Genomic DNA, 72,089 nt, shown 5'->3' on the forward strand with positions numbered 1-72,089 from the left:
TTTTTCTAGAGCATATAATTTCAACCAACATTGTTTTTAAATAATATGAATTATGATCTACAACATATTGTATAAATTAATTATAAAATTTATGCAATATAATAAATATTGAAAATAAGAAATGAAAATCTTTAGAATATCGGAACGCTCCGTCTAGTATATTTGGTCTATGAAGTACATATGGATTTCATTTGTTTCTCTTTCCCGATATAAATGTCAACACCGTTTTTTTTTATCATAGTAGTTTCATCATTGCACGTACCATTAGCAATGGAATTGCCAAATCTAGATTAACATTCTTACTTCCTGATTCACAGAGGAAACATCAAATTATGGATATTATTTCTTATCATTCATAATTATGATTAATAATTTTTTATTTTGAAATATTTTGTAATTGTTTATAAAATTTAAAAATATTGCATTCAGGCAATACATACCATTGAAACCCTGTAAATTTAACTTCAAATATTTTTTAAGTTGTATATAATAGATTTGTTATTTATTAGGACCTTTGTGTGTAGGCAACAATATGCCTGACGTGAAAAGGTTGATGGAACCGTTTCGCTTGGAGAGAAACATAAATGCTCATAACCATATACAAATAATAACCCTGTAAACGAATCAACACAGAAACGACTTTTACCCATTGGCACAATTATGAAGACACATAATTATAAATAGAATTTTTTTATGAGATACGACAAGATTATACAATAAACTGGCTTTTTCTTTTTGAAATACTATAATCAAAAATATCAACAATATCTACAAATTGCAATTTCTTAATATAGTTTTATATCCAAAAGTCAATAATAGAGTTGTTAACTATACTCCAAAGTAAAATTCATTGGAATCACTAAGGAAGGTTCCAAACTTTCACTTATCATAAAATTAAATATCCGTATCATATGAAAATACAAAAATATAGGTCCAGCCAGGTCCATGTATAGGTCCAGCCAAGTTAAAGTCTCACTAAGATATTTCAAAGAAATGATAGCTTATAAAAATAATCTGAATAATATTGGTTCACAATGTAAAATGATAGGTTGGTAGGTAAGTATTGGTTGGGGCGAAATAAATTTAGAAAATATACATCAGTCGTTGTACAAATTCCCAGATACTTAATAAAAATCAAACTTTTAAAAGTCTTCCTTATGAATAAATACCATAGTATATTATGATTAAACATATAAGGAGAAACAAAAATAAAAAAAAATGTATTGATAAAAATAACAGTCTTCTGTATAATAGATATATTGATAAAAAATATAACCCAGACACTGGAACTATCTGACTTAACTATGAGATTTAGTACGATTATTAGTTGAAATCAATGAAAAATGGTAATTAAAAATAAATTTTATTCTAATTGTGTTATTCTATTATTTATAATTTAATTTTAAATCAACACATTTAAAACCTCTACACTTCCAAGTAATTTGTGCTCAGACTATTAATGAATGAGAACAATAATGATGAGAAGATAACGTACAGAAGTGCATAATTCAAATACTTAAAATGGGAAATCAAATAATAAATCAAAAAGGCGAAGACGAATGGATTTGTTCTCCATGATGTGTTCATGTGTGATTACAACGAAAGAGGAGTGTTTCGAGAGAAGGGCGTCATATAAGCAGTTTTCCTGTTGCAACTGCTGCTTATTGCCGTATTGACATTTATGCTTAATGTCTGCTGTAGCTGCTTTTAATCCGCTTTTCTACCATTAATAATTTTTCTCCGGTTGCATTTTTACCGACATGAACAAACAGAAAAGGATAAGTATTCAAAAATGTTTTGATTTCCATTTTGGTTAAGTATTACTTTTCTTTGTTTCCCACTAGAGGTTCTACTACATATGGGTGCTTTACTTTTCCACTCCACTTTTTGCTTATATTAAATTTTTTTAAGTATTTACTTAAAGTATTAGAGAGAACAATAAAAGCAAATGAAAATCATTAAGTTGTGAGAAAATGTTATGTTTAAATTAGTAAAATATACAGGAATTAAATTGTTCTTTAACAAGTAATTATTCTTTAATTAAATATATTGTATTTTTAATACAATAACTAAATATTCACATCTTATAAGAAAGTTAAAACTTTCTAATAATAATATTAGTAATTTAATATTGAGTGTAAAGTTTTCAAATTAAAAATTATTTTAAAAAGAAAACGTCATTAAAATAAAAGTATATGCATAAGTATAAGTACTGACTATTTGTATTACATATAAGAAAAATAGATAATAGAAAGGATTAAGTAATTTACTCCGAAACAACCATCGTCTCCTTCTATTAGTTTAATACCAACAATATCTAGCGAACAGATAAATAAGCACCTGTGAACTTTTAAGCAAATTTTATTCACTAAATTTTCATTCCGTAACGTACAACTTCGATTTTGTTGCAGTATTTATAGCTATAAATTCATATTGACAATATGCCAGTATGTTGATTCAATTGCAATTAAATAGAGAATCTATTCACTCAAACTTCGATTTCAAACTTTTTACTAATTGGCTATTAAAATTTTTTATAGAAACTTTAAAGAATTCAATTTAAGTTACTTCAATCCATAAGAACTTTATAAATTGAAACCTGTCATGCTTTAAGAATAAAAGTAATACCAAACCAAGCAAAATGAAAGCTAATGAAAAATATTGCAATCTGTGCTTTTACTTAGAATTTTCTCAACAAGTTTTTCTAATAAATATTTTTGTTTGATTGATTCTGAATTGTGTGTGTTACTTCAATTAAATCAAAATCAATTAGAAGCATTAGAAATCAACAAAAGACACGTACGAAACATGCATCAGTTTGACAAAACATCACATAAAAGCCTTCGATAAAAATCTAAGCATTACAAAAGCCCCTTCTAAGTACATAAAACATGCTACCAACTTGAAAACCCCCTACACCTTCATTCCTTTCCTACACGAGGTACTCAACTGCAAAGGTAAACTAAAGTAAGAAAAAATAATTCCATTAGTAAAATAAATAAACAAAACAACTGAATGATTGAATTGCTACTGCAAGGAAGCTAAGAACACACGTTCCACAAAAAACAAAAAAAAAAAAAATAAAAGAAAAAAGAATACATAAATAAACGAGATACAAAGAATTGCGTTAAATCTGTCAGTTACAGATTCACTTCCAAATCAAAGCAGCGTTCTGTGACGACACACGTGACAAAGGTTACCTGAGGGAAGAGAATGCAACACCAGCTAAGTAGCGTTAACTTGGAGCTTCCACTCTGTGCTTAATACACATATGACATAAATTTCCAAAAAGATGTCACTCGTAAGTAGTGAATATTACATGAGCCCAAGTGGAGCCGTTTGATGTCCTTGAAGGCAGTATGCCAATGAAAATATGTTATATGTTGACCCATTTCGGGAGGAAGTCGCTTTACTCACATGCACATGCATCAAATCAAGAATACAATGAACTGGTAAGAGCATTTTAAATTATCGAATATCAAAAGAAGCTAACGCAGCCAGTCACTTTCATTTAATGGAATTAATCTGTGGTGAGGATTTGAGGTATCTAATTGCGTTAGCGCAGATTGGATGGATTTTAATGGAATTGCGAAAAGTACTTAAATGCCAAACAAATATTTAATGAAATAAATGAAAGTAAAACTGTGTTCACTCAAACTCAATGGCATTTTCAGCAACAAAAAATATATTGCCAACATTTTCATACATGGAAACATGTACACATAAGGAATGATAACGCTGAAGTAAAAGCTGATGTTCACGTTCACAAGATTTGAATTAAGTACAGTTTCAGGTTTAATGAAACTTAAGTAGACGGTTATTTTTACTTGTATTCACTTATATTCTGTTGGTCAGTTCTGCATGTTACACTTGCTGAATAAAGGAAACTCTGCCTCAAGCATTGTCTGACACTTTTCCTTCCGTTTTACTTTGTCTTTAGAATCAGTCTGGCTTTTTAGCTGTCCAAAACTGACAGTTCAGCAAGTGTACACAGAACTGTTATACAGAATACTATTCCAAATGAATATGTTTTTTAGGTGCACCTTCCCTAGTGGTCAGTTTTAAGAATAGTGATGTACTGCTGGAATGCTTATCAGAGTCTTATATTATTTCCCATAGCTTACAGTTTAATGAAATAGAAAATAAAACTTAATTTCTTAGCTATAAAAAAGTCCTTTATTTAAAAAAGGCTTGTGAAATTTTCAGTTATTGTGTATACTTTAAAATCTAAACACATGTAGATTATACATAAGCATGTATACATTATATATAGACCGAAACGCTTAATAAAGGCCAAAACTTATTAAAATTCAAACAATAGAAAAGGAATACGGAAAGCAAATGAATTACATTATTTTCTTGTCTAATATTTTATATCGATTTCTCTATCGATTTCTCTACTCACTTACAAAATTCTTAATACGTAAAGTGTCTAACATATACTCCAAAAAACAGAGCTGAAAATAAGGAGCTGCAAAACTGTTACTATACCGTCAACCCGTTGTCTAGAATATAGGAACAGGCTATGACTAACCATGTTGGAAACAACGAAAAAATTTCAAAATTTATTATTAACATATTAAATTAAGCCTATAATAATACTCAGCAAAAATCCATCAACAACTTTGTGTAACCTTTTCACCAGGCATTATACACTGTAAGAAGATTTCATATAATCACATTATATCACATGTAATCACTCTCAAATTCAAGTCACTTTAAGTAATAGTGTCATAGGTTAGGTTAGGTTATACCGGTGCTGCCCAGTGGATCCACTTAGGCCTATTGGCCCATTGTGATGCCGTATATAAATAATGGAAAAGTCTTCCTAAAGGAAGACCTAATCTTCTAGCATGGTTCTCTAGTTTACAGTGTCCTGTAGTCAACCCTACCAGAAGACCAATGTCTTTGCGGGACATCTCAAATAGAGTTTTTAATTTCCTTTTATCGGAAAGTGGCCAGATTGCATACAGATGTCTACATATCGTTGAGTCTTCCCATCTTTTGTTAAAAGTATTAGTGCAGAAAGAACTCAATAACAATTTACATGATGTTAGCGATATGTCCATATAGTCTAGGTGCTCCGAGTATGGTCCTGAAGCACCCTTTCTGGATAACTCGTCTGCTTTGCAATTTCCGAAAATTGCAAAGCAATTTGGCCGGGAACCCAGATTAGAGAAATATTGAGCTGCGTCGACATTTTGTTCAGAGATGTGTAGCAGTCAGGCTCTGAGAAGACATTTCGAAGTATCATGGTACATTAGGACGAATGACATCCTCAGGGACCTCAAGATTGATTCCATCAAAAAGTATATAAAGGATAGAGCCCTGAAATTATTTACGAAAACTGACAGATTTACCAACACCGCGTCATCAAATCTCAGAATGGTTACAGGCTCTTCGGAGAGGTAAGCAGATCTGAGGTCAATTATTGCTTAGTCTGATGAAGTGACAAACAATAATCTAGTCAAGGAGTAAAGAGGGGTTTTGAAAATACCTCGTGTTAAGAAAGAGTAAAGGTGGTCAAGTGCACTGTCTCAAATAGCTTCAATATAATAGAAAAAACTAACTTTCATCATATCTAATGAAATTGAAAATATTTCGGTCGGTACAGAAAAAATCGTGTTAATATAATTATATGGCATCTGCCTTCAATAAAACATTGTTTGGAGAGATTAGGATACTTTATACGTCCTTAAAAACATATACGCTATCAAGAATATTTAAAGATAATATACAACAACAAAAAACGTGGAAGTCGAAGGAAAAGACAGCGTAAAAGTGTACGTCAAGACGGAAGAGAGATTAATATAATTGTTTAAAAAGCAAAGGAAAAAACACTATAGAATGGAAAGTTGCTGTGAAACTAGTTCACGTTCTGCACTGTACTGCTTTGATGATAATGATGATAAACATCACACCATTATACTAATTTGATTCACAAAAATAATAAGAAAACCTTTTGAAAAAAAAAATTGATCTGCTGTTTTCGTTGGTGTAGCTCGAGATTTGATAATAAGCTCGATAGCCTAATATGAAAACTTTGCAGGGTTTCGAATAGCAAGAAAAGAAAGAACACACACAAAAATTTAATTTATTGGAATTTAGTTGACAACGTTGTTTCAAGTATTGCCAAGTACTCATCATCAGTGGTCTTAGGAAATATTCGAATTTCTTAATTAGCTAGTATAGTCCGTATATAATTTGTTTGGACTGCAAGTTTCAGGCGTAGAACTCGTGCCTGTCAAATTAGAAACGATGACTAATCGTGTTTTTTCGCAAGTAGCTAAGGCTGCACAAACTTTCCGTGCTCAAGTTCTAGGTTTTTTGTCACTTTTTCATTTAATTGCTGAAACTAACCGAAGCAATTGCCGTGGTTTAAATTAGAACGAGCTTATAAACTACAGCTTTATTTGGAAACAACAGTTCAACAATTTGAAAGTTAACTTTTGAGATTCCTTATTTTCATTTTTCAAAGCAATTCTTTTTGTAAAGACATTTGTTATGGATATTGTAGAGTAGCTTCTTTGCAAGAAGCACCAAAAAGGCGCTTTATATATAGTAAGTTAATAGATTGAGATTATTGCTTAATTTAATTACTACTATTAGTAATTAGATTAATAATTATTAATATTACTAAATAACAGTTATTAGTAACTACTATTATTAATTTAGTATTTGAAATATTTACACAATGGAATTTCCATCTAAGTGGATATCTGAACGTTGGAATGTCAGTCATTTATTTTCGGACCGCAATATTTGCTGCGCTTGAACTGTTGCAGTTAATAAGGATTAATTAAATTGACCGATGTACCGCAGTTAACATTTGTTCAGTGCGGTTTAATTTTCTATATTTAATTTCGTGTTTATTTTCGGTGATTTACAAAATGGCCAGAAAAGCCGTGCTGAGCTTAAATCAACAAATAGCCAACGGTCCTTTTGAAATTTACCTGTGTTCATTTGAATTTGTTTTTCCAAAAGTGTTAATATGTTTATGTGGATCTGTCCTGCTGCGAAAATAATGGTATATTTTAAATAATTCTCAAAGCCTTATTTCAATTAAAATTGACTGCAACAAAAGACAAATACAAATTTTGCCCTAAACACATAAACGACCAAATGCACATGCAATGGCAGGAGAATTGTCAGTGTCGAATTTAATTGCTTCCCCTTGCAATTCGCGCAGATGTCAATGCAAGCCATTGTCCTTTAAGCCTTTTGTCATCTCATATTTTGATAAGAAGTGGAAGGAGAAAAATATCTTTGCTCATATTTTCATTATAAAGTTTATAAGCCAAGAGGTCTTTGGGGAGCATTTATTTCTTCTTTCAGAAGATGAAGAGAAAGTGAAAATAAGTATTGCGAGGCGGGCAAGTATGTGGATGCACACATGCAATCACGTTTAAGGATAATTCAATACGCCAATACTCATAAGTTCCGTCATTGTATTGACTTTTGCAGTTTATTTGCTTTAGATGCTTTTGATTTTTCCAATGTTAATTAGCACTTTCTCTATTGTACTGTATTTGTTTCCGTAATTCCTGAAACGTGGAAGTGAGTATAATGTTTGCCACAGTCATTATTTCAAAAATTGCAGGACCCTTGGGTGCTTTTGTTCTTTTTTGCTGATATTAAAAGTATTTGTTATTATTGATTGGATGGTTAGCTGAGATAATTAGGTTAGTTGTATAATTTTTAGTGTACTTATAATATTTGCAAAAAAAGAAATTTTTTAAGCTGATTAAGATGATTTATTTGTACACAGTTTATGTAAATTAGGAGAACCTTAGCTAATAAGTGTGTTGCTAATAAAAAATTCTGTGAAGGAAACTGCTTATATTTATTGTTCCCCTAAAGATTTGTGTACAAATATAAACAAACTACACCGTAGTTTATTAGAGTTCATACAATAAATTATTTTATTATTTTTATAAATTGTCCATTATTTCAATTTTATTATAAGATTTCTTTACTACTAGTATCGCTATTTGATATTGAATATAGTGATTTCTTTTCTCTACATTAATTTAGGAATATTGTTTTGATTTCATATTATATTTTAGCGAATTAAAAATAATAATCTGTAGCATTGAGCAGTAGCATTTCTTTGTTTACATGACTGCATCTGATTGATTATATTCCTATTTATTATCATATTTGAAAGGCAGATATTAAAAAATTGAAAACTTTATCCCAATTGCGCACAAAATGTGTAATTTCAAGTAATTTCTCCAATCTGCTTGCCATAAACTGTTAGACGGATGATCGTTCTGGGACAAGCAACTCCGGCAGGTCAAACTTATTGAGTTTTAATCGGGAATTCTGTAACATGAAATATTCCTACAAAAAATAAATTTTAATGACGTCGTCTGGTCTGCAGTTTGGACGGCAACAGAACAGCATAGCACAAATATGGCACTATCAGTTCTTGTTGGCGATGCAACTTAATATCAGACACAACAACTAAACCAACAGGACACAGTATTTTTCTGCAGCAATAAAATTACAAGTTAAACTTTTTCTTGCCATTTGAGTCAGTTTATGCGTTAGCAGGAAATAATCCTTGCACTCGTTGCGGTTCGCCAGCAGAGAAAATTGACTTGATAAAAACTTTTGTCTATATTCCATATTGCCGACTACATCTTGCTACGGCAACTACGTTTATGATGATTATGAGACGATGTCTAACAATCTTTGAAACTTTTTTGGTTTTTGTCTAAGAAGTTTTTTTTCATATTATCGCTGTCCTTCTGAGCTGGCTCACTATACTAGAGCGTACTGTATGAATTTCAATAGTTTGTACGTATGTTTCTATACACACTCTACTTGAAACAATTTTTCTCTTACCTTATATTAATAAACCTTTTTTGTATTGAATTAGTTTTTAAGAAATAATTTTCTGAGCTTATTTCTTGTTTTATGGCAAATACGTATCCTTGTTTAAATTATTTCAGTGAAGAAGATAAAGCATATCATTAGGCGCATTTCATTTTATTATTCCTTTATATACCTTAATACGCTGCCAAATTGTACGTTTTAACATCAGGTGAACTTAGCCGCTCCTAAGACGTCAAGAAATAAGGCAGACGTTAAGTAAGTTAAAAAGATTTAAATAGGATAAAGGCTTGAATGTTGAAAGCACGAATCCTTTTGTGTTGTCAGGATAATGGCGCATACAAATGAATTGCACTTTATTCATATTAAACGACCCTAAGAACGTTTTAATCATAATGGCAGCATTGATGTCGATACCGTAGCTGTCCTGGCCTTTGTCATTGCCTGCCGCTGTGCGTGTGTGTTTGTGCCAAATGTTCGAAGCAATCTTATTGCCTTTACACCTTCCTGTTGGTGATGTCGAAGTTTACGTTCGAGGCTTGCAATGCTTTGCAGAATATTGATAAGTTAAGTCGCGTAATCGGTTGAATTGTTGATTATTGTTATTGAAATTGAGATTTATTGCAAAATTTGAATTAATATTGTTCTTTGTTGAATGGCTTTCAATGAGTTATGGTCCTTCACCGTTATCGCTAGCAGAACGCAATTACAATATATTAGCTCAATGCTTTGTATTTAGGTATATGAGATTTTCGTTACAAACATATGTTACCATTACAAGGATATATGAAGCTTTCAAATAAAATAATGACATAATGGATATCTCTCAATGAAATTTTAATGTTTTCATTTGCAAATGTTTTTGTTTAAATTCTCTCCGATAAGTGAACTTCTAAATCTTTCATTAGCTCAGTTACTTAATAACAATCCACATCATATATAGCCTTTTCGAATTAATTTGCAAAATTACTGAACAAAAACGTATGGAAGTAAGATGATGTTTGCGGACACATACAGGGCAATTCTGGCAACGATCGGTAAATATTGTTGTAAGATCTTTGTAACATCGATCGGAAGACCGTTTGTAAAATTTTAGCTATTCTAGCAAAAAAGTAGTTCAAAAAAAGCTTCATCATTTGTAATTTGTAATATATCTTTCGTGGAGATATCAAAAACAGCTGCTAATCTCAATCACTTGCAAGTAAATTATTAAATTTTGAAACAAATGCAATGGAAAGCAGCAAGATGTATGTTCCATTATTATAATTATTTACACATTATAGTTATGAATGATAATTAAAATAATTATTTACTGAATTGATACAAGCTATACAAAATTATAGCTAAATATATAAAAATAAATGAATAAAACAATGTTAAATAAATATTAAATTTTAAATATTTAGGAAATATATACCAGGTGTACCAGTATGAAGGGAGCGTAAAGATACAAATGTTCCGACAGGGAACATTTGTTGTGAACGAGCCTTTATTTTTTTTGTTTGTTTGCTATGACATGTGTGAAATATATTTAGTATACATCAAGTCATTGAACAGACATCATATTTTTTCATCGTGTTAAAAATGTCGAATTTTGTACCAGAAACTGATGATTTGCGGAAAGCATTAATTTTTTGTTTTCATTTAAAGAAAAGTGGTGCAGAGTCGCATCGAATGCATGTCGAGGCATATGGTGATCATGCTCTATCAGAAGCAACATGCAAAAGATGGTTTCAACGGTTCAAAAATAATGATTTTGATGTGAGAAATGAAGAACGTGGAAGACCGCCAAAAAAGTTTGAAGACGCCGAATTGCAAACGATATTGGATGGAGATGACACTTTGGGTCAAAAGCAAATAGCAGAAATGTTAAATGTTGCACAACAAACAATTTCTGACCGTTTAAAAGCTATGGGAAAGATCTAAAAGTGTGGAAAATGGGTGCCACATGAATTGAATGAAAGACAGATGGAAAACCGAAAAACCACTTGTGAAAACTTGCTTCAAAGACACGAAAGAGCCGTCATTATCGGTTTTGCATCGGATTGTTACTGGCGATGAAAAATGGATTTATTTTAAGAATCCTAAACGGAAAAAATCATGGGTTAATCCGGGACAACCATCAACATCGACTGCAAAACCAGATCGATTCGGCAAGAAGACAATGCTGTGTGTTTGGTGGGACCAGAAAGGTGTGGTGTACCACGAGCTCCTAAAACCTGGTGAAATCAATATATAAGTTCAATTACTTTTGCGTAGTATGAATAATGAAGTTAGCAATAATTATTATATTTTTTAAAATTTCAATTGATTTTATGTACTTTATTTAATATACGAAAAGTGTGAACACGAAAAACACAAACAAAATTTTAGCTGATAATCAAAAGATCTATTCAATAGTAGATCTGTCATTTAGTCCTTAGAAAGACCGAAAAGAGCTTTTAGTCTTGCAGAAGACTGCGGCCAAAATAGGAAAGACCTTTTTAATAATATTTTGCAGAATTTCTGAATGTGGTGAAAGATCGTTTCCAGTATTGCTATTATAGAATTTCCATAAAGATTTACCAAAAGAAAACATAAAGTCAACAATATAAATACTGTTTCTTATTTGTTATATTTAGTAACTAACAGGAGATTTTTTTTTTACTAGAACCGAAAGCAGTGACGATACAGTGAATATAACAAATCTTAGTCATTTTTATAATAATTTCTATTTAAAAAATTAACAATTTCGTAAGATTAATCTTTTGTGACTTTTATTTATTTAATATGCGTGTATTAGGTTAATTCTAGTGCCTCTTATTTTATTCTGAACATTTGCGTAAAGTTATTTCTGAGATATTTTTCCTAAATGAATTATTTTCCAGAATAATAAAAGTTAAAGAAAAATGAAGTGTTAAACATTGTTGCTCCTGTCACTCAAATATTAATTTTCCATATATTGAATTGGTTTTCAGTCCTGAAACTCCGTTGCGGAATATTTGAATTTTGCTTGAAGTTGAAAATGTAAAAACAAAACGAAACAACATGTGAACTCTAATTTCCTGCAGTTAATTGCGAAATTTCTAAACATTTTCCAGCCCGTACACACTATATTGTCTTCAGAAAGCAACAAATCGAGTTTTAGTTGCAAAGGATATGCAATTTCATTTGCATGTGTGGCAATGAATGTGTAGAACAATATTTCAATCAGAGCAAGAAATAAATTACAGGCTTCAGACGCAAATATGTGTACGCACACACAAACACAAAAACACGATAAAGGATTCACACACACACACACCATCACAATGGCATTGGAGAACTTAAAAATACGAAACTATTTCACTACTTTTGTGGATTTTTGTAAATGAAGTTCCTTGAAAATTATACAATGTGAGGCATTCGTAGGACTGAAGGCACAGTGGTTCGGGGAGTGGAGTGCAAATGTCGGAAAGCGAAAATTTTAACTACATGCTTCTTACACGCTGCTTGACTCAAGTCGTGTTAGTGTTGACGACAGCAATTGCTAGACGTGAAGTCTAAAAATATGCAAAAATAAGAAAAATAATGAGAAGCCCGAAACAAGAATAGAACTACTGGAGTAGGAAGCAATGAAAAAAGAAATAATAATAATGGAGAAAAACGTTTGATGTCTACCAAGACTTTGAAAATTTATAATAGGCCGTTCATTGTGTAGAAACCAGGAAGTTTAAAACTTTCCTTCTTATGCTCAACAGTTGATGTTTAAATACAATGTATGTCCTATATTACGTGTATGTGTGATTGTACGATTGTGCGCCTTACTGTCTTATATGGGTATGGTACCCACATTAAAGTGGGGTGAAATGTCTCAGGCCTGAGTGTGTGCTGTACTGAAGCGATTAGAACTTAGGAATATGTTTGCAACATGTTTCTCCGGAACACACACAACTAAACTGTGCGAGTGAAGTTCAAAAAACTTGAACTAACAATAAAATAAACAAAACATAGATTCATAATGATTGTAAGTTGTGTAAGGTGAAGGACATCGAGTTCCTTCGCCATAAAACCATAACACAAAAGAAAAACACATTCATTGCCTAACTGCCTAACATGTTTGGAAATGGTGGGAGGAAACTTTTTAGCTGAATATACATGAGTTGTTACTTAAACATATCGTAGATCGAAGGATAAAAACACAAATATCAAAACAGAAAACATCAAGTATAAATATACTTATGTCCTGCGGTGAAACACATCAAATAAAGTCTTTATATTTTTATGTTAAAATTTCTGTTTATTTTTTAATTTTGTAATTCAAAAATAAATGGAAATGATTGATGTTCAGCAAATTAGAGGTCAAAATAGAATAAATGCGTTTTAAATTAAATTCGAACTAAAATTTATATATACGAATAATAGAAAATGCTTTGATCTTTTTAGTTAAATGTAGCATATGAATACCTTAGACTATTTTAAATAATAAACTAAATTATTGACAAGCTAATATGATTATTTGACATAAGGATAATAAGTAAGACTGGTGATAGTTAATAGCAATAATCAATTATTATTCAATTAAACGTGTTTAGTATACAGATTGATAAAGTATATTTTTATCAATAGAGGCAAAGATAAAGAATGCATTCAAAATTTGTGTCGCAACCAAGCAATATTATTGTCAATGTTATTCGAATATTAAAACAAATAATATTGGAATAAGTCGATAAGTACGCGAAAACTGGATATTATCCATATTGTTATTTAATGTTTACTCTAAATAACATATACCTATTTCACGAAACGCTATTGGAGATTTAAATGAAAGAACTAAAGTCCATTCTCAGTACATAATTAATATTAGATATGCTAACGCCACAATACTTCCCTGTGATAATTTGGAGAGTTCTCAATATTTAATAAATACAGTAAAGGCTCCATGCTCCACTTAGGAGTAAATAAATATATCATCATTAAATTCAATAAATACCGTAAATCAAAGCAATATTTTCAACATAAATGTTACAATAACAAAGCTAATCGTGTTTAGTAGATCACAAAATCAATATTGCAATGCTGTCATATGATTAACCATTATCCAAATGAACTTATAGAATGTTTCAAATATTTGGTTGTTCACTTAGATCACACAAGGTATCTCGATAAGGGAACAAGTTGCCGAATTGAAATAACTAAAAACGTTTTAATTAAAAATGTAAAAGTTCTAACTGAATTTAATGAAAAAATGTTATCTATGCTCTACAGTATTGTACGGATAGGAAAATTGGATACGTAAAGTTGTAGTGATTACAAAGAGGTATTTAAAATATTATGTTATCGTCATTTACTAAAGATCGCTTGGGCGAATCGCGTAACGAACGATTTAGTTCTTAGATGATGCCGTAAAGGAGGCGTGATTTACTTTTGAATATTAAACGTTTCAAAACAGGCTTTTGGGACACACTATTCGCAATACTAAATATTAGTAACCTTAAAACAATTTATAGAAATAGTCACACCAAGAAGTCATGTTATAAGATGAAATCAATTTTCGTGGGTCAAAAAAGAATGTGTATGGACTGGTCCACGAATAATTGAAAAATGAATTAATATCACAAAAGAAAGAGTGACATTATAAAACATTTTAATAAAATTATTTCAATCATTTGATTTTTACATATGCCATACTAAATATCATATTGTATTTCTATGCAATTTCTTGTTGTATTATGTATTGTACATATAGTTATCATTGTATTAAATTTTAAATTAATTTAAATAATTATTTGTGCGCTATTTCAACTATAAATGATTGTAGTTGTAATAAATATGAATTAATATTATAATATGTTGCTAACCTTCGACAGAAATTTTCATGTAAATAAAAACCAGAACCATAAATTCACACCCATTAGTTACCTAAACGAGTATTTACATATAATTTAGGTAAAATATAAGAAATTCTGACCCAATCAATATTATAGAAAATTTAAATGTAGTACATTTTGTGATTTTTTGAGAAGAGAAGTTAACCTTGTTAGATGTCTCGACTGTCATTTAATGCGCGTTTTTCCTTGAACATTAATACAGTATACCATAAAGTACACTGCAAATTTAAATAAATATCAATTTAGAACATAAAACACGGTTTCTAAATTCAAAAATATATGCGATTGCGCCACAGAAATGTCATAAATTGTTAAAAAGCCATTATCCCGCAATAAATACATGCACGTGCATGTATTTAAATTTATCACCCAAACAAAAAAGTTTAAAATATCATATAACGCCATTTAAGGTTAAAAATATTGCATAAAAAAAATAAAAGTTTAACTTTTAAAATTAAATTTAAATATAGCTCAAGTTTGTTTAAATATTATTACAAATTCAACATTATTCATTTAATAAATAATCAATGTTTATATAAATGAAAGCACTTGCGATTAAGATTTCAATCATATTTTATTTTAATATACAACCAGAATCCTGCTATTAGTTGTGAAGTATCTTAACGTGGCTTCTTCAACAGTTGGGTGATTATCCGTACATACAGGATCTTTGGTTTAAGCATACTAACAAAAAATCTAGAAGATAAATCGTCTGATGGCCAATTCACATCATTAAATCGTGAAATTACACGGCAGTAAAGGTTCTCAAGTAGTATATCCTGAACAGGACGATAACTTTATGTTGAAATCACATACCTTCAGATTCACGTCAATAGAATTGGTAATCATATAAATGCAATGATCAGAATAATTGATTTCTTTTGTACTTTCGTCAAGTTTAAAATATATGTTCCTTTCACATATCGAGATAAAAGCCACTCCACGCAATTACATTTTGTTAATGCAATGCCTCTGCAACGGTTGCTTGTAAATTTGCAATGTTCCAAAACATACGATTTGTTTTTCTTGATATGAACTCATCACTTCAGAAAACTTGATGTGAAATGTACTTGCTACAGGATTAACATTTTTATTGTAAGTTTTTATCACATTAGCACAATCAATAGTTGCTAAACAATCTACACTGCAAAATGACGAACCCTACAACTTTTAGTCGGAGCCCCACAAAATAGATAACCCTTTTTATATCTTATTTCATATAATGTTATTATTTGTATATATAATATACTCTGTATACTCTGTATCCTCTGCATAGGTACTCAGCATATTTTTTTATCAATATCGATTATTTGCAAATACCTTTACTTCATGGTCTTATCTACCAGTATGTATGATAACTTAAAGATATTCCTTTGCCAGATGGCTTCAGAACTTTTTCGTTATTTGTTATCAAAACTACAGCTTTTCAGCTAAAATTATATTAGTTCTTTGTTAATGCCTAAAGAGTTAAATGATAATTCTCATTATTATGGACACTACTTCTGCTGCGGCTTGATAGGAAGATCGATAGTACTTGTCAAATCTACTCAGCTTTATGTGAAAGACTAAATGGTTTAACAAGGACTTGACTAGTAGATAACAACGGTTAGTATAACTTACCTCTCCCAGACAACTTCGTGCGAATTACAATGGATAATAGTTCTAATTGGGAAGAAGTTCTGGGAGTTCAGCACGCACCGTCATAACCTAACGTAAATCTAACAATTACAATAAGTTTATTAAGTTCATTTAACAGTCTTTAAAACAGAGTATTTGTTTAAATTCTTTTTAGAGAATTTAAATTTTTATTTTAAATTTATAATTCTCTTTCAGAAATAAAAATAAAAATAAAGATAGAGATAAAAAAGTATTTGAGTAGGATCACTGTTATTATTAATATACTTATATTTGAATCCTATACTAATGCATATAAAAAATCATTTAAACTTATATATAAATATTTAACTAAGATAAAAATATGTTGAATTAATTAATATAGAATTGTATCTATATTATTAGAATATTTCTATTTCAAATGTATTTCATATGTATAAGTAAAAGCATTACGCTTACAGTCAAGCAGCTTAAAATAAGCCAAAAAGAATTTGGCATAACGAAACACATCTAATCTTCAAAGTGCTTATACAATATGCCATAAATCCTAGCAACTACGACACACGATGTTGGCCTTTGCCGCCTTTCCATCGATTCCATTTGTGGCAATGTACGGTACCTTGGCGGCTTTGCAGTGACACACACTTATCTGCTGATAATACAAGCAGAACAAAAGCCAGAGCAGAAAGTCAAAGTACCAATGATTTCACATAATATATTCAAAAAGCACTGAAATGCATGGATACACTCAACAGGACCATAAGCAAAGGTACGAAACTTTTTTTCCACAAAGGATTGCACGCAGCTAAATAGAAAAATGGGTCATATAGAGGGTTATTTTTAGGCCAAATATAATCAAATTGCGTTAAAGACGAAAAGAGATTTGGAGTTTTGTTTTACTTTACTTTGGGTTATATGAATTTTTTAGTGGGGATTTCCTCGGGGATGCAACTCTGTCAATTTACGTCTTGAGCAACATAAAGAAAGTTTACCTTTGAATCTTTAGCAATTTTTCAATCAATATTCGAAAATATTACATATTCAATAATTCTCAATATACCGAAAATTATGCTGAAACCCAAAATGCATTATATATGAGTTACCAAAGTGGAAAACGTAATAAGATTTCAAAAAGTGGCTTATGCAGTAAAATATTTTGGAAATTATAAACATTTTCTGTAATTGAAACTACCAAAGCATATAAACGTCAATATTGAACTAAGAATATTAAATTTTTTTTTTCTATTTAATAAAGTACTTGAAAACAAAATTCAATAAAAATATTAAAACGAAAATAAATAAAAATTACGGTAAGATATTTTTATAGTTATGTTATTTCAATTTAATATATTTATCTGAAATTGTTATCAAATTTCTTCATTAAAGACAATTTCTATAACTTTTTTTCATTAAAGACAATTTCTATAACTTTTTTTCATTAAAGACAATGTCTATAGCTTTTGAAATTTCTCACAGGTCGTAAGGGTTAAATTTTGTTTTTTTTTATGGTTAACACCCCCTCCATATGAAGTCCCGCAGATATTGCTTATGTTGGCATTTGTATTTTTTCCGCCTTTTTTCAATTTTTTTATTCCATAGGCGTTCTCAGATTGAAATTATTATTAGTGCGATAAATCAATTGAGTCATAAATAATGGCAAAATGCATTAAATTTCGTATTTTCATATTTTTTAATGGTATTTTGAATAAATTGAGTTATTTGCAGTTATCAGCTTCGTCCCACATGAAATTTTTTCGGAAAACTGCAGCAACATCAGAAAAATATTTGTAGCATTTTTGGGTAAAGCTTGCCTTTAGTAGCGGATGAACCTGCCCGAAAGCCAGACTTGGCCATTCGTTCTGATATGGAATGAATGCACTTAATTGAGAGCCAATAACTTATATCTTCAGTAGAAATATTTTATAAATTTGACTTTATTTCAGTGCATTAGCTACAATATTTTATGCATCTAACTTTATATAAGAACATGACAACACACACTTATAACAAAATTTTAGTGTTAAAATAACTACTATGGAGTGTTTAAAATTGTTTAAATAAATTATTTAATTATACAAAAATTATTCTAAAATAACTCTACATTGAACTCTACACTATACGGGTGTTATTAGATATTAGTTTAATATATTAAATTACAACGAAATATTTTTATTAGAATTTGAGTTTCAATTAATTAAAATATAAAATGGAGTGCACATATATGTACGCAATTATTTTGGTACAAAAATTGAATAAGTAAATAAAATCAATTAAAAACATAATTAAATTGTTAAAAATATTTAAAAATGAAATTCATTAAGACCAAAATAATCCCAAATATTTTTATATTTAATATTTATTTAAATACGAAAACTAAATAAGGAAAAAGCAAACATTTATGAAAAGAAACTCTGTTATGGGAATAAGCAATTAGTTTAAAGTAATTTATAAATAATAAAAGAGTATTCAAAATTGTTTATTTTATTTTTAATATATAGTACTACGGATTGCTATTTACAATATATTTATTTTAGTATTTTATGAAGCATCGCTCTTGAATGATTCCTGGCAAAAAAAACACAATTAAAAATAAATTACTTATATGTTTTGTACTTTTAAGTTTTTATATACATTTAAACTTCCATAACTCGAACTTCTCTAACTCGAATAAAAATTCTGTTCCGTGACGATAGGAATATGGGAAAGTGCATTCTATAAGTCGAATTTTTGTTTGAAGTATAAATGCATTTCGCTGTTAGGGAAGTCCCTTTTTCCAAACCAAGTATTAAAATTTTTCTTTCTTATGTTCTCTTTGTGCAAATGGCAGTCACTGGCAGCGTGATTTAAAGCAAATAAAATAATTTCCAATTATATTGAGCTTGACAATGAAATTTGTACATGAAGGTTTCCTACAGATGACAATATTATTGAGCACTATAGCTCTAAATTATATGGATGCCATTTTAAGCGCAGCGGAAAGTGATGATGAGGGTTCCGTGGATCTAAATGTTTATCAGCCTTCCAAGAATGAGGTAGAAGACTCATTTAAAATTTTGATTTCATATTTGCAAACGAATTATACTACAACTGCTGATCATTATAAGAGAATCAATAAAGTGAAGTCTCTTTTTACTGAAAATAAAATTAAAGTCCCAAAACCAAATTCTGAATACCTTAATTCATTATAACTTCTGTGCTTTTTCTGATTACAAATAAATAAATATCTCAAAAAGTAATTCTAGTTTCTTTCAAAATTAAAAAAAAATAAAAAAATTGTCTAACCCGCAGTCTCCATAAATCGAACCTTTTCTTTGCAAAATGATACTTCGAGTTATGGAAGTTTGACAGTATTTAACTTTTTAGTATCATAAAAACTACTGACTGGACAATATATATAGTTTCTACTAATATATATATGTACCTTCTTTAAGTTTGTTAGAAGACAACTTTCATATAATATATATAGACATTTTAATATTATTTATACTATAGTCTATTATAATTAAAATAGATGCATTTATCAGACTAAGTAATAAGAAACAGAAATATTATTACAATATACATAGGTATACAGATATTGTGTGTGTGTAATTGCTCTGCATAGGCTATTACATATAACACACATAATATATAAATATTTTTATTTTAGTATGTTAATAAAATAATAATTTTTTATTTACAAAATTTTTATAGTAGAAACTGTTACTAATATATAAGCATACTATATATTTATTTAATTAAAGTTATATTATTCAATATAGTTCAGTTGCGAATATTCACTTTATTAAAAAAATGTTCATGCAGTGAACAATTTTTGATTGTGAAATGTATTTAATTTTTTTTTTTTTAAATATATAAGTATAAAAATATAAGTATATAAATATATGTATAAGTAAAACCAGAGTATTGTTTATAAAATTCTTTTCCGTTAAATTTTTTAGTTTCAGCACTTTTTTCACTCGTAAACACTTGAAAAAGTTAAATATCATATTTATATAAATTAATTTAATTAAGGTATAAAATACTTTTTGTTCCACAACTAAAAAAAAGTGAGTTTACATTTGCCTAAAAATAATAAATCCATAAAAAAGAAAATAAATAATAATAACTATAATAAATGTGCTGCAGTATTTTCATTGCACATAAATTTAAATTATTTTTTACTAACCAAAATCAAATTTTTCAGTGCAATTTTTAACTACAATAATTGCCTCCATTAACAAAATTCATCATTTGTTTATTTGTACTTTTTCTGTTACATACAAAAGTTTTTCATTAGCTTAAAGGACCGGGTCTCAACTAACTACGAATTACTTTTTAGTGTTTTTAGTGTAGCTAATAATTTTATTCAGAAAAAAAAATTGGTGGTCAATTAAGTGAGGGCGTGAATTTATGTAAAATTTATGTACAAGGACAATCTAAGCGTTTTTACTTGGAGAGGAATAAAAAGTAATAACAGAAAAAATCAAAAAAAAATCAAAAATTTTAAAATAAATTATGTTAAATAAAACGAAATATATAAATTGTTTAATTTACAATTTTGATAATAAAATTTATTTTAAAAATTTAAAATTTCACTTTTTACTCTTTTTTTGAGAGAATACTGCAAAGTTGCTTTTGCCACACAGTCGGCCTCAGTTTTGGACGGTTTCAATTGGACTATAATCCACTTACACCAAAACCCGTCTAAAACTAAGGACCATCATGCGCAAATTTATTTAATTTCTGTATAAAATAATTTTATTTTCATTAAAATTTGTTATAACACTTTTTTTAATAATATTGGGACAAATAATTTTTTCATATTCTTAAAAAAATAAGTAATTTATTATATATTGTTTAAAAACTTATATACAAGTCTATTGATTGATAAAAGAAATAATATAGATAATACATTGGAATAGTTCAAAACAATTATAAGCCATGCAAGATGTACGTAAGCAGTTTGATCTATAATAAATAGACTTTATATGAAAGTCATCATATCACATGCATTGCACTTACTTTTCTTACTTCCATTTGAAAGTTAGTGAAAACTTACCTAAAAAAGAGAAAGAATACTTATGAATATAGAAATAATGGTTTTATTTTTATAAAATAAGCTTAGTTAATAAGTATATATTAACTTTAAATCTATGTTTCAGTTAACAATAGACAGAAACGTATTCAAAAATAGACATTGAAAATGTTTTGTATTTTGTGCTTTGGTTTTTAATATATAATATAACATGATATAATATAATATTTTATAATATAATATAATACGAGAAATTGACATATCTATATGCAGTCATTTAAATCCTCAACAGGTTCTGTCAAAGGAGGACACTGGTTTAACTTTTAGTGCTATGTTAGGAGAAAATCATAACAAATTGGTCAGCTTCTCAGGAAAACACTTTAGGTAAACACTTGTCTTATGTCTAGTATAATTTGGCCGAATCTTAAAAGGAAAAAATCAAGAGTACTACTCCAACCGCAGAGGGAGAATATATTCAAAGTTGATTAAATTTATAAATGGTTACTGAATTTTTGAATAATTTTTGATATGGTACTAGGCCATGCGTATTTTCTCATGAGTATAAGATACTTTGAGCAGAGAAAAAAGAAGAAAAAACAGTTAAGCTCTTTTTCTATAGCTGCTTAGCTGTAATTGAAAGCAATAAAAATATTGGTCATATTCAAAAGTGTACATATAATATCGGCGTAAACAGATTAAAAACTATATATTAAATATAAGTGAAGAAAAGTTATAAAAACCCCAATATATAATATTTCTTTTTCGATCAGCACAAAATACTTATGCAATTATGTGCTTGATATATTTCATATGACCATACCTTCTGCTACCCATAGTCAATTAAAAGGCTACTGGCTTTGTTGTGTATGACGGTTTTTCAAAATATTTTAAAATTTCTAGATATTGTAAAAATTCCAAAATAAATATTAATATATGTTATTTCTTCATATATTTTTGCATAGTTCATTTAGTACTAGTCATGCATTTTGGATAGCTCACTTCATTGATCAACTACAAGAAACTGGGACGCTATATGTAAAAGAAACTTCACCAAAATATATTCAAAAGGTGCAAAATACAACTAAAAAGAAATTTAATAAAAAATATTGAAATAACTAAGATTTTGCATAAAAATTATATATTTAATAAAAAAAAGATGTTCGTTTGGAATTACTAGAACTTTCGAAACTCATTATGGTACAAAGTATAATATACGTCAAATGAAAGTATACTCAATTTTCTAAAAATTTTAATACAAATATATATATACAGTCGTACATATATATAACTGTGAATTTTTCAATAATATTTAATTGAAAAATCTCCCTTCCAACTTCATTGGCTAGTTGAATCGAAGAACAATGTTTTGAATTTATGTCTTTTCAGTTTGAAATATCCTGTGTAATGGACTCAAGAAAATATATTTCAAAAACCAATGGGATGTGGCATCAAAAGTAATTTGTGTCTAATTCTATTAAATGCTATATTAATATCTGCTGTATAATGTATAGCAAAAAATAATCCAGTTAAAATTTGAATGGTTAAACATAGTCCTAGTAATGAACTAAAGTTTCATCAAGAAGAAATATTAATTGGAATTAGTAAATCTATATATATATATATATATATGGGTTCATTCCATTATTATGGATTAGTAATATAATTTATAGTTTTTTCAGATATTCAGATGTCTGAGTTGGTGAATCAGCACCTTTACTCTATTTTATTTGTGGACAGTTTTAAGTCACACTACGAATAACTGAATACGGGGCTTTATAATATGATGGATCTGATGTCTTTGTATCTGCCTGTGTTTATCAAATTACGCTGTATTTTTAGGATGCTGAGAGTTGGATTATTGTGACTGTCAATTATATTGAACAGTTCCAGAGCACGATCTTTAATGTATTTTTCAACTGAATCGACTCTCAGATCTCTGTGGAGTTTTACAGTTTTTTATTTACTATTTTGAAACTTTTTTAATTCCTGGAGTTATCGACCTCTCTTTATAAACTTTTCAAGTTTTGTCTGTTCGTTGAAATGTAGGAATTTTCTACTTTTAAAGCCGTTAGAATAATTAATTTCAATTTAATTACATTCCGCTGATATTAACAAACCGAAAAGTGCTTGAAAGCCTCTTGTGAAATAAGTTGACCATATTTTATGGTTTAAACTACAAGTGCCATTTGGACACAAACACACACTCAAATAATTGCGCACAAGTGCACTCTTCAGTTTCATATAGTCTCGTTTACTGTTAGTGGCTGCGTGTGTGTGTGTGTTAGAATTGTATTTTACATATATGCAATGGCACCCACGGATCCCATGCATGTGCACATATGCACTCACACACTTGCGAATTTAAATTCACGTTCTGATAAACACATGCCTAAGAAAATATTTTGTAAAGCTTAGAATAATAATTTCCGACAAGTTCTAATTAAACAAACATTTCGCATTTGGCAATGTAAACGACGACACGCGCTGCTCTAAAATCATTTTCTCAAGTCGAGTTGTCGAGTTGTCGAGGGTTCAGAAACCACTCAAGTGCCAAAGCAATTTAATGCTATGAGGAACCGCAGAGTAGACTTGAGTCGGCAGAATTTTCGGCTTGGAATTATGACTGCAAACACGAAAACGAAAGCAATGGAACAGCATCGTTTACCTAGCGCAGAGACGCAGAGATCAGATCACAGAGGAATTGTACAGTGTAAGAGCAGTCCCCTTCCGCCGAAATAATGGCAATAATGTGAAACAAACATATAAAAAAAAATTAATATAAAACAAAAACTCTAGCTGCGAAAAGCAAACGGAAAATATGTGCAGCTTGCGTGTCATGCAAGTTTGAGCGTGTGTATGCGTTTCTAATGTAACATATTTCCGAACTCACATAACCTAGGGCATTTTTGTGCAAATAGCAAATAATTTTGTAAATACGAGACGGGTACGCCATATACCAAAGAAAAGTATTGCCACGAATTGAGGAGTTCCTAATGCTTTGTGGCAAGAGTTTATGTGTTTTTAATTTATTTGTTTATTTATTAAATAAGATATTTATTTTTAATATTGCCAAAAATGGGGTGTACTCGTAAGCATAAAATAGAAAAAAAAAATTATTCAATTTTTGTACATTTTTTGCAATATCGTTTTACTTCAAAAATAAATTAAAAGTAAAGGTTTGAGATTAAGGTGTGCTGACTTGGACTGTTAAATTTTCCAGGAGATACGAGTTCGATTCCTGGTACTTGCAGTCTCAAAAAATTATTTTCGAAGTATTAAATATAAGAATTTATTCCAAGACCACTGATGATGAATATTTGGTAATACTCGAAACAGCTGTATGGTCAGCCAAAAATTCAATTAATTAAAATAATATAAAAATTAATTTTTGTTGTTGTAGTTCACTACTGTTCGATAAAACCCCTTTATTAAAAATAAATTTAAATTAAATTACTGTAAAGCATCTCTATAGTTGCGTTCTATAAAAAGTACTAAAATGAGCAACTTTTGTGAAAATAGTTTCAACAATTTCGAGTGGAAATCATTTTTATACATATCCTTTTCAAGCTTATTTATCATTAACTCTGTTTGATGATTTCTTATGCCAGACAAAACCAGTTGCAAGCAAATTTTAAAGTTTATGGATTCATTATTTCAATATTTTGTTGGAAAAATTATGAAGTAAACAGAAAATTGCAACGTCGATTTCACAATAAACAGCAATATGGCGACTAAGACCTGACTTTCTGATATCCGGTGAATGTAACACCAGTCAGCTTCATATTCGCTAGGTGTGGCGCTGTTGCTTTCGGGCGTTTTGGTCGTAATATTGTTGCCAACAGCACAAACAAGTGCTGCAGCAATTCTTGCAACAGCTTTGCTACGTGCACTTCCGTTGCCAAAAGTTTTGCAAATATTTTGAATTTTGCACTTTTTATTCTCGTATTTTGTGTGATTTTTTAGTTTTTTCAAAATTTTCTATTTGTTTATAATTCAACATTTTGTGTTGCATTGAATTTTGTTTTGTATTATAAAAAGTTCTGCACTTTTTGTACATAATTTATATTATAAATGTTCAATGATGAGAAACTCAACAATTGCGCTTTTGGTCTTAAAACGGAAAATTGCTTAATATTGCAAGATTGCATTTATATTAGACTTTATTTTTTCTTGCAAATAATCTTCACTAAAACTGTTAGTTACTAACTTAATCAGCTTAAAAAACTAAAACAAAAGTAAATTATTGCTAAATATGTGAATGTAATTGATTGAAAAATCACATTACATAGATTTTTCTACAAAATATTGTCTAATATTATAATTTCCTACCCAATTAATAAGCAATTACGATCCGTCATTTAATTCTATATTGCAGTAAATACTTTTTTCGCTGACTTTCCCATATTCAATTTTTAACAATTTTTTTGCTCATGAAAAATTTCGATATGCTTCGCTCATAAAATGTGAAAATGGAAAATGGAAAACGTCAAACTTTTGCTTTGGCATTTGCTTCTTTACACTCAATTCCAGTAGAAACAACAACTGCAGGCATTACAAACCCAACAACGTCAAACTGTAGTATCCCTTATTAATAATTTTTAATTTCCTAGATGACTTCAAACTTATTAACAACTTCAAGTGGAACAATTTCATGCTACTCGAGAACAACAATTTTTACTTTACAGAACTGGGGAAAGAGGAGCTAAAACTATTACTTTGAGTACAAACTGAAAGTTTTCCCAGCACTGCTCTCGGCCCCATTTCTACTTGGAATCGCATGGCAAGTGCCCACTTGCACATTTTCATGCTCTGCAATTCGCATTTCGCAATTTGCAATTTGCAGTTTGCAGTTTGTACTTGGCTGACTTCGTCATTGGCTTTTAGAGACGTAAGTGCTGGGTAGTGGCACTTTTATTACTTTTACGCAGGCACCGACTACTTATAATTTTTTTCCGCGTATTTTGCTTATTTGTGTATTTTTAACAAGTTTATAATTAACATGAAACAAAATTAAAGTAAGCAAAAAGTTTGCCGTTGAGGTGAAATGCTCAAAAAATCAAACAACAAAAAGCAAAACCAGCGCAACGCAACGGATATTTTTTACAGTGTATTTTTGCATTTTATGCACTTGTTTTATTTTAATTTAATGTTTTTTTAAATTTAACATTTGCTGCAAAGGCGAACCCTTCGAACCCCTCGAGCTCTTCAAACCCTTTGCGTTAATGGCAGTTGTCAACAATTCATATTTACTTTTTAATTGGCATGTTCGATTTAATTGCGTGGGGTTCCCCGCATTGCAATGATTGACGAATAAGCATTTTAATTTTGCCGCATTTATGCTGCAATAAGTTAATAATACTTAATTATGCCGTAATTAAATAGTTGATAATATTTCCTTTCACCAGTGATGTTTTTGTATTTAATTATTGATTTAATTTTTTATTTATTAAATACTGCCTACAATTTTTAATAAAAGTACGATAGCAATGTAAATTCTATTAATACAATAACTCGTAAAGTGTTTGTATAAATTTATTTAATGAATATGGTAATTTCCATTTCTATAAATGAGGGCTAACAAAAAGGATATATCATATATCAATAAGTATGGGCATGTAATTGCGTTGGAGTAGCATTTATTGCAATAATTAATGATGCAGCTTATTTTGCAAGCTCAAGTTTCTGTTTCATATACATGTGTTAGTAAAAGTTCAAATATGAATTATATATATGTATATGTTTTTTGTAAACTGACGTATTTTAGGTCTTAATACTAGCTTACTACATATATTTACTATATACATTACGCTGTTAGTAGAAAAAAATATGATTCACAGAATCACACAATAGAATCCCCAGTTTATATTATATGGATATAGCACTATCAATATTAGAACTCTTTACAAATATTATTGTATTAAAAAAAAAAAAACATTAAATTTTTAATATCTTTATTTGTTCTCCTAAATCTATTCTACCTCCTTCAAAATATTTTCTCACCATCCTTTTTTCTTATTCTTGTAACCATTGTTCGATTTTCCAAATAGCATTCAAATTGTGCAGCTATTCAGCTTTCATCTCCTCAATCGTATCGAAATGGTGTTATTGGAGTGGCCTCTTGGACTTAGGGAATAACCAGAAATCATTTAGTGATATATCAGGCGTATGCTTTGGTATTACGTCTTTATGCAATAACCTCAGTTTAGACCAATAACAGTACCATAACAGGAGTCAAATAATATGATAGCATATTAAATATGCACACAATATAAACGTATTTATATAGAATATATACAAGACCTTACTCCAGACATGTATACACAATACTCACAAGAGCGATTTTAATCACAATTATTATTTCTAAGTATTAAAAATTGTCAGCATAGTTTTGGTTGATTATATGTTTTAAGTATGCAATATCGTATATGATGAAATCCAAATTAAAATGCTTTTAATGAACACAGAGTATTAATTGAAATAGCGTTTGATGAAAGATCAATAACATCAGCATCCTTAAATGCAGAAATTTGGATCAAATTTGTATACACAAAATCAACTTCCAATTTAAATTTTTTTATGACATTAATATAAAATATAAATACTATACGTTTTCAAAAAGAACCATTCTTGATAGGTTAGCGTATTCCTTTATGAAGCTAATAATGGTCGAATATTAAAAGATAAGAGTGTTCCTAAGTAAAATACTTTTATAAAAATTTTTAGTACCGACCCTCATCCCTAATATAGCGGAGAGGATGACAATTGTGTAAGCCATAGAAAATTACGAATTCTCTTAAACTGCAATTTGTAGTTATTTGGATAAAGATATTGGTGTCCTGACCTCTTTTAAATCGCTGTAAATATTGTTTAAATAAAAGTTTAAAAAATGAAAAAAAAATCATTTATTGATGATATTTATGTTCTTTAATCATTAAATGCAGATATGAATGATTTTATTCATCATAATAAAACCATCAATATCGTTTAAATTGTCAGATATGCTTTTGGATATGCAATAAGATACAAAAATTAGAGTCATTGGAATATATCACCAGAAAAATTAATATCATTAGAAAAAAAAAATTGTGAAAATTATCTTTTTGATATTAAGTAACCAGTTCAAAGAGATTATGCATCAAAGATGAAGATGAAGATAATGAAGATATATGAATAGTGCGCAAAATGGAAGAAAAAGCGGACATCAGTTTTAAAGTGAGTTAAAGTACGGAGAAGAATATAAGTGCCGCATAAATATTTTCTAATGGTTTGATCAATTCCATAACGGCTGTGAAAACCTTGCAAAAGATGATCAAGCCCTGCCACTCAACAAAATATTGAGAAAGTCAAAAAAAATCTTCAAACCAAGAGCAGCGTGTCTCAAGACTGCAATAAAATTAGAATTTGCTAAAAGCACATTCTATCAAATCATAACTGAAGATTTTTGCATGTTTTTTGCCATACACTTTAACGGATGACTAAGAAGAAAGTAGAGTACAATTTTTTAAAAATATATTCAAAACGTCTCGAAGCAACCCGTTAAGCATATCAGCCACTAAAACTGATATGCCTGATATTTTGCCTTCAAAATAACATAATGAAAGCGATGATGCCCGCTTTTTTTAGTAAAATGTTTCTTATAGACACTCAAATCTCCTACAGTTTTATATCTGAAGGAGGTTGGTTACTACTCTGCTTGCGTAAATCAAGAAAGATTTACTCAACCAGAGTCTACCACTAATATCGACTAATATTTACCTCAAGCAGCTTTACCGCTGAGCGTAAAAAATAATAATAAATAGTCTTTTATATAAAAAAGACGTGTTTTATATATCTTCACATTTACTTCTTTTATTATAGCTCATAATTATTTTGTATTAGAAGGTTTGATTGAGAATGCCTAATATTCTCCTAAAATTCTATAATGATTATGGGACAGAAATTGACAACTTTATTTTGAATACCGAGAACAAGGTAATTGATTCTGGTTAGTTGATATTACACTAGCACATATTATAAAGCCATCATGGTATGATTTGTATTATCGAACCCCCACAGTATTCACTTGTCCGTGTAACTAATCGCTATACCATAACCTCAAAAAGGATTATGAAGGAAAAGCGTTTCAATACAATACATGTTATCTAAAATATGATAGTCAAATGTTAATGACATATCAGATCGATGAGAATTGTGATGTGACTCTTGTTATTTGGAATCTTGTTATATTCACAATACAATTTATATAGCAAATCTTCATTTCAAGTGTAGATAAATTTCATACTTAACGATATTTTTTAAGTGGTATGGGAAGGATATCCCATCTCTTGTAAAATAATATTTAATATGTTATTGCATTTTATGGAGTGCAACGAATTAAGCAAGTGCCAGAAACAGAATAGAACAATTTCAGTGGAGATATAATAAAATGTATAAATATATTTGAATAAATATTAAAGAAATTTTGCAAAATCATTTAAACTTAAATAATTTGTAAATAATTGCAGGAAAATTCTTAGCTGAGTGAATTCGGAAAAGCGAGGAGCTAGAAAATCTTCATTTAAGCGCTGCTTCCTTTCCAAATGCAGAAGATGAAATAATAATGCTTGAGAAACTGACGCGATTACAACAGAATTCCAATTATTAATAAATTTTTGGAATCCGCGTCTTCTTTTTGCCTCACAAATTTATGCAAAAATTAAATTATTTAAAAATTTTATGCAAAAATCGCGCTACAACTGCGGAAAATATTGCAAAAATGGAAGAAAATCAACGAATATTTGAAAGGCAGAGGAACAAATCGCGGAATAAGAAGAAGCACACTAAGACGCTCTATTGTTGTGCAGTCGATGTGGTGTTTTGTTTTTGTATTTAGCTGTTTTTGTAGTTCGGGGCGTAGTTGTTGCAGTTGTTGTTGTACTCGGTGCTACTCCAGCTGCTGAAAAACAATTTTCCGAAACTAAATTTGAATAAAATTTTGTGTTTCAAGGCGTTTGAATTGAGTTTTTACTGCCATTCTCGATGCCATTCTCGATGCCATTTTTGGTTTAAGCGTTGGTTGGCGGGAATCTATTTTTCCATTTTACGCTTCCATTCTTAAGCTCATAAATATTAAAATGGAAAATTTCACGTTTTATTAATTTATTGTTGTTGGCATTGTCGATGTCGTTGTCGTTGTTTCTGTCTTTTTGCCGCGCTCCTGAGTTCCTGAGATGCTGAACTACTGAGCTGCTGGGCTGCTGGGATGCTGAGTTTTACTCCTCAATTTGTTTTTCTTATTGTTCAGCTACTGTAAGAAAATATTTTGGAAGGCGCGAAAGCGACTTAAGTAAAAGGCAAAACTGCTGGAAAAACAGATTTATGAGATGCGACACAAAAACTGCTGACGCGGTATTAAAATCACAAAATCACACAATCACAAATGAAAAAAATGAAAAAAATGAGGGAAAAAATTAAATTGAAATTGGTATAATTGACAATCAAATACCAACGGATAAGTGTTGAATTTCTTTTTTAATTTGGAGGTGATTAGATGGCTTGATCCTGAATATTGTTTGAAGGCAAGAACTTTAAAATGTTACGAATTTTTCATTATAGCATATTAATTGAACTCTCATCAAAACATCTGTTGTACCTTCTCCGCTTCTTTACTGAACAGCCGTTAGTTTTCGCTTTAAATTTGCAATTTTCACTTTATTGAATGATTTGGCTTTGAGAAGATATAGCAGAGTAGTTGTAAACGTAATATAATTTGTACTATTCATTAGTGTTTCAGCCAAGATATTCAAGATCCTTAGAAACCACCCTAATCTGTCAAAAAATTCTTTTAAAACTTAATAAATAAAATTAAATAATTTGAAAATTGCCTAACCGTTTGTATGTAGACTTTATGCTCAAATCTAAAACAAGACTTTTTATATATATGTTTAAGATAACATTTATATATATATTTAATAATTATACAACTTCAGTAGCAATTGAAAACGCCTATATAAAAAGTGATCAAATGAAAACTAATTAATACGGTTTTTTTCTTAATTTATGTATTATTATAAAAAATTTTTGTTTAAAAAGGCCTTCGAGTGAATTGAAATGAAATTATGTCGGTTGATCTTGCTTAACAAATCATGTGATGAATACAGTTATTGACATATTTTTGTAAAAATTAATTAAGAAACCAGGAAATATACTCAAATGGCATTTTGCACCACCTCAAAGAATCCTCATATCTTCCGAACAAAAATCATAATAATTATCTCACACAAAAATCAGAAATTTAAAATGCTTCTGTAACATTTTCCATTGACGGAGAATTGCATCATCAATCCATAAATCGCTACTAAATTTAATTTTTCAGGAAATAATATGATTTGTGAACATCATGTGAATTTCCTTGAAACCAAATTAAACAATTTAATTATGTATTTACGAATCCACCTTTACTATTGAGAATTATTATCAGATCTTCTTAGAAAATAAGATAAGAAAGTCAAACTTCTTGAGAATTATGTCATTTGATGAAGATTAACGTCAATACTTAGTTGTACTTTGACACTGTCATCACAATGTTTCTAGTTGTGTTGGAATCAGTTGGATTCTTAGTATCAAAACTACTATTTGAATCGAATTTTTTAATTAACGAAAGACATATTTTTGGTGTATAAGTTTCTGTACTTAAATAAATTTTTATCAATTTAAAACTTTTGTCTAATAGAAACTAAATAACATTGTCATTATGATAGCAAATCATTTAAATGATGATAGTCGGTTATGATAGTCATGTAATCCACCTAACAAATTCTAAACAGATTCATCATTTTTCAGCATGATGATTTGACAAAAAAATTCGGAACATGTTAGGTTAAAAAAATCGACTACTTGGCATGTATAAAATATATGAACTAAGCAGATTATTCAGAAGGTTGTTTTTATATATATAATATATGTGGATTAATCAGATTGTTCTGAAAATAAGATTATTTTTTTGTTCCTTTCCCATTTATTCTTTTTATGGCCAATTAAGTATGTGTAATTAACTAAACCACCCACTCCCAATATATTCTCTATGATGATTTGACAAAAAAATTCAGAACATGGTAGATTAAAAAAATCAAAAACTTGAAATTTATAAAAAAAAATGGACTAATCAGATTGTTCTGAAGAATGTTCTTAAAAATAAGATTATTTTTTTTCTTTTCTCATTTATTCCTTTTACGACCGATTAAGTATTTGTTATTAACTATGTTAAGACACATACTCCAAATATATTCTCATTCTCACAAAAGTATCAGCCTGTTGATGATATTCGGAGTGGTTTTAATGATTATTACAATTTAAGCAGGTTATAGGTGTAGATGGAGTAGAACCAAAACATACTGATGTCGTAATAATGAAAAATTTCTGATATTAGTGAAAAATATTTACCAGAATATATAATTTTTTTAATCATTCAATCTGTTTTTACAACATATGTATATATATTTTTCTAAGTTTATTACAATTCTAGAAGAACTATTTTAAAAAAACGATATGCTTTTAATACGTGAAGTTTTCATATACTTACGCTTCAAAAAAATATATACTTCAAAATAAGTTTTTCGAGACATACTTATATAGTTTTCAATATATGTATAATATATTAAAACCTCCACGGATTTCATCATTTGTGACATGTTTTTTCAATTTTGAATTTCACACATCAAAAATGAGTTTTGTGATTATTTATGTAAAGTATCATTCTAATTACTGAATGCAAAATATGTAGTGAGCCTCAAGACGTGACAGTTAAACACGCATAATTCATGTCTTTCGCAATCAAAAGAAACAAACACATTTCTCATTTGTTGAGTTATGTGTGGTTCCATACAAAAAAGGATTAAAACGCGATGAATCTGTTTCAATTAGAAGAACTTAAAGAAATGATTAACAGGACGCCTGAATGCAACTAAATCATTGAGAAATCTTTTACACTTTAACGACCAAGGCAAGCAAAAATAGCAGCAGCGGAACGCATTCAACTGACAAACACATTGAGTAAGTAGGAGCATTGGAGGTTCTTGAATGTGAAGAAACACATAAAATATTTGCCATCGTGCAATAGTCGCCCTATGTACTGCACTCCATGTTACCATGTCCATGTAAAACGAAAAATTATGACGGCAGAACATAAATTTTATGTCACACTGCAACGAATACGTATTCGCAATCTACGTGCGAGCGCCTGTGTAGTGTGTGCAGTTTCTTTCAAGATCGTCTTTCATCCGTCCGTTCAACGTGCTTCAACAATAGCGCTCCCCACCAAATGCCACAATAATGAGCTTCTGTAATGAGCAAGCGGGAATTGCTTGGTAAATTGTGGATTTCACACGTGCTTCCCATTAAGTGATACCATTGCGACGTCAGTTGCAGACATAAGTGAAATCTATTTGCACTGCTAATGAATAAAGAGCGCTACTTTGTGATTCTTTGCAAAGGAGTTTCCTTCATCGTATATTTTATAAAATTATTTTTTTACTAAAAAATGTTACTAAAATCTGCATACAAATTATTTCTTGTAATTTTTACATACTTTCACGACTTAAAATAGGATAAATCGATGATGTTCTTATGTCTTGAAATATGTTCTTAGGGTATAGCAACTTAAAAGCAACAAGATCAATAAGCCAGCAAATGGACTACAATTTTTAAATATATCTTTTAGTATTAAGGGAAGACACAACACAAGAACAAGAAAATCTACATAATTAATTTTTATGCCTTGAACCTAATCGTTCGTTAAATATTATCGAATGAAATGAAGGGTCGAATGAAATCGAATTTATATCATTTTTCTGCTTGATATTTAACATACATAAACTGGACAAAATATTTAAGATTTTTGTTTGACTAATTACTTTACCTACGAATTATTTTTAAAATAATAAGGAAGTGATGTGTCTAAATTCATTAACTTATTTTTTAACGCCCACAGATACAACATCTTAATAATATAAGTAATAATATAATATTAAATATTTGTATAGTCTTTACAAATTAAATTAATTTAATCACACAAAAATAAAATCAAATTAAACTAATACCTTATCAGACAGTGACATCAGTAACATAATGCGTTTTTGCCTTTTAACTTAATTAGTTACAAAAGAACTCACTGCGTCTCAACTCTGAAAAAACTAACAATAAATTTAGCATGAAAAGTTAAGCATCAAAAGGAATGCTCTGATCTAAAAGAAAATTATGCGACCTAATATATTCTACAGCTATATATTTTTTTGTTAAACCTCCAACTCCATGTTGTGTAAATTACAATCTCTACAAAACACCGTTCTTAAGTGTATTTTCATTAACTTGTTGTATGCACGTTAAAAACAAAAAAATTGAGAGAATAGTCTATGTAGCCCGAAAAAATGTATATAAAGAATACAGAATTTAATAATATTTAATAAAATAGATGTCTTAAATAGCAATGCTTCAACATCCTTAAGGAGCGGTTACCAGGCCACTGCTGTTAGTCGAAATTTGGATATCCGCCACATAATATTAATACACTAATATTCATTAAATAAAAAATAAATTTATAAATCAATCTGTCCAAGACTAGTTTAGAGTTACTAAATTATAAGTTCTGTGTCCACAATCAAAACATCTAGTAATAAAATAGCCAAACGACTTGGTTGGTTGGTTGGAGTGGCAGGCCATTTGATAACTTTCATGTACCTCAATAAGCGATTTTTCGCCGTTTTGCTACCACATATCTCGCAAGAACCCTAATATAGAAGAGTAGACACTATATCCTTTCCCCCGAATTTAGGTAATTTAATAGATGATGAACTATCAAAGAAGTTTTTTCCTAAGAACCTATATCTTCTGGACGCTAAAGCCGGGCGTTCACAGAGAAAATGTGTTATAGTTTCTTTCTTCTACGGGTTTCCACAACTTCTGCAGTGAGGGTTATGAGGAATGCGCAGTTTCTCTGCGCAGTTTCTCCTACACACCAATGACCAGTAAGCATTGCAGTAAGCCTTGCAGTGTTCACGCGGTCTCTTTTGATAAGTTTTAAGGATTTATTTTTATTATAGGTGGGCCATGTTAACCTGGAAATCGCACATGACCTAACTGCTTTCCATCTGTTATTGGCAAGTTGCAGAAAGTAGAGGAAGGTACTTCTTTTATTGATCTCCAAGGTTTGGTGGTTGTCAAACGACTTACTTATTAATTTAATCTCCACATATACTTTTGGTTCAAATATTTAATATTCAAATTTTACCGGCCATTATCATTTAACAAACATTGGCTGTCTTATTTAAGTTTTGATTCTTTATTATTATTATTTGTACCTATTCTTTATTCTATTTAGATATTGCGAAAAAAAGAATTTCTTAGTAAACATTTTTTTTAGTTCAAAAAGTTTTTAAATACATATTAGGTTAGGTTAGATTGGAGTGAAGGCCTACTTGAGCACAAATAATGACCCGTTGTGATACCACAGGCGTTGGTTGTTATATAGGCGAGAAGGTCAGTTTACGATCAACGCCGAAATAGGCAAGGACTGTTAAATGAATACTTGTTTAGAGAGATGTTTCGAATAGTAGTGAATTGCAACAACAAGACTCTTATTATTTTTAATTATATAAATTTTTCGCTGACCTTGCGGCTATTTCGAGCATTGCCAAATACCTATTATTAGTATTTTGGACCTATTTCTTATATTTAATTGTTCGTTATGAATTATTTACCAAGTACCAAGAGTTCAACTTTCACCCTGTCAAATTTGTTTTATTTATCACAACTTCTCTAAAAATATGATAGTTTCTGTTAAGTAAATAATCACTTTAGTCATAACTGACGTTGAAAATCAATCCTACTTTTTACTTAGTTTGTGCACTACTGTATCTTCTTGGAGAATATTTTCCGCTTATGCAGTCTGTTCATTTTTAAGTTTCGTAGTGGAATACATTAACCTAAAAAGTGTTCTTTTGTCCATTTTCTTACAATCATATGAAAACTAAGCCAATCATCTTGAAAAATTATAATAAAATAATTATGGTATGAAAGCACATAAGTTTATTTATTTATTTTACGGTATCTTTGAAAAATTTAATATATGAAAATATAAAATACCTTGATGACGTATCTAAGAAGAGCAGAAATTTACTTTTATTTTTTGAAAGAAATACCTGAAACTATTATTAACTTAATTATTATAAAACTGAATTATATTTGCATTATTTTAGATAATATTGGTCATATGAGATAACCTAAAATGACACCCTTAATTAGTTAAACACTAAGTTTTATGATGGTTTTAGATACCGCTACAGTTGAAGAACACACTCCGTTAGTGTTTTTGACAATGGTACTCTGAAATTATTTGCATGAAAAGTAGTGTCACTCACCCAGTGAGCATCTACCGTTATCAAATATAAGTCGCTGATTTTAAGGGTATTAGACATTTCGTAGACAAGTACATACTGGAATCCTGATGTGCTGTAGAGAACTCCTCTTCGTGAATACATATAGCAATCACTAAATATGCAAATTTATGTACTCAGTCTCAAGTTCACACTAAATAAAACTTAATATAAAATTATAAATGAATTCATAAAATTAATATTAAATTAAAATAGAAAATAGTTACACAGTTTAATCGGACTTTCCTGTGAAAAATTGAAGGACAAACCTATGAAAACCTCATTTTAGTGAAAATTGAAATTTTTCTTGAAACTAAAATTAGTCTGCTTTTCTGATATATTACATATTGAACCATTTTTGCTAAGGATTAAAATTTGTTAACTAATATATTTAATTTTACATTTGAGTGATTTATATTTATAAAAATTCAATATTTTTGTATTAATATTGATTCGGCGGATTTTTCTCAGGAATGATGTGCCAAGGACTGATCCAAAGAAGACTGGTAAATAGAGTTTTCAGTGTGTACAGTTATGTATAGATTATATAGACAAACTTAACATATCCCCTAGTATCCGACACTGATTCTTAAAATCTCTCTTATTATGTTGTTTAAAACCGCATTTATCATCTGTTTAATGTAATTACGAAGCATTATGAATACTAAAGCATTATGAATACTATCAATACTTTTAAAAACAGAAAGGAAACAACAAGAGCAATACAACAGACAATTAAAACACACAGTAAGCATTTTGTTAATTAACACTTGCTGAATAAAGTTCAAGAAAGAAGTTCTCAAACCAAAAGCACAACGTAAAAAAATCTTATAATGAATGTTCTTTTCTTGGTTGTAATTGGTTATAGATTCCAGAGGGGCTTAATGCATCAGCAGTACGCAGGGGTAAAGCGACACAACATGACATCGTTTAGCATTTCGCAACTTTTGGTCTTTGATGCTTCGACGTCTACTCGTATTGTGAATGTTGTTGTTTGGCTTTTGCAACTAACGATGATGCCACTCTGCTGCTTAGGCTATTAATCATCTTCTAACAAAGACAAACAGCTACAAGAATTAAAACAACAACATTAGGAATAACAAGAATTATAGCAACAATTTATACGTTTGCCTTTATATAAACATAATGTTAAGCCATCCCAAAGTACCATTTTACTAATGCAATGTACCATGTAGACTGTGAAGTGTGCACTGACAAAATGACAAACGATGATTTGCATTAAACGACGGACGACATTCTCGTTGTTGGTCGCCTGTAGTTTGCAAAATTGTAAAGAAGCTGTATGTTCTTGTCTTCCAAGATGCATATTCAAAACTCCGCAAAACCCCGAATACAATGTGAAACAATGCTAAACTATGACTGCGAGCAGCCAGCAAGACAACTGCAATAAACAATAAACAACAAACAACAGACAAAAAACAACAACCAACAACCAATAACAGGCAAGTAACAACAACAAAAATAATATATGTGGATTTCAGTCGTACTGGGGCCTCTAAATCAAGCATTGATGCCGGAACACTCATACACTCACGAAGATGTTAACTGCAACTGCTTCGTTGAAGATTTGCTCGTTACTGGCTTAAATATCTCGTCAATTCCTCCACTATTCCATCACTCAACTGTGTATCTGTCTGTCTATTTGTAAATGGTCTGTTGTTAATTTCATGTGTGCATTATAATTTCTAGCTTAAATGTGCCAAAAACTTCCCGAAAGTGCATTTATGCAATTGCATGTATTGTTTGTGGTAAATATTGTTGCTGTTGCTGTTGCTGTTGTTGTTGTGTGGTTAAGTTCTTCTGCAACATATTGCATCGACATAAATGCATAATTAATTTGTTTAGGCCGAACGCAATAAGAGACAGATTCGTTCTCACATCTGCACTGAATGATTCCGCAATTGTTGTTAATTAGCTGCACAGGATCACTTGTAAACTTCCTCCTTTAATTATATGTAGCAGTCGACGTGCGAGAATTTAAATTTGCGGTTTAGCTTTAAACTTCCTATAAGGAGATAAAGTGTCCTAATGAAGTTATTAATTTAATTAGAGTTAGAAAATTATTATTTATTTAACTTAATTAAATTATAATGGTGCCCTCCACGTTATAACAAATTGCATGTTAGTATAATAATTTAAAGCAGAAGTGTGAATTATAGAATTTGGTTTTTATATTTCAAAATTAATATAAATAAACGACAATTTTTAGAAACATTCTTTCTAAAACTAAAGAAACCGGAATATAACCGAACAATAAAAGTTTGAACCGATTTAAAAAAAACTCGAATCCGACAAATGTAAATACTTTCAGCTAATGACTAACGGATTAGTCTAATGATTAACGGTTTTTTGAAAATTCTTCATAATCCTTTATCCTTGAGTTTGTATTAAAAAATCATAGGAAACACCTAATTCATCTTTACAAAACGGATCGAAATCTTTAATCAGCTTGCCAGTTTTAGTTCTGAATTCTAAATACCGCAAAAAAAGATATCTATATATATTTCCAAGCCTACGAAAAGCATTGGTCAATGTTCTGTATGTAATATGAAAAGACATTCTCAGAAGAATATACAAAATATTAGAATCAAATACATACTAACATATCATGTTAATATTTTGAATTGAATTGAAGATAGTACAGAATTTAAGAAGCAATAATGCATATATTACATATATAAGAAATTTGCTTATGATACTGAAAAAATATCGGATAACCTATATTACCTTTAAGAAATCATTGAATTAATAAATGTGACCAATATGACCAATATATGTATTAATATACAAAGAATAACATTTTATATAAGGATGAAAATATCTACACTCAGAAAAAAAATTTGGTTGATTTAACTAGATTTTAACTAAATCTCAATTCAAAATATTTATACTTGACACAACGATATGACATACTTGGTTCCACGATATGACATGTTAGTTTTTTTTTCTTCTTTATCTCGTGAGCAAAAATTTTTCCAACAAAATTGATCAGGTCAATTTAATTTGTATGTGATTAAAGCCAATTTTTCTGAGTGTACATTCTCAACAACGCAATCTTAAGACTTTTATGTTTCTAGAACTAGACATGCTACATAAATTTCAGCTGGACAAAAGAATTATAGAGGCGATTATAACCTGCAATAACCACTTTTAATAATCACTGGAAAATGCTCTACTGTAAGAATATTTGTATAAAGTTTCGTCTTCAATATTCCAGATGCTACATATAGTTTACATTACTAGTATTATAGGATTCTGTGGCTTAAACACTAAAAACCAATGCCTTTAACAAATTGATAGCCTTCCTTTGAGACGAGGAGTTAACGAAAAATCGTGGACAGAGAGAAAAAGAAATTCAAATCAGTAAAGGCAGAGATCTGCTTTTGATAATGGAACCACATATTTCTGTCATATATTAGCTTTTGTTCCAACTAATATTGCTAATATTGGACAGTTAGCAGAACATGCAACAACGAGGTTAACATAAATACCATTTCAGAAATCATTGATAATAGTTATGTGTACTGATAAACTTTTGTATATTATTTTAAATATATATTTGTATATTATTTTGTATATAAAACATATAGAAGAAGAAGCTCATATAGAAAGAAGAAGCTCAGTATTGAAATTGCTTTCTCAAACAAGGTGCAGAGGTGGGCTAATTTTGGAACATAACCTGACGTGCAAGAAAGTTTATAATTAAAATGGTACAAACTTTGTTATTAAAAACTAAATTCTAAATAAAATTTTTAAACTTATAAGAAGTTTCTGGTAACTCTCAATTATTGCAATGGAAAAACAATTAATTGAAATAATAATATATTTTCGTTAATATGATTTTAATTCAAAATTGTATTAACTCTAAGCAATAAAAATTGGAGTAAAAAGATTATTACTTCAATCAAAAAGTAATTAGTTTCACACCTTTTGATCAGCGTACGAAATTCCTCATAAAAGTCAAAGCTCAAACTGGAAGTTGATTATGAAACAATAAAACACCATTGCCTCTGGACCAGCTAGAAAATACGATAGCATCTGAAAGATGACCAACAACAGTAAGGCAGTGTGTGCATTTAATAACCTGATCGAATCAGTGAAAACTCATTGAATCACCAAATCACTAAAATCATTGAGTTTCAATAATGCCTCAATTTCCTGTTGCCCTCAAAAACGCAGCCAAGTCGAAATGCATGATTGCGTTTGAATTCAGCAATACGAAACAGATTCAATGACTGAAATACACCCCCAAAATAAGGAATGCTGTCCTTTCAGGATGACAGAGCAAAACGTGGAAAGTAAATGGGAGTATGCATTTCATCAGCAGAGACAAAGGTAGAAATAAAGTAATGAAATTGCATTCAATTAACCATTACATGAATGGAATTTAAGATGAATTGACAAACTTGCAATTTCTTGCTAGTTTATTGCGATATGCAGTACGGCGATTTACGATATTAATTAAATATATTGAGTTTGCGTGACGATTAATACAAATTACAGTAAAGAAGATATTTGATAACAATTCTGCACACTGAATATTCTCTATATAAGAACTAGATAATAATAACAGTTTCCTTCAGAATTAGCTGAACATGCCTTACACATCTATGTAATATTACATCAAATACAGTTTATACATAGACCTTAATCCACTAAACTTAGGTACAACAATTTTATTAAAGACTCACATAGTTTAATTTTTTTCAAAACAAAGAAAGCATAGTAAAGATGTCTGAACAAATTAACAGAGCAAGAAGAAGAGTTTGACCTGTGCTTTATTGCAGTACTTTTTTCGGCGATATGTTTTTATATGCGATCGAGCCACCGTGATGGCAGAGTTGTGCTATCTCATGTGTTTATACAATATTTAAAGCAATATACAAAAGTAATATTCTTCAAATATTATTACAAAAGTGAAGATAATCTTCGCGTATCTTTATTTTAATATAGAATATTAAGCCGTTTTTGTTCTTATCAAAATTTCAAACTTTGGAAACATTGTATCTTTCCGGCTGAAGGTAAGAATTTCGTAACCTTTTACCTTGTTTTACAAACTGTTTTGTGGTTCTTTCTAAAACAAAAACTGTATTGAAAGAAAAAAGGCGATTGCAAATTGCACTTTTCTTTCACATCAACCTCCTTTTTCACTTCAGCAGTGTCCAAATCTGCGCAGTTCCTGAACGGAAATGGTGATGCAACGAATGTGGTGCTTTCGTGTTTGAGCTTAAGGAACCCAGCATTCGACAAATGCGACATCGTTAAGCACAAAATCATTGCATGGTCACGTGTCAATTTCTAATGTTTCTAATACGTCCACAAATTGTTTGGCGTTTTACTTTTCATAACGCAAATTTGTTTGCTATTTTTTGTCCTTAATTCCTTGGATGCATACATCCTCGTAATGTGTTTGCATTGAGACATTCATATGTCATGCAGTGACTGGTTGTTAAGCAACTGTCAAAAGACATTTTATTAGTTACATCAACGGTAGAAGTGAATATATATCTATAACGAATGAACTGTTTGTCTTAGAGATGAATGTTTCGTATATAAAGTATTTTCTTAATCGCAACACATTGAATAATTTTGCTTCGTTTTCCAGCACAACTTTTATGTAATTTTAAAGATTATCGTCATCAAAATTGGAAACTAAAAGCATAAAACTATATACATTTTCAAAAAAAAATTATGTTTCTACAAAATAATGAATGAAAAGATTTGATGTTATCACTAAGGAGTAATAAACTAATATTTAAACTGAATTTCTCTCCCTAGTACTTCAATATGATAATCTAAAACATATATACATTTATATACATCAGTGCTTTAGGCAGCATCATAGAACTAACATCATCGTCATAACTATCATCATGCTAGTCCTCTTTTACTAAGTTTTATTTGTTCTGAAGCCGCTGTAGCCTGGTATTACCGTGGACAACTAAGAACAAATTTAATTCTTAAGTCCGAATTTTCAATTTTTAACATAGTGTAGATTATATATCCAACGTAATATGTTCATTAATATAAATGGACGTTAATTTATATTCTAAACCCTATACGCACAGTAGTAATGTAGCTCTACAATCGAACTAATAAAAGATAGATCCTAACGTTGTATGGAAAAATAAAGCAATCTATAATAATGAATCATATAAATGAATAGTTTATTGTTGGTATACATTTGTTTAAAGCAACTTCAGGGTCAGCACAAGGGTCCTTGTAACACTAAATTTCTTTTCATATTTTTAATGCATTACCAAAAGTAAAAAAGGAAGTTAGGTGATAAGAACCTAAGTCGTAGTAATAAACTAGAATTATAATTTTTTTTATATTACACTAGAAAGAAGTTAACTACAATATTTTTTACAAAAACTAATTCGTTTTTAGTGGTTTGGAAATAAATTTAATATTTAAATATTACTGAAATAATTAGAGTCTCCATTCAAAGGATTCTAACACTGACACTTCATATATGTGGTCAATTAGGCTTAAATACGCTATAAAACAACAGTGACTTCAGATACTTGCATATTGTAACTGAATGATAAATACAAAACTTTTAAATTGTTTTAAAAAAGCTTGCATTCTATTTAATTGTTTGAATAGTTCTCCATAATAATACATATTTCATGAAAAATAATAAAAACTAAATGAAAAAATTAGATTTAAAATATAAATTATCATTCCTATTCGATTTTATTTTGTTTAAATATCTGTATTTACATATAGTAATCCTAGCTACTGATAAAAAAAAAGTTAGTAATTAATATTAATATTATCCATCTTAGAATTTGAAGCAAACACTTTAAATAATTCTGAAATGTGTGACTTAGAAACTTGGGTACAACAAAAGACAATAGTGCGCTTTATGAAATAGTAATTTTTATACTAATCCAATTCCTTTAACATTTTATTATCTCAACATATTACTCCTTATAGCACAATTCAGTAATTTCAGTAATCCGGCACAAAAGATCAACTCTAGTCGCGGTGCTGCGCTCCGTTAGGAGCCGGTATCCTGTTTATTTCTATTCTATTTCATTCCTTCAAGGAATTTTTGAGGATTTTTAAAACTATGCTGTACTTTTGTAAAAATAACTAATATTTATTCAAGAAATACAACTACTTATTTTCCTCGACATGACAACGAAAAAAATGCTATAAAATTCAACAAAACATCCGCTAAATTTTCTGCATTTAGCATTCGGAAAAAAGAAAAAGTTTTGACCGTGTGTCGCTCAGACGTTAAATCATTCAAGCTTAAAATTACAAATGTGGCTGAAAAAAGTACAAGTAAATCCTAAGAGCCATACGAGAATGAAGGCCTTTCGACCTGCATGAACTGTGTAAATGCATAACAAGATACTTGCAAAATGACCGGCGAGACTTTGTTGTCACTGCAAACGCTGAAACCCACAACCAACAAGTTCAACCTTCAATGCGATTACGACCCAGGACTCAAAAATTTGCTATATTTTTTACAATTGTTGAGTTTAGCAAATACGCCTGAGTGATTTAATACAAACGGCAGACATAATGCCGAAACTGAGCACAATAAGATGAGTTGGCAATTTCATGTTAAAAGTAGTAAAAGTAAATTAAAATTTTAAATTTGTGTTTTATTTTCAATTACCTCACAACTTTTAGTTTAAACCATTTGAGAGCACCTCAATAAAGTCATTTTATTAACGTAAAGATAGTATTTTTATTTTTGTTTTAATTCCCAAAGTAAATTGCATTACCAACGACTTGCTTTCAGTTTTGTATGACTAACTTTAAGCTCGATTTGGATGTTACTATAGCTTTCATTTAGTGCAGCGTTAGCGAAGAAGCACAGGATCAAATGTTAAAACATCTTCTTCAGATGATTTTTTCCATTTTGCTTATATCGCACTTGGCATTAAACGTTCTCATCAGCTGTGAAGCGGACACAAAACTCAACTCAAGTGTAAAATTAAAAGTGTGCAATGAAAAATCATCATCATCAAAAACAGCAGCAGTAAAAGCAGTAATCTGGAGACACACACCCATATTTTAAGTGCTACACACGCATAGATTTCACGTCTCATGCCCGGAATCACAAGTTAAATTACCAAAAAAATTATTTACTTGTTGTTGTGGGGACTTATGGGAAGAATAGGTATGAAGAGGTTGGTTCGTTAATTTTTAATGTATCTAACTGTTACCATAAATGCATATATTGGCTTCATTACCACAACGAAACGCCGTCCGCATTTTTGTAACAATCATGCAGGGCAATACATTGTCGGACCTGCGGAAAAATTTGTTGACTGACATAAATTGATATGGAAGCGGCGGGGGTGTTTTTGTTCTATACTTATTCTATTATTTTTAAAGACATCATTGACAATATTTAGTGAAAATCCATGCCTAATTAATGATTAATAATCTATAAAACTTTTAGGCTATGATATCCACGACACCAGTCATTTTGGAAATGAAAAGGGATGATATGATATTACACATAAATGTAATAAGACAAACTTTTTAAACAGAAATTTAACAGAAATTGTTTTAAAATGAAAAATTTTATGTAGTTATGTATATCAAAAACTTCAGGTATCAAGAAAACTGATAGACATCTTAAACGTAGGCCTGCAAAAATAATTTCCTTACTCAGCCATGCAAGTTGGCTTTAATAACTTATTTAAAATAACTCTTTTTTTTTTAAAAAAATTTTAATATCTTGTATATAATAGTAATCGGTTTAAGTAAAAGTTTTTTAAAAATAAATAGCCCATTTCCTTGTCTCATTTAACAATTCTTTTCAGGAATCACCACAATGGTGCCAAAATTAAAAACTTGACATTTAAGAGTAATTTAAGTATACCTTAGAATAGTACTTGAGTACTGCGTTAGCATTATAACCTTTAGTTCAAAACATTAATAATAATTTGTAGTAGTAGACACTAATTTTATAACAAATCTATAAATTAATTCATAAACATTTGCAAAAGTTAGCAAAAAAACTTTATCCAGATATTAAAGGAGCCTCGAAAGTCGCGTATAAGATGTTATTCTGAAGAATTATATATATATATATATGATCTGAACACATGAAACGAATATAATAAAATGACTAACGAACAAATAATGTCATAAAACGCCTAACATATCTATAAAATTCAACTAGAGACAATTATGAGGCAAACGGATCAACACATCAAAATTATTGTATTGATCAGATTTTGGTCTATTTTTGGGAACACTTTAACGAATCTTATTATAGGCTTCGGAAAAAAATTTTGCGATAAAAGATGGCTTATGTATGCAATATCAATTTCTGGAGTATTGAGTTTTAATTTTGTTTTTTCTTACACTTTGTTAATAATACACTTGTTGTTAATAATCATATATTGAAAAATAAAAGCTTTCCAATATATTAATCAAAGAATTTTTGTTTTTGTTTCTGCATTACGGTTCGAACCTTTCGAACCAACTTATAAATAGTTTCTTTTCATCATAAGAGGCCTCACATTCCATAAAAAAATTAACATTTAAAAGTTTTTATCGTTAATTACAATATTAGTGACGTGTCTAGTATTTCGTTGGAAATAATACGAAATAAAATTCGACTGATGATAATTTATATTTTTATTTTATATATATTATATTATATATATATTTGGTATATATTAGTATGTATATGTTTATATACGCATATGTATATACATATGTATATATATGCGTGTGTGTATGTATGTATACATGTATTTGTTTACAATTTTATTATTTATAAATTTTATATATTTTTATTTTGTTTTTGTATTTCTTTGTATTTATATATTTGTTCATTTATTTAATTTAATTTATCTTGCTTTATGTTTATACCATGCAGTTCTTGTTATGTTAGATCAGGTCAATATGCCCTGCTCTGGATTCGTGCAGTGTCATATGCTAACATGTGGTATTAGATGATCTGCAGACCTAATAATACCATTGTTAGGTTGATTGTGAGGTATTTGCAACCTATGATGCTGTATTGCATATGTATGACATACATGTGTGAGGGAGGTGTTGTGGGATGTTTCTATTTCATTTATCACCGAATTTATTATTGCAAAAAATACTTGATAGTGGCATATACTTTAATAGTATTTTATAAATTTAACAGGTTTTGTAAAAATCAAATTATAATTCAATACATATTTTGTATACACATAATTCTACAAGTTTCAGGGTAATAGGGAAATAGCCTTGGAATCCTTTACTAATTTTGTATATGAGGGGTAGAACAAGGTCAGGTCATCTTACTTAAATTCTGTTAGGTTACGTTTATATGCGTAACTTATATTGCGCCAATAAATTTTGCCTATGTCATATTTTTCAATATGGTAGAGACAAAATTAGGGAAACATATGTCTTTTCTAACCAATTTTTGCAGGTTTGGGATATGTCCACCCGTAAATATAAAATATTTCATTCGTTCACTAAGTGAAGAATAATTTTAGATTAAACTATGATATATGATAAGGAAGATGATATGCTTATACTTTAATGACTTTAAAGTACTCCAAATATATTTGCAGCTTTGTATTAATCTCTTTCAGAGCTAGATTCCATTGGTTATGTTACCATATTCTTTAGTTATAATTTTGTGTATATAGTAAATGGTCAAACACAGAACATTTTTTTTAAAGCTTTGAATAATTTTCTGCAAAAACCTGTATAAAATCTTGAAATAAAGGCGTTGTATTATACATTTAGTCACTTATAAACGGTCACGTATTTTAGTGAATAAAAAATATATAGAATTCAATATTTAGTTTCTAATTCAAAGTTATTAAATAAAATGAAGCCTCTTCCAAAAGAGTCATCAGGGAACGATGAAAAATTGTTAAAATTTGTTAGTGAAAAGCACAAAAACTGTAGCTTATCTTGGTTACGTATCTGATTATTCAAAAAAAACTGAAATATGTGACGAAAGGACTAAAATGTTAGTTATTAAAAGTAACAAGTGCAGATTTATTCAGTTTGCTGCTGCAGTCGCTGCTAATGCTACAGCTCCGCTAAGACCAATCTGTTTTGTAATATACATAAAATGCAACAAAATTTCTCTTTCCGTCAACATTTTGTACTGATTTAGCACTTTATGCTAAAAATAATAAACTACGACTTAGAAAAATAATAAACACAGCTTAGCGACTGCGGAAATTCATAACTTTCACGCTGCTGTGTTCGCATTTTTTTAAGTGGAGTTGAGCTCGCATTTTGCGCAATTTTAGATATTACTTAACCGAAGGGTTTAAAAACATAATTAAATTGGCATTACGACGGTATTTTCAAGAGAATGTTCCTCTCCAAGAGGAGGAATCACATTTTTTTTGTATAGATTATGATTACACAAGCATGTCATTGGCGTAGGTAAGGAGGGATACCTTGTGGTGATTCCCGGAAGATATTAATCAAACGAAACAAATTTTCGTTTCATTAAAAGATTTTTGCTTATAAACTTTAAAAATATTGCAAAACTGATAAACGAAAAAATGTCGATACGAAAAGAATGTTTAGGCTTTAGGAATCATAAGTAGCGCTAGCATATATCAAGATTAACCATTTTTAATTGCATATTTTTTAATAGTTTTCAGTTAGAAGTGTTTGCTTTTAAACTCTGTGGTACAGAATGCATTACTTCGTAAGATCTTTGGTCCTCTACGAGTTGGCGACGACTATCGTATACGAATGAACCACGAGCTGTATGAGCTTTATCAAGAGAATGGATGCAGATATTCCAGCGAAAAAGGTGTTTGAAGCAGTAGTTGGAGGAAGAAAGCGTACATGTAGACCGTGTCTCCGGTGTAGTGATCAAGGTGTAAGCGTACAACCGGATTAGATGCATGAGACTTAAGAAGGTGCGCACACATCAGAGGCGCCTGAAGAGACATGCTGCGTCAGGCCGAAACTCAGTAACGGATTGTTATGGAAAAATAAGTAAGTAAGTAAGTAATGGCCAGAAACTATAAAACATTTCCACACATAATGTGGAAATGGTTAGAAACTGCACGATCCAAGCATTGGTATAAAACCATGTCTCAATGGTATATTTGGCTCATGTCTCATGATTCAAACATATCATTAATGTTAACATCACGACATTTTTCCAGCCTAAACACAGATTGATCAATAATTTTTTTAATGGGATATGATCGTGGTGCTTCCACTCATCAAGAAACAAGTCCATATAATTTTGTCAGTTATATTATATGTGTAAGCAAATTTCGCAAAGTGTTCCAAAACACTCTAACATTCGAAAAGCCTTATTCATTTAAAAACAAAATACTAATTATTCATTATTTTCACTAACGTAATGTCTAGTTCCACAGTTTTTTAAAAGAGATTAAGCAACTTCCGTCCTTAAAATACTATTCTTTTTAAAATTAATTAAGAAGTATTGTTTTGTTATGTTTGTTAAGCTTGTTTGAAGTGTTGTACTACATGAAGTTACAAAAAGTAATAGTTAGGATCCATTTCATTGTATTTGCTTAAGTCTCAACATTACTGCGAAAGGCGGTATTAGTGTGGAAAATGTTTTATACCTCAATTTAATTTCTAATTTTTGTGCAAATATTTGGGCAAAGCAAATATTTCATTCACCTATTTTGAATACTGCCAAATATCTCTTATTGGTAACAATTATCAGAAACTATATTTCATCAAATTCTACTTTTGGACTCATATGTGAGTCCCGAAGCTAACGTACATTTTATTTTGCATTATTTTAAATATGATTTTTGACAATTTTCATTGTTTTAAACCACAGTGGCACTTATTAAGCCATTCCCAGAACTAACAGATAAACTACAGCTATATAAATTAACTTAACTACCATATATTATGTGTAGAAATCATTTCATAATCAGCTGAAAAACGCACATATTTAACAATGAAATATTTTGGATTAAAAATTTTTTCACCCTCACTCCATTTTTTTTTTCGATTTCATATAATGGGACTTAAAATTTTTAATTTCCAATTATTAAATTTATATTGATCATACAATTCTTCTTCTTATGATTGAAGAGCATTGAAGTGTGGACATACAGAAATATTCACTGAATTGATTAATAAATAATATAAATTTTTGGAGAATTTATATATTTGGCACACAAATAAACGGATAAGAGGTGATACACAAATGTAGTTATTGATAAGAAAATTTTTCCGTTTTTCAGTACTACTGAATATACTCGCTAATATTTAATATGACTTATAAGTGTTTTGATTTCAAAGCATGCTGTAATTTCAAACATGACTAGCATAAAACACAAATTTTTAACATATATATATATATATATATATATTTATATAAAACAAAATATATGTATATACTTTATATTGGTAATTTTAAAATTTAAATAGTATATTACAGAATAAACATAAAGAATAGTTTATATTTTTAATGATGTAAATACATATTTTATACAAACTATGACATTTTAACTTTTCAGACTGACAAGAATGCTTGCCATGATAATTGTTTTATACTTGCAATGCCAAGGATTTACCATATGGGTTTGTCACTCATACGCCAAGTGGCACAAGGAAAGCAGCCTAATTAAATTTAAAGTAAGCTCTGCACTTTAAACTCGTTGTTATGTGTGAAATTCTTTATGAAATCAACAAATGTAAATTTAAAAAAACAACTATGTGCTACATTCTTTGCATAATTTCAGCCTACGCTGCATTTAATTAAATTATTTCACTGCCATTTAAAATGCAGTAAAAGTAAATCGAACTCAACTGCACTTTTCTTCAGCAATTTCAAGTCACTGAGACGTCCTGTATGAACTGCATTCCATTTGCATATTCATGGAGTTTAAGAGTCGTTTCGCTTTTTAATTTCGTGGAATTGCCGTGTAAAATAAGTAACCGTAATTGCGATTGTCTGTCTGTGTTTATTGATGAATATTTTACAATAAATTGCACTTTTACACCAACAGGTGTACTACGTTGTTCGTTTCTTTCACTATTTTACCTCCTTTTTTTACATTTTAAATTTCTTTTGCATCGTTGCCTGGAAAGGACCTTATGATTGCATTATGTTGCCTTCCTTCTGCAGGCCAATTATATGGTATTTCTGCTGATATTTCAGTTGGTGATGTATAATTTTTGCATTGCAATTATATCTGCAATTGTTTGTTGATTTATTTATAATAGCAATGCAAAATCGATATCTTAATTAAACCTAGAACTTATTTGTACCAGAGTCTAGCTTTAAGGGCAGAACATAAAGCTACAGTACGCACAAGTATTATTCTTACTTAATAAATTATATTATCGTTTTTTAGTAGTTAAGTATAATATTTAACTAAATGATTTTGGATCTGCTTGAGTCAATTTTTTCTCGGAATTATTTAAACTTTACCTTTTTTTCGTTTTCTGCAATTTAATAAAAATTTACTTCCGAGAAAATTGAATTGCATTTAAAACAGGTCAACTGTTTAATATTAAACTCGAACCATAAAAGCATTTGTTGTCTCTACAGAGGAATAATAACAATAAAAATAATAGAATAGAATATAATAGAGAAGAGCACATAAATAGAGGAGTATAAAGGAAAAAAATTAAAAACTGTTGTCGCAGCAATAAATTTATTGTTGCCGTAACAAAAGTTCATTATTTCAGTTAAAGAAATAAATAAAAATACAGCATTTCTCAAGGGGAAGTGTATTAAAAACAATGGCACAGAAAGAGATTCGTTCGAGTGCAATTGAAATCTTTTTAAGTAATTTCAGCACGTAATCCGCCATTATTGCTTAAACGTAAGAAGGTCTTCTGCAAGTACACAAAACTTCCAGTGTTGAGAATGCAGTTCTGCACTCCGGAACAAATTGCAGATGGCGCGTGTTTTTAATTCATTTCGGAGCAGTTGATAAATATTTGTTTTGGCACTTATGCGCAAACCGAAAAAAAATTGGAAATAAATGAGAATGGGACAGAAGTGCACTTTTGGCAAGCAAAATGAGTTTTAGAGCACAAAAACAAATACTTTAGAAATACATAAGAATTTCTAAAAGAAAACCATGTACTTGGCAAAATATATTTTTGCTAAGCAAAAACAAATAAATTAGTTTTGGTGTGAACACTTGCCGCAGGTCCTTAACAATAAGAAGTTAAAGGATTTTTATTTAGTGTTCTAAAATTCGGACAAATTATTAAATAACCAAATGTGCAGCCGAAAATTATTATTAAAATTGTAAAAAATATGTTACTAAAAATACAAATGAAAACCGAAATATTTATTTTACTTCTTCCGTTTCTACTTAGTCTTTGCAGTAGTTTTTCTAAAATTTTATGACGCTTCAAACTGCACTATTATTTGTTTTTCTTTATGATTCTCCTTTTTTCATTTTCCTGGCATGGAAATTTCACAAATGTTGTTTTTCCCCACATTTCTCTATTTTTTGTAGTTAAAGAATAGTTTTTCATTTTACGAGTTAGAAAATTGAACGCCAGCGATGAAGTAGAAAGCAACTTTTACCTTCTCTGTGTCTTTCTAAAATACAAACTTCAGGACAAACTAAACAAAGCCTATAAGTCTGCAATTCACAAAAATATTTAGACAAAATACGCATACGGAAACGTTCATGGGAAGTTGATTTATTTAAGTTTGAAAGTTTGGCTCATCCGATGTCACATGGATGCAGTTTATGATCATCATGTCTTAATATTAAAATTCAGAGTTAATATAAATTTTATGGAATTGCTTATTTTATTTACACAGATCTAAACGCAGAAAATTTTTTTGGAAAACTTGCAAAACACAATCCATAATCAAGGTTTGAAAGATTACTTGTTCCCTATATTTGAGTAGTTTATTCCGTTAAATTTTATACGATTCCTAAATACCAACTTAATATCTTACGTGTAAGATTGGTGCTCCATTGTTTCACTAATTATGGACATAATTATAATATATTCTAGTCACATTATTTATATTATTTTCCAAATTAAACAATAGGCAAAAATTCTTTTTCTATTATATATGAAATAATAATTCATCTTTCTGATACTAAAAAAACAGTTTATAATATTTGGTTACAGCCATTTGAGTCCAGCTGAAAAAATGTATTGGTTTTCATTATAATTTAGCACCACAAAACTAATCTAGGATTAAAAAAAATTTAAAGATTTTTACATTTATATTTTATTAAATCAATTTGATTTTCTGTTTATAATTTTTTATATCCCATAACTTTAATATAATTAAATTTTTCTTATATTTTATGAAACTGTATTCAATTTAAATTAATATTTTTGTTTGTCGTGTTGTGACCGAAAAGTTTCCGGAAAATTTTAAATAAAACGCAAAATTCTTAATCTTCATCAATATTTATTTTATCTCCTTCAAAATATGCTCCATTAGAAGCGATACACAAATGCCAACGTTTTTCCAATCATCAAAACATTTTTTATAGGCGCTTTCCGGTATGGCTTTGAGTTCCCTCTGCGAATTCTGTTTTACGTCTTCTATGGATTCAAAACGCGTTCCTCTGAGTGGTAATTTGAGGTTGGGAAACAGGAAAAAGTCACACGGTGCAAGATCAGGTGAATACGGTGGCTGTTCGATGGTATTTATTGAATGTTTGGCCTTAAAATCGTTGATAATGTTGAACAAATTGAGGTGAATCGGAACAAGCCGGGCGTTGACACGTCGCATACACAAATTGTCCACCAAAATCAAACGAGCCATCTCACGACCGATGCCTAGCTCTCGTGCTATCTCTCTAACACTCACATGAGGATTTTTGAACACGATTTCCTTTGCCTTTTCAATGTTTTCGTCGGTGGTAGAGGTCGAAGGTCGTCCAGAACGCGGCATGTCTTCGACGGTCGTACGACAGTCCTGAAAGGCTTTGTACCACTCATAAACTTGAGTTTTCGATAAAACTGATTCCCCATAAGCCTTTTGTAGCATTCGCAACGATTCTGCACACGAAATTTCGTTCGAAAAACAAAATTTGATGCAAACTCTTTGTTCAATATTTTTTTCCATTGTTTTTTTCGCAACGCACTACTGAGGTGAACTGGTTTCAACAGCTGCCGTAAACGAACTGTCCGACGATCGCGCTGCATTTTTGGCATAAGTAATTAAGGAATCAGTGCTGCCAAACACATAAACTTAACAATTTATCGAAAAATAAGCCGACGAAAATGTTAATGAGAATTCTTCCGAAAGCTTTCGGTACAATGTATCTATATTATTTAATTTATTCTGTGTTATCTTAATTTACCTATTTATTTCTTTATATTAGATCACTATTATTCTATTTCTTTTTTTTATTTATGTTATTAAAATAATTTTAGTTTATTTTATTTTATTTTAGTTTATTTTATTTTATTTTATTTTATTTTATTTTATTTTATTTTATTTTATTTTATTTTATTTTATTTTATTTTATTTTATTTTATTTTATTTTATTTTATTTTATTTTATTTTATTTTACGAACAGAATAATATTGAAATCTAACAATTAAAAATAAAAATATAATTAATTAATAAATTCAATTATTCTACAGCAGGTTTATGATTTCGTTCTGCGTTTATATTAATAAACACAGCAAGTAAAATTGTTAATAAAAACTTTCATAGCAAAAGTAACAAAACTCCAGAAAAATATGCGAAGAGAAAAGGCAAGTACGGCTTTACATCAGTTGGTTAAGGTGCGCTGATTCTGAGCTTCACATTTGGCAGGATCCGAGTTAGATTCCTGGTACTTGCAGTCTAAAAAAAAAAGAATTCTTTACGAATAATTAAATACAAGAATTATTTCCAAGGCCACTGATGATGGGTATTTGGCAATACTCGAAACAGCTGTATGGTCAGCCAAAAATTTAATTAATTAAAATAATATTAAAAAAAAATTTTTTTGTCGTTGTAATTCACTACTGTTCGAAGAAACCTGTTTAGTTTATTTTATTTTATTTTATTTCTTTTATTTTAATTCAATTTTTTTTTATTGTTTTTATTTTATTTTATTTTATTTTATTTTATTTTATTTTATTTTTTTTATATCATTTTATTTTATTATATATTATATTATTTTATTTTATTTTTTTTATTTTATTTTATTTTATTTTATTTTATATTATTTTATTTTATTTTTCTAATGTTACATGACGGATCCCCACCCCTTCACAATTAATTAGAATAATGTCAGAAGAGTGCATAGTTTAGGTTAATTTGTTGTTTGAAACAAATTGCAATAAAATATATGTTTTTTTATATAAAAGTAAGTGAAAAGTTGTTGTTGTTATTATTCAAATCATATTTTTCGTTAATAAAATATTCCAGATTTTTCTTAGTGCTACTGGTATATATATATATATATCTTTTACAAACTATTTCCAACCTTTCAAATACTTGACATTTGGTTGCAATATAATAAAAACGTGGTGGGTATTTATTTATATTTGGTGTACCATAAATGGTAACTTGATTTCATGGCCCCAAGATGATCGTGTTTTGCTACTACTGACTACGCTTTTTAATGAGCCTAACTAGCGTTGGTATTTGTGGCTTCTAATTAGGGTATAGCATATATACGCGTATATTTGTATGTTTAGTATATTTTTCAATATAATTATCTATGATTAACAAGAAGTAATGCACTATATACCCCCTATGATCCTTGACGACGCTAATTTGTTATTTTCGTTCACTTTCCACCTAATACCATTTGCACGCTTTTAACGCATTATCAACTGTAAATTGATTTTAAGTTGGGTTCTCGGTTTAGATAACTAGATCCCATATCTGTGAAGAATATAATCCATCTTATAATATGTAGTGTAAGTTAACATTTGTACTAAAAATACAAGTGACTTCTGTTGTATCTTATCACATATTTTGTTTTACTTTTATACTTTTACTCATATATTTTATTATTTATTACTCATTTATATTTTATATTTAATTATTTGATTTTCTTTGTTTATTCTGACTAAATTGGCTTTAGGATAGCTACTCTTCCAATAAACTGAGAAAGTTAAATCCTCCTGATTACTACTCCAAGAATGAAGGGATGATCTAAAAGTATTTTCTGGAATATTTTCGCTTTTTTGTTTAAGAGCAAAGTCGTTTACTATAAAGTATTTCTTTTTGTTACAGACATTTATTTATATCCAGAAATGATGTTAAGACTTCTTTCAATGGAACAGACATACCAATCAAATTAAAAGTGCTAAATAATTAGTTTCCTTTAGGTGTGCATTTTATTTAATTTTATTTCTTATTTCGTTTTTACGAGAATTCTTATTACCATAATTAAATGCAATTTTTCACTTCATTTCGTACTTAATTGTTAAATAAGTTGACTCCGTCTCTGTGCGCATAGCAAGCACAAAGCCTTCGTTTATCTACACTCAAAACAAAAAAAAATGTTGATATTAATATTTAATGCATTTATTTGTGCTGCCTGTGTAATTATCCCTAACTATCTCATTGTCAGTTGAAGATGAATTAAACTTACCCAAACCAAAAGTGGAAAGTGCTTTATACGAATTAGTAGCAAAGACGCCTACAAAATTGCAACTAATGACATTAGCTTTGAAAGCGAAACAAAAGCGTCGGGAATAAAATAGCCCTGGTGAAAAAATTAGACAGCAGATACCAGCAGCTTGTACGGCAGACCTAAAGTACACCGCACCGACTCACAAATGACTCTTAATTTTTCAGGCAGAGCACACACCTGTTCAGTGGCTGCGGAGTTACTTTTACTACTTCTTTTGCTTAGCAAACACATTAGTAGCAGCGAAAGGAGCTAACATAGCACGTATCCTGCAAATGCAACGTATTTTGTAATTTGTCTCCCAAGTAATTAGTAAGATTTAAATTGCTTTTTTATGCTTCTTTACGAGTTTCAGTGCTTAAGTCTGGCGTTAGTACTAGTGCCGACCACTTGTACTTCTCAGTGATGTCTATGTGTGTAGGTGAATGTCACTGAGCAGTTTCGTTTCTTTGGCGTAGTTTTTAGGATTCTTCCTTACGTTTATTTTAGGCGCACTTATTCTTTAAATACATTAAGTGTTCGTCTAAGCGTTTCAATTAATTTTCATAGTCTTTCCTACTTTATAGACGGTACCTGTCTGGATTTCTATAGAAACGCGTTGCCGAGCATTAAATCTAATGTCGTCCGTAAAATACATTTTTCGATGAAAAATTTTAAAAATTGAAAAATATTTATAAAATTTTGAAAACTAAAAATAATTCATTTCTTAACTGGTAAAACACGTATATACTAACTAATAGTTAGTAAAATTTAATTACTAATTCATATTTTCATAAGTTTGCTATGATGCTATAAAGTGCTATATATATATTCACTATAATATAATGCTATATTATTGAGTCTAAAGCGACCGTAGTTTGGATACTACTAAACTATTAATACGTAAAGTCCATTTAATAATGGTACATAAATCATCAGTTAGTGTTTTGACTATTAAAAAAATCATTAATCGTTAAGCATTTTTAAAAAAATTCGAATATTTTTTATATAGTCTACTATTATTATTAAAATTATTGAAGTGAAATCGCCCAACAGCCAGTATTGCGACCAAAAGGGTCCTATTGTACTAATTTCACTATTGATTACACAAAACCCTTTAAAACTTTGTGAACAAAGTCCAGAACTAAATCTAGAGAAAAGTTCTTAATCTGTTCTGGTGATAGAAATTCCATATGAAATAAGTTTATGATGATGATATTTCAGACCATAATGTCTTGTAATGAAAGCTGTTATTAACCTTCAATTACCTTTTGAGAATAGTTCATATAGCACATAGTCTATATGTGCATATGTGTTGCATTTTTATATATAAGCTCTTAAACACGATTTGTTTTATCGATGTTGTTCAAATTATGTCACGGATATTGACAATTAATACAATATAGTATAATTAAAAATCCTTTCAGTTGAAAGCGTAAAGTCAAGAGTTTAAAACAAAAGTATTTAGAAGAAATTTTTGACAAAATAACATAATTTATTAGTATTAATTTATATTATATAAATTAAATAATATAACTTTTATTTATTATATTTTTTTTCTACTTAAGCGAGCTCAAGTCGACTTTATTTATTTAATACCAACTTAACACCCTTGACACTAACTTAACACTTACAATCCTTACTTAAGACTAACTTTTCAATCAACATCTCAACTCACTTTTTGCATATGAACCTGCATTACAAAATGAGGTGCAAAGCAAAGAAGATAGAGCGAACCGCACTCTCAGAGAAGTAAGATATTTTTGTTATATTTTGTTCGTTAACTTATATAGTATATTAGTCTAATAAATCTTGGTGCACCCAACTTATATCTCTTAACAAAAAAAATCTTAATTAAATGCAATATAAATATCTAAAGTAAATTTTCAATAAAATATATGAAAAATAATTTTTTTCAATTAAAAACGCAAAGCATTTATTTATTATTGCTCCAAACCTAAAGTATATTTCACGAAAAAAAGCAAAAGAACCATTATGGGAAACCAAAAAAATGACAGGAGAAAATTTGTCTATATATAAATCGATTGGAAGATAATAAAATATTCAAATGTGAACAATAAACAAAAAATATTACCAAAAGTTGAGAGAAAAATCAGTTCTTCAAAAGTATTTAAAAATTTATTAAACAAATTAGCTCTGAACTATTATAATTACATATCCAACTGATTTATTTGAATTAAAATTTTTTGAGACACTGCTCTATAAGTCTGCATGTTTTTTATGGCGATAATTTCCCTAAATACCATAAAAATTGATTATTATTATATATGAACTGATACCCAAAATTTATTCATTTTTTGGAATATGATATCACCTTTTTTAGACAATATTATTTAATTAATTGATGCAACTAAATCAATTTTTAAATGACATTAAAAATTGACATGGACACCATCAATAGTGTCATTAAGAAGCATCATTAAGAAACATCACATTAGGAAAAATCATTAAGAAATTTCACATACTATTACGCATGTAAATTCATGATTAAATTATATTTGTCTAAGTTAAGTTTTTATTTATTTTAAAATGATTTCGGTTTATTAAAAATGGTTTTAGGTAAAAAGAATCTTAGAACTATGGCTTATAAATTCATCGATTAACTCATCTAAACTTCGTCATACTTTCGCTATGAACTTGTAGATTTTATGGCAAATATGAATATATCAATCTCATATCTTAAAGACGAATTTTCATTTAAAATTCCGGCACGTTCCAGAAATGTTGTATACAAAAAGAAAATCTGTGGTAACATGACAACAGCTGACATTAGCTTACCTCTGCAGGAGCAGCACGACAACAGCAGAAGCCCCGGTGAGCAGCAACCCTTTGACTGGGAGTTATGAAATTTGCAAAGTAGAAAATTTTAAAAGGTATTTGCACATGTATATGTACGATTTATGTGCGAGTGTATGTGCATTGCATATAATAAAAAAATTATATATTATAAAGGTATAAAAACGTTTTGAGTGAAAATAAAATAAATAAATAAGAAGGAAGAAAGTATAACGAGTGTAACGACTTCGAAGGCAAGAATGTCTCTGGAGAAATTTTTATTTTGTATTGTCGTCGTTGGTGTTGTTGTTGCAATCCGGCTATTGTTGTTGGCGTAACATTATCTAAGCAAACAAATTGTCAACACGTACAAATGCGTTCACTCAAACGTAAACGGGTAATAACCATTTTTCGTAATAATTTTATGTCAAAACAAATCTAGGTTATGCAACCCCGCCTGCCATTTTATTCTTTTACTCCTTTTTTTTCCTTTTAAATTTTGCAAATATCGTATTACAATCGGTCATATGAACTAAAAGCGCAGCTACATTCTGTATTACTTCGTACTTGTATGCTTAGCACTGAAAATAATTTTTAAAACAATGATTGCCTTGGAAATTAGTTAAGTGTGTATTCATCTGAGCTAAATTTATCAGAATATTCTTGAATTAATATTTTTAATTGTTTATATTTGTATACTTTACATATAGTTTTTAAGGATATAAACCTATCCTTCTGGTAACGTATTGGAAAACAAAAGTTATAAGTTCGACATGCTGTAAAAATTAAAACTACTTACGAAATAAAACGAAATTTGATTTGCCTTTGCCAGCTGTTGAAGTTACTTCAAGATTTCGTCCAATAGGAGGAATCTTCAAGGAACTTGGAAGTCAAAAGGTTACAGAAATAAAAGCACACGTTCTGGGCATAACTTAAGTAATAAACTAAAGTTGTCACGTATGCACACTTTATAGCTCATGTGTAAAATCAAGAAGAGTGAGCGAACGAAACTCTCTGGCAGCAAAGTTGCAGATGGATGGATCCTCCTTCTAATTTTACCAGCACAAAGAAAATGCGAAAAAATAATAATAAACATCAGAATTATATTCTTGACTATTCTTAGCCGTGACACTTTCCGAATTGCTGGATAGCATCACTTCTGCTTGTAACTGCAATTGAGCAGTAAAAATATAAAAAAAAAAGGATTTAAAACTAACGGAAAACTAAAATAGACAATTTTCAAGTCAGCAAGAAACAACTTTGCAGTGTAATAAGGTTGACAGCTGACACCGAATTTCACTTGCAGCAGTGATTGCCAAAATTTTGGTTTTTAGGTTAATTTTTAAATTGCCTCTGCTGTGTTCACTTAAGAAATTGCATTTATTGGAAAAAGAATTACTAGCGCAATATGACGACGAAAAAGTTAAATTCACTTTCTTATAACAACTTCTAAAATTTTAAATTCGAAGATTAAGAAAATTTTCAAAAATTTAACATAAGTAACATTAGCAATTTAACATAAAATTAATATTAGATTTTATACCACAAGTATGTGAGGCAAACCCGCTTTAACAGCAATAATGCGACAATAATTTCTGTTGCTCGACCGTGATTGAAGAACATTTGACTAGGAGAAACCTCTAGAGATCAGTTGCAAATATAATCAACTTCAATAAAGGACAGTGCTGCCACATCAAACATACATTATTAGACCGGTTTCAATCATTTTTTTGGTATGTAATTTTTTCAGTAGAATTTTTAATGAAATGGCTATATCAGGTGAGTAATCATAGTAAGAAAATCATGCGAGTATGTCAACTCTACTCTAAAGTGGTTTTACTCAATACAATACGAAACATCATTACTCCATGGGGACCTTCATTTCCATTGCTGATATTAATTTCTAGTTCCCAAATATCGGTGCATATGTTTAGGTAACGCCTTACTTGCGCATTCATCACCAAGATCTTTATTGTGACTTATCTGAAAAGCTCTTTTCTGTATTTTAAATTTAAGGGAACATTTGTGTTTTTATTAAGGGTTCAGTTAGATTAGAGATTAAATTTTAAAACGGGTTGGGAACTTGTGACCACGTCAGTGCATTCTTTGAGGATTATTGTGACATACCCACTTTAGTTCCATAGACGAGTAGTACATACGAACGCCATTATGGAGACATGTTACCTAATTCAGTTATAAGTGGATAGGCAGTGGATAAGTACCGAAATCTGAATCTGAGGAGACTATCACAGTGACACTATCACAGGGTTCGGTTACTAATTATTATATATTAGCGGTAGTATTTAGCATATATTTATCGATAATTATCAAGTAGTAAATAAGGTATCTTCAACGAACACAAAAATAATTAAGTTTTCAAAAGAAAAAATAGTAAAAGGAATGCTTTTACTTCAAAATAGAAGGAAGAAACTGTTCTATATGCAAGAACATTAACATATAAGCCCATCGAAGTTACACAAATTAAGTTAAACATTATTGTAGAGAATATAAATCGTTTTAATACTGAGAGATAAAAAATTGAACAACCTCAAACGGGAATCAAACAAAATCCTTACTGTTTATATATCTCAACTATCACAGTTGATGTTTGTCTATCAACTGTGATAATTGAGATAAATAAACAGTAAGGATTTTGTTTGATTCCCGTTTGAGGTTAAATCCTTTTACTGAATCTTATGTCTTATGGTACATGGATTATTATGGATTATGGATTACGAATTTAGAATATCTTTGTCGTGACAAAGCGAAATGTTACTGACATTGAGGTGTCATCTCTATGCTTTTAAAAATATATGTTTTCTTTAAGTTTTAATATATATCATTTTAAATTATTAAATTTGAAATATTTATTTTAATTAATAAAATACATATATTAAAGAAATTTAAAAAAGAACCACGACTTTGAACATTTTGGTATACAATTTAGAAATTTATTATGACCTCTTCTGTGAGCCTGAGGACACCCCAGCAAATAGTTACGACCACGAGGAAAGTGTCGTTACAGTAGTTAGTTAAGGACTTAAACAGATAGTGCGTTGCTTTCAATGGAACTACTGGAGTTAAATTATTGCTTAAATTACCAGTAATAATATCATAATAATAAGGTTAAAAATAACCTAAGACAAACTATAAAGATAATATACACTATCTTCTTCTTCAGTGATATGTCCGCATAATACTATTGTTGTTTTAAATTTTACCGTACATTACCAAAATAGTGATTTATTTTTGCCTTCGCGGAATTTCTTTATAGATTTTAAAGCTATGATATTCTTCGTAAGCTTCTTTTTAATCTATGTGATCAGAAAAGTGAAAACTAACGAATGCCTTTTTTACAATTGTAACAAATCAATAATCAAGAAATGAGAATAATGTCAAATTTTTCTATCAAGGCAAATATGTGGGATTGGTGGTTTTTAATAAAAATAAGTTATTGGATACACATTCGTATACATTAATATGATCTGTACACATAATTTATGAATTTAAAAATTATATACAATATCAGAGTTTTGAATATTATGAACTTCAGTTTCATTAAGAAAACCACAAGACAGTACTGGAATTCAGAAGAATTCTCCAAATACCATCTATTTTTGTGTACAAGATATACAAGATATCATTTCATATTAAGATGTCATATCAAGAAACGTGGACATCGTTAGGCCTAAAAATTTGAATGAATTTCTTATTAATAAATTATTTTATTTGGATATTAAATCAGTTCAATGAACTTAACGCATAAAACAGAAAAAATATTCAGCTCAACATTTTAAATGTTAAGTTTTTCTAAAATAAAATTTTAATTTTGCTCATATCTATATGAGAAGATGGAAAATTTCCGAGCACCCTTCCGATAGCAGCGAGTTCCTGTTTACGCAAGCAGCACGTGCAGCAGTTAATATCCTGTAAACAAATACAATTAAGGGAAGGCAAACTCGTACACAAACAAGAAGGCACGTGAATCTCAGCCCATTTCTGTAACTCTCGACACTCCAGATGCAGATATGTGTACCTATATAAATATTCTATAGAAACTATTTTCCAGATTTACATATTGCATTGCAATTTTTTCCAAGAGAAAAAAATTTCACATCAATTTCGACGAGTTTGCGTTAAATATCCTGAAGTTCAAACCAAGCTAAGAACACTCAAGACAAGGCAAAGAAAATCGTTGCCACTTCAGATTTTCACGCTACTTGAAGGCAGGAGACACCAACAAAAACTTCACTGGAAAATTGTAAATATTGGCAATTTATGCGTACGTCAGCAAAGTGCTGCCAAAGCCACTGAAGCTTGTGGTAGCGAAGGGTTAATTTTGTTGACATAAGATTTCTATGCAGCGCCGAAGTAAATGCCGCGTGCGGTCTTCTGTAACGTTTTCATTCTGATTTCAATAATATACTTACCCTTATTGTTGTTGTTTGCACAAGATTTTTCTATTTGCCCGGTGGAATAGCGTTTGAATACCTCATTAACAGCACCTGATTTGATTTTATTTGCATTTAAGCCCCGCACAAAGCTCCCATAACACTTTAGGTGACACTGCCTTACTGAATGAACTATATTAAGTTTGGAATTTGGAGGTTATTAACATAAAGAACTTGAAGAAAATTGATAAAATTTAGGTCAAAAGCAGAATGTTACTAAAAATTTAATGAAATATTTTTTTATACATTTTCCATGTGTGTTTGTAGTTTGTCTTTAGCTGATGTTATTTAATTAGTCAGTTCGTAATACTAATGTTTCCTTGAGAAAAACAACAAAATTTGCTCTTTTGGGAGCACTCAAAATAAATACTTTTCACAGGACTGTTTTCATTCAACCATATTCGACTTGATAGCCACTCTGTCACTATGTCACTTTGTCATTTAATATACAGCACTCTCACATTAAAACATTTGTGGGCTTCTCAAGTGTCCAAGTGATTCGTATTTGTACTTGTCAATCACATAACGCAGGTCAATAATATATTATGGCCATTATGTAATAAGTAACGATTATCAATTACAGATTGAAATCAAAAGTATATTTATGGGCTCGCGATATATTCAGGAGATATGTAGTCTTGTGTGTAACTGAAGATTAATGCATTTCACGCCCTTTATTCCACCACTTTTTACCGAAATTAAATTGGTCGCGTGAAGTTGACACTTTATTCTATTTTGTCACGTTATTAATTGAAATGGCAAAGCCTATTAAATTTTGAACTTGGTTAATAAAAAATTAAATATTTATTATTTCATACGAATATATGCAACTTGCTTAAAAAACCAACATCTGCCTGACTCTTTCAAATTTTTTAGGAAAGCGTATCATAACTTTATGTCTAACGAACACGAAAATTCAATTATTTTTTTAATTAATTTTTTTATAGAAGTATATCCATAGAAGTTATCTTACATGCACTGAATTTTAAACATACCTATAGACATATTTTGTTCTTTGTTCATTAAGGCAAGCCTAACTTTCCATTGTTGATGGAATTGACTACTCTTTTAAGAATGGCAGTCAACAGTTGCTTAAAATTTGAGAACATAAGTCTCCCAGTATAAATAATATTCTAAATTTTTAATTTTTTATTATTCTAATTATCATTCTAATCGTTGAAATAAAACTTCTAAATGTGCTTTATCAAAACTTTATATTCCGCTTCAACCAATAGTAATACTAATTCAAAGAATATAACTTAAGGATTTTTCTGCCCTCTTAATTAATATAAAAAGACATTTCTTGAAAAATATCTTCAGCTGAAGCAAAAATACTACAAACATTCAATAGATAAATAGACTTGTTCAGTGATAATATGTAGTTAAATCAAACAAATACATATTATTCAGTGCATAACTTATTGTAATATTTTTTATTGCTAAGAAATGGTAGGTAATATTTCAATCAAAATATTTGGTATCGTAAGGTATAACTTTTAACCATCTATCTAATAATTTATGGATTCCATAAAAACAAAAAATATCCACTCATGGAGCCATTTTTTGATTTATTCGTGGTTCCTGAAGTCCAAGTTGTAAAAGTGCTTTTAACATATTTGTTTTTGATGCAAACGAAAACTTTCAGCAGCCTTTTTTGCTAATTATATCAGAAAAATAACACATCCCGCTAATAGGGTACAAAATAAGATATTTAAAATGCAATGAAAAATACGTTTGTTATGCTTTCACTAATAACAACACATTAAATTTTAATATTGAATGGCAACACCGTAAAATGCCAAAAGTGTTATTGTAAAATAATGTTTAATGCAAAAATGTATCTCTTACACTCCGTCCCCCTCCTTTATTCTTCACGCCGAGAACGTCACACTGAACTTCTCCAATATCTTTTCCACAGGCTTCCCCAAGCTTTTCCTCACTACCTCAACGAGAGGGATCACTTCCCCATTAAATTCCGTTGTACAATAGTTAGATATAGTTAGACACCCTCTCAATAAAGTATATGTCTAAGATGTCCCAGCCATTAGTTAATATCAGATTTTAACCAGATGTCTCTCTAATCTGATGGCTGTGGTCTTCTTAACTCATTCCTAAGAGGTGGTTTTAGGGGGCTCAAGTTTCACTCTGTGGCTTTCAATGCCTACCAGCTTCTTCAGAAAAAAAAACGAAAAATAAAAAAATTATTACTAATTTATATATACCCCATCATTCGATTCAAGAACTTTTAGCAGCACAAATTAATCTTTTGAACTTAATATATGTGGATATATATGTACACCCACTAGTATGCTCTAGTCACATACTAGTTAAATTGACGTGCTGACTTTATTAGAGAAATTTTAGCTAGTGTGGTAAAGAAGATATGAACAACCCCCACATATTGTATAGGTGAACCAACGTGATATGTACAATAAGAATATTTTTACCTGAGATTTAGTTAAAATCAGGTCAAATCAACCAAATTATTTTTCTAAGTGTAAAAAGGAATGTTTCTTTCTGTTCTCATATCATTAATGATGGCAAAATCTAATCATCAAAACTTTTATCTCAGAAACTCGTCCAATTCGTAAACCAATGGTCACAAAATTATTTTATTTCTATAGACAATAATACCTCAAATTTGTATAATAATCCCAAATTGATTCTTCAAACATTACAACAATAATAATTGTAACAATATAATATATTCCATACTGAGCTTATTAATTTTTAAATAAATAAAGAAACTAAACATTACTCACTAGGCACTATCTCTTGCTTTTAATCTTTATTAAAGTATTTAATAGCTTGGAGTGCATTATAGCTATTAACCTTAAGCAAATATTGAAATAAAAATTTTTCTATTAAAACATGGACGTTAAGCAATTCGAATGTTTGCACGACTGCCTTAAAAGGGGCTAATGAAAAGACCGCTTATCTTATTAGCGGTAACAAAGCCGATACGTACGCAAATGAAGAGGGCCCACATGTACGCTTAATGCAACGCAACATTGTCGGCACGTAATAAAAATTCAGGAAGATTGAGTAAATTTCCCAAAGGACTCTGAAGCGTGGCAATAAAAATTTACCGAAGGCGCATGTGAGTGAACGTACATTAATGCACTTCATTTTTTTGTTTGTTTTTATTTTCGGTGTTCACGTAATTCTTCCATTGTAATTCTTAACCGAGGAGGTAAGGAAGGCTTGGATATTAGTACCTGTAAATGGTGTCATATATTTAACCATTACGACCTGGAATGCTATACATTGTAAAATAATCTTACGATAATAATAATTTCATATTTATTGCCAGCAATTGTCTATTTATGATATTACTCGTAATGTTATTTAAATTACCATTTAGCCACAAATATAAGACGCAACGTATGTGGAGTGTCGTAAATAATGGAGAAGTCTTTTCACTCCGAAGGTGTTAGAGGCGAGTTATGTTTATTTCGTGCATTAGCAGTTAATTTATAATTTTCACACTTCAGTACAATGGAAACGAAATAAATCATTAGAAAAAAGCTCATTGTTAGCATGCTAAATATGTACGCATTTCGGTGCTACTCAAATATGTGTTAACAAATATAATATATTTAACAAGTAAATATGATATATACTTACATAAACGTACTTAGTCTAAAAGTTTTGCAGTTAGCTTAGTGACGTATGTGCTAAACAGCTAATTTCCCGCACTTTCTTTGCTAATAAATTGCGTGCAAAGGCTGCTTTTCTACTTTGCAGTTAACTAATTATCCTTGATGTCCTGAAAAAGTGTTTACAAACAAACGTAAATCGCTTTTTAAAGCCATTCCACCGACTAATTATATCAACCATATTCAGCAACACTGCCCGTATTATGAGTTTTTTATGATAAAATCATGTCCTGACAGGTGCGAATAAGGTGATTTGTGTTAATTAGCAACACTGGCCATAAAAAAGATATTTCATTAATGTTAATATTGCCTCGAAGCTAATAAGTTGAGTGTTATACTTGTCAATAGGCCTTTTTTTGTTTAGATATTTCTGTATCAATTTTTAACCACTAAATCGAAATCTAATTCATAATTTTGTAACACTCAACTAACAATCTTATGACGGTTTTTCAAAAATTATTTTCATGGTGCATAAATAAATTAAAATGAAGTCCCAGATACATAAATAAATAAATAATATATATATATATATATATATATATATATATATATATATATAAATATTGCCGCAAGTATAATATAATAAAAAAAAATAAGTAAACTATATGTAATTTACTGAGTCATCAATGAAACAGTAACGTTTCCCTAAAATGAACTATTTCTTATTTACTAAACTTTTTTTAACCATGTTCTTAACTATATCTCTTTCAGACGATCTAATAAACACATCATTAAGTGTCAGCTAGTTTTTAATATTTATTTGCTCTCTAGATAGCACTAGGTGTATTGAGCGATGAGATAACATCGGTAGCTAGCAAAATTTTCATTTAGGGTAAGCAGTAACCGTTAATAAGATAACAACAGTAATGATCGTCACTCCCACTGTTATTGATATGAGGACTGTATATGTATGGTACAGTTCATGTGCAGAGTATTAAATTGAAAATATGTGAACTTGTTCAATCGATGTAATGCTATTATATACATTATTTTAAAGATTTGTGTGTATGGTAAGATTAAATAAATTAATGTACAAAAAAGAATAAAACTCAGCTACAATTGGCTCAAGAAGCAAATATATATATATATATATTTATATATATATATCCAAAAACATTTTAAACTGACTACTACTCTGCAGACCAAAATTCTGATTATTAAAAAAAGTTCTCATTCAACAATCTGAATTAATCAGTTATCAAATTAAAAAATCAAATTAAAGGAAGACACTTAACATCTTAAACAATGTTTATAATCAGCTTCCAGTTTGTTTTTTTTGTCAGTAAAAATAAAAACAAACCCAATAAATTGAATGCTGAAAGACGACCTTCATACTCACACCAATTATTGTTTCATTTAAATACTAAGACCGGGTTAATAAAACTTTCTAGACTGATGACAGTAATCACTGGATTCTGATTAATTGAAAAGCAAGCACCCAGAATAGGAGTGCCTCAGAATACTTATTGCTATTATTGCAAATAGGCAGAGGTGAACCAAACTATTTTTCTGTTTATGTCCTGCTTTCTGGACCAGAAAACTGCAACCCAATATAAGACACTCTTTAATAATCGTGGGAGCTAGCGGTAATTAATATTATCGAACTTTCGAGGTTCTTAAAGCATACAAACTAGAGCTAACCTGGTTGTCATGTCAAACAATTGGAAAAACATTTTGTTACGAGGATATGGCTGCAAAATAGTGCGAGGGTACTAATTGAACACATAGAGAGACACCACTTCCACCAACCAATCAAACAATCATTATTTCATTATCTACTTATATAAATACCAATAATATATATTCATTAAATTATCTTAAGCTAGTAAAATAAAAAAATTATTAAAATATACAATAAGTTACTAGTTACATTAGATGAGCTTATGTATATAATATTTGCATATTCAATAACTAAGCCATTATTGTATATAATATAATTTTTTCATGATAATCCAAGCTTAAACTAAATAACCTTAAATTCATTAATGTTCTCTCATATTTTTGCATTTTTATGGATTTAAAGTTAATTTGAATAATATATAATGATAATTATGAAATTCTGCCTTACTAAGTCTGATATCTCGCATGGTTTTGCTGTTCCAAAACTGTGCACTTAATCTATTGTTTTGTCGCTGTCAATGTTTATCGCAAGTACGTAGCTAACAGAACAACCGCTTTTACCTCTGCACTAACAGCAGCTCTTTTGTTTGTGGCTGCCTTTGTGTTTACCTACATAGAATGTGCTCTAATATGCCACCCCAGACCCCATGGACCCCACTGCCCATGAGTGTCCAACCGACCAACATGCCAACCGACCGCTGCAATATTAACAAAGCGCGCCATTGTCATTTGGCATTGAATTTTATGTTAATCTACCCTGCAGTAATTTTAAATTGGGAGCATGTTCTTAATTTCCAACAATTGCATTGGACGGCATCGCAGTGCAGCTCAGCACAGCACAGCGTCGCCTCACAACGCAACGTGAATTGTGCAGCCAATTGTGCGGTGGACAAATCCTTGAATGCTAACTGACAATGGAGTGCTGCGAGGCGATGCAGACTAGCGCTGCCTTCAGATCAGCGTAAATATTTTACAATTGTTCTAAACATAAAATTCAAATTAAATTGCATTTGTCTGTGTTTATATTAACTCCGAATGCATAAATAAAGCCTTTTGATAAAATATGCAGCTGCCTTTCGTTCAGTTCCATTATTTTATTGTCTTCCTGGTTATCTCCCAGTGTATGTACACGTACGCATGCATTGTCCAATTGGCTTTAGAAATGGGAATGCGAATTTAATAAGCCAAAAGTTGGGTATTTCATAGAGAGCTGAACTTATTAGTAATTATTTTCTAGGTCTTGTGTGTTAAGTTTCTAAAAAAGTTGATAGATAGAAAACTTATTAGTTAAGGTAAATTAAGATAACTGATTTAAAACACTGTTTTCATTCGGAATATATGAATATGTACATTTAAATTTGATTAAGAGATCTTAAAGAGCAAAATATTTTTTTACTTAGAAAAGTGAACTTTTAAGAACTACAATTACTAGAATAAGTACAAGTACACGTTTTGTATCTTACACATCACATTCTCAAGAGAGAGAAGTCATCTATAAGACACGCGAAGATATCAAAAAAACAGAATAAACAAATAACATCAGATGACGCCACGGATCCATACTTAGAACTGATTTCTACAACTTAAACTACAACGGAGTTTTAGAAATTGAAATGACGGCTGACTCACAATTAATGGTTTTTCTTGAGAACATAGCCGCAGTGGTAACGGCACGTAATTTAGATGAAATGCGCTACAAATTTACTCAAATTATACTGAGAACAAAGATCTAGATCAGGACGTATAGCTTGCAACTGAAAAGATAGATATACTTCTAATCACAAGATGACACATGTCGCTAGAAATCTAGATGAACATATGTGCAGAAAGATTCTACAGCAAAAAAGTAGTAATACTTAGGATTGAATTTGAATACAGAAACGAAAGGAAGATGAGCAACAAGGTTAATCAGATAGAAAAACTTGGGAAATATGCTATCAGCTAACCTAATTTTTTTAAGGTCAAAAATTCAGAAAGAAACACTCTTCTGAAAAATTATTTTTCAAAAATACTTTTTTCGAAATGGTGAAGCAAATGATCCAGAAATGTATATATGGAGATACAGATAAAAACAATGCTGATCACACTGTCTTGAGGTGCAACAGTTGGAATACCAAAAGAACATCACTCGAAATAATAGTCGATGAAGTAAACGTCGAAAATATGATATCGAAGATAATACTATCTAAAGAAAATTGGAGCGCTATAGACCGATTCGTTACGATCATACTCAAACTAAAAAATAAGATCTCGAAAATTGATAAATACGAAAAACAATTAAACAAATAACCCTAAGTGTGGACTAACAAAAAAAATTCTTAATGGATTATCAACATTGGTGCCTTACCTTGAAGTATTAGCGATATAGTTCTGCAGTAGAAACGGTCTGGCATACGTGGGTATTGTTTTAGTATGTAAAAGTAATGTATACGTTTATACGTATGATGACACTTTAAACATCTTTGTATTCGATGAACCAACTTGAACAAAAAATATGGCTTTAATAATGTTTCTGCAGCTAACAAATAATAGACAGAAGTCATTTACAATATTTAAAACATCCCGGTCGAACTGAATGAGATTAAAATGTCAATAAAGTCGGCTTTGGTAATCTTTGTTCAGCTGATAACTAATACATAGAAGTGACTCACAACAAAATATCTCGATTAATCTAGTCTTTTCTTCTTCTTATTGATGGATATAACAACGAAATATCTTTGTGTATATAAAGTCCTGAGAAATTAGAGCAAGTTCTGATTATTTCTAATATCAGTAATGTGAGTACCCATTACTCAGGTATAGAAAACTGATTGAAGAGAAACCAAATTCATACTGCTAGGCTAATTCTTTAATGACACTGGTTCAACACTCATTGTATTAAAGATCTAAAAATTGAATGAAAAAGACACAATCATACTATTTCCATATGATTGCAAATGAAAGGAATAGATTTTCAAGCAATTGACAGTCAATAATACTGCTCATCAGTAAAAACAAAAGACTTTTTAAATCACATTAACTCAACTGGATAAATCTCATTTATCTACAACGGTTTCTTGTGAGAAGTATAGCATTAAAACTGCAAATAATTCCTAATTATGTGAGGCTGAAGGGTGATTCCCGATCAGCCACTGCGATCAAGCAACCATAGCAGCAACACATAAATTATTCTCAAATAAAAATATCAAAGCCAATATTCTGATTCGCTCTTTAGAAATTACGAGGTATAAAAATATCATGCAACTTTATTAAGAGTCTATTTTTTACTATCAAAAAACTGTAACATTTTTATTTATATATGTA

This window comes from Teleopsis dalmanni, chromosome 1 (assembly GCF_002237135.1).
Source record: "Teleopsis dalmanni isolate 2A chromosome 1, ASM223713v2, whole genome shotgun sequence".
NCBI lineage: Eukaryota > Metazoa > Arthropoda > Insecta > Diptera > Diopsidae > Teleopsis > Teleopsis dalmanni.